Source organism: Drosophila yakuba, chromosome 2L, assembly GCF_016746365.2.
Source record: "Drosophila yakuba strain Tai18E2 chromosome 2L, Prin_Dyak_Tai18E2_2.1, whole genome shotgun sequence".
Taxonomy (NCBI): domain Eukaryota; kingdom Metazoa; phylum Arthropoda; class Insecta; order Diptera; family Drosophilidae; genus Drosophila; species Drosophila yakuba.
This window is the reverse complement of record NC_052527.2, coordinates 23,967,906-24,039,994: the sequence shown is the minus strand read 5'-3', so window position 1 is coordinate 24,039,994 and position 72,089 is coordinate 23,967,906. Positions and strand designations below refer to the sequence as shown.

The following is a 72,089-nucleotide window of genomic DNA, read 5'->3' as shown; positions in this document are numbered from 1 at the left end:
TCCAACTTTGGCTGCAGCATCAAACACAAGCCGTACCTTGCCGGGCTTGTTTGGGTTTTCGACACCAAAATGTGGCAAATACCATAGGCGATCGCTCCTTACCGCGACCTCCTCCGGCTGCAGCCTCCTCGCGTATCCTTTAGATACGTAATCCTTTATAATCCGATCGTATTCCTGCGCCAACGGCTTGTTGCGCTTCATCTTCTTCTCGACGTTGACCAGCCTCCTGTACGCCATCTCATAGCTCTGTGGCAGCACAACGTGGTCGTCCTTCCAGAGTAATCCCGTCTGGAGTATCCTTTGGGCCCGAACATCGTCGCTGGCTGCGACCGGCGGCGCGTGCTTCACTCCAAAGTTCTCCATGTCGAAGTAGTCCTCCACCATCTTTTCCATCGCGTCATCCACTGACACGGCAAGTAGGCAGGACCTCGGTGACGGCGTGGTCGGTTGCCCACTTACAGGCCCAAACACAACCCAGCCCAGCTCGGTTGCGGCCGCATACGGTCCCTCTCGAGCGAACCGCCTCGTCCTAAATGGCAATCCCAGATGTCCGTGATCCAGGCCGATGAGCAGCTTCGGCGCCACGTTGCTGTAAGGCTTCATCGGCAGGCGCGCATCCCTGTGCACGCCCTGGACATCTCGTCGGCTCAATGTCTGCATCGGCAAACTCAAATTCGAAACGGCATAAACGTTTTTCAATACATGGCGAGTGGGCTTTCCAACTCCACTTATCTTCAGACTCACCACGTTGGTAGGCTCTCTGGTTGCCTTACCTCCAAACCATTGGATATTTAGCTGCCGACGCTCTCCTTGCACTCCAAGATCGTTTCGTAGCTCGTCATCGATCATCGTGACGGAGGAACCCTCATCTAGGAGCGCATACGTATCCACCTCTCGCCCCGCTCCGTACAGCGTAACCGGCAGTATACGGAACAGTAGACGGCCTCCTTCGGCGTCAACGCAGCTCAAATTCCTCTGCATGGGCGTTCCCGCTTCACGCGGAGCTCCTCTCTCCAGGCTGTTGCTGGGAGCGGCTGGCTGCCGGTTCCTCTCCTGGTCCCTGGCCGGGCTGCGTCTGGAAACTGCTGGCTGCTGGTTCCTCTCCTGGTCCCTGGCTGGGCTGCGTCTGGAAACTGCTGGCTGCTGGTTCCCTTCGTGGCGTCTGAAGCCACCTCGCTGCAGCGGCCTTCGCTCCTCGTCCGCACCATGTAGCAGACGGTGATGCTCCCTTCGGCATCCATTAATCTGGCACTCACCTTGCGTATAGCAGGATCTAGCCGTGTGCCCGCTTCACAGGCATTTGAAGCAGAGCCGATGCCTCTTCACATTGCTCCACCTTTCCTGTGGCGAGGCTCCAATAAATTCTCTGCAGTTTAATATTCCATGCTGTCCTCCACAGATGGGACAACCTCCATGCCGATCATTCTGTTGATCGCATTCATTATGGTTGACGCTTGCATGTAGAAGTCGACGCCTCGGCTCCTTTCCCTCGACGTCCAAAACCGTGCACACCACGTTTGCGTACTCCTGTAGCCACGCGCCGAAGTGGACTACAGTGGGAAAGGGCGCAATCGTTGCAGCATGCCTGGCCCAGTCCACTCGCTTGCTCGTTGGCAGCTTGGCCACAAGCTCCTCCATGAGGGTTGGGTTCCCCAGGTGCTGCTCCGCCTTCGCTGACTGCAAGAAGGCCGCGAGGTTACTCACTCGGGTTGCGAATGGAATGATCTTCGCCAAATTGTGCTCCGAAATTGGCTGCACCTCTCGCACGTTGTTGAGCTGGCTGCGTATAAGCTGCTCCGGTCGTCCGAACCTAAAGCCCAGCTGCTCCATCACGGCGCTGACATTTCCTGGATGAATCAATAGCGCCTTCACTGCCTCGCGCGCTTCATTCTTCAGCGGTCCAGGTCCGTGCAGTTGTACGCTCGGGTCGTCTCCACGAACGCACAGCTGAAGATCGGCCACTCCTCTGGCTGCCCTCCAAATATAGGCAAGTCCGGAAGCTTCCTTGGCCCATATGCTCCCTGGATTCCACTCGGCGTCGTCGCGGCGTAGGATCCGACAAGTGCTGTTGTCGCATTGTGGATGCTCACGCTCGGTAGCACGAGCCCATGCGCTGGCTGCGCAATGCCTGTTGCACACAGCGGCTCCACAAAATAGTTGCTAGTAGTTAGCAATGGCGGTCCACTCGAAGATGGCGGCAGCGTGCATGCCGCACCGCTCGCACCGTCACCGTTGTATGGCACCGACCCGACCCCGTTATGTAAGGCCTCTCCGTTAGATGTGGGTATTGGCTGGTCGCTCCAAAATGGCGGCCGCCCCGACGCTCCACTGTTGGCGCCAACTGCGATTGGCGCGCAATTGGCGGTGCTCACACTTTCCAGGGATCTAGCCTTCTCCAGCTCCCTCTCCAACGCTGCGATCCTCTCCATGAGTTCCAACGCGAGGGGCTGGTTCACTTCCAGTACTGAACTCGCAGCTGTGACAGCAGTATTTCTAGGTTGGGAAGCTACTGTAGTCACCGTAGTGGCCGGGCAAGGAATCGACGCCGCCGTGATGTTCACCCGCGTCCGAGTTTCTGCTCCACTACTGGCTGGCTGCTGACTCACTGTTGTTATAGGGGTGGCTTCTCCTCTGTTCAGCCGGGCACTCTTCCTGGGGGAATGCTGCATCTTTCCCAGCTCCAAAATGGCGGCGCCTCTGCGCGTCCAATATGGCGGCGCCTCTGCGCGTCCAAAATGGCGGCGCCTCTACGCGTCCAAAATGGCGTCTCTGACGCCTCGTGCCGCTGGCTGCGGCCACGGATGCTTGGCGCTCTTTTGCGCCTTCTGACCGCTGGCTGCGGTCTCCACAAATGACGCTTCTTGCGTCTCCTTGTCGCTGGCTGCGACCCGTTCGCATCGGCGTTCGACGCTGGCTGCGTCCCTCTATGTCGTTGGCTGCGACTCCTCTGACGGTACGTAGCGCTGGCTGCGCTCACACAAATCCTCCTCGCTGGCCGTCTAAACCGTCACTCCAGCTCCGGCAACTCTCTAGCTGGCCGTCTAAACCGTCTTTCCAGCGCAAGTTGCCCCTGCAGTCGCCCTAGGACTGCGAATAAAAGGCTGTCGTCGTTCGTCACTTGGAGTTGCCTTAAACGGCTACTCTACACATTGGTTCCCGAAAGAAAGGGCAGACTAATCCGTGGTAGTAGAACACGTTTTATTCTGGAAGACTTCAATGTTTCACAATTGCAACTAACTTAACTTATTAGCTCACCGCAGTGTGTCCTCCAACTCTTAAACGACAATGAAAGCTTAATTTTCCGGCAATTTACAATGGCGAAAAACAATGTGCCCAGACACATATGGGCTTACAAATCCTTCCTCATTCGGACTTCTTAAAAATACTAACTAGCCTATCGATAACAATATTCGATCCGCGACAAGTTCATTACATACGTCATTCTTATCAAAAGCGGAGTTTTAGCGAGCCAAGTACATAGTACATATACACATATAAAGTACATGCCGAACAACAAGCCCAGCTACATAATTCAATTGTGTTGCTAGTTGCAGTCCCACGGTAGCGGATAGCCCGACCTTGAATTACTCGCGCTGTCCACTGCCGCAACTCAAACACAGACGCACTCATAACTACAAAACTACGAAATAAGTGAATATATGTCATTTATAACCGCAGTCCCAGCTGGTAAAATTCTGGGGTTGAGGGTTGCAGTTAGGAAGTTTCGCTGAGGCTGAATCTAAAATTGCTCGTCAAGGCATAAATGCTCCAATTCTATTTCTTAGCAGTTGGAAGCAACATAATATTTGAGGTTTTAGGTGGAAGGCTTGATAACTGATGATTGTTGATAATGGTTGCGATGATAAATGAGAGCATGATACCAATGCTTATAAAGTATATGGCAATAGCTGAGAGCTTTTTTTCTTTTTTTCTTTTGTTTCATTTGTTTATTGCATTTTTTACATACTGATCTATAGTTAAACTTTCACAAACATTGCTCGCTGGATTGGTAGGTCCTTTTACGGAGACAGGATAGACTGAGCAGCGTTTCTCCGGTTGAGGGGAAAACGTACTGTGGTATTTTTTCTTGATTTCCGAGACTTCATTTATGACTGGTGGAATATGTAAGTAACTTTGGATGTTTTCATTCCGAAGGCATCACCGTGCCCCAGTGATGGTTCTCACAATCTTTGATTGCGCTCGCTGTATGATGCCAATATTGCTGTTATGGCGTTGTCCCATACTGTGCCCCATAGGTCTAGATAGGTTTCAATACAGAATTATAGAGTAAGACTTTATGGTCTATGTTAAGCAAGTGTAAGTTGTTGGATTTGAGTTTCAGTTTATTATACTTTTTACTCGTAGAGTAAGTAGTAATCTAGTATAATTCGTTTAAAAGTATGTAACAGGCAAAAGAAAGCGTTTCCGACCATATAAAGTATATATATTCTTGATCAGGATCAATAGTCGATCTGGCCATGTCCGTCTGTCCGTCCGTCTGTCTGTCTGTCCGTCTGTCTGTCTGTCCGTATGAACGCTGAGATCTCAGAAACTACAAAAACTAGAAAGTTGAGATTAAGCATACAGACTTCACAGTAATAAACGCAGCGCAGGTTTGTCGATTCATGTTGCCTCGCCCACTCTAACGCCCACAAACCGCCCAAAACTGTATTGGTCTTCTAAATTTCTACCGATTTGCCAAACAACTTTTTGGCACGCACACCCTAACGCCCACAAACCGCCAAAAACTGTCATTGTCGAAGACTCTCCTTCGCACTTCCAACAGCTGAGTAACGGGTATAAGATAGTCGGGGAACTCGACTATAACGTTCTCTCTTGTTTTTATCTGTATTTAATGTGCCTGCGCCATATAAGTCTTCTGTCAAGGTGTACTCCCAGGTACGAAACCTCATTCGCTTTCGAGAGTATTATGTTGCGACCGGCGGAGGTGAATAAGTGCAAGCGAGTGATCAGATGACAGATCTGGCAGACATTCAGCTCTAACCAGGATGCGAGAAATATTATTGCGAAGTCGATAAAGTCAGGCAGCTTATGGAGGTCTGATTGCCTGTATGTAGGACTCCCAAGAGAAACACTGTACGAGACCTTTGGTGGAATTTAAATCAAATTGATTTCAAAAGTAAAATGGTTGGGATACATTTTATTATTTGGTTAACAAAGGGAAGGCGGGAATCTGGCATAAAACCAGTATTCGCGTAACCACGTTCTGAAAGAGGTATCTATGAAGAGAGTGCGATTCCCAGTGGAAGCTTTGGTAGCAACGCAAGCCTAGGCGACGTGCAACGAAAGCAAGCAGGTGTGCAGGCTTGTTGGCTACGATCGCGAACTGTGCAAAACCACCGAGCAAAGGGCATCGCTCAGTAGTTCGTTTATTGTATTCATACGTTAGGCTTGCGCCGAACTGGCTGATCGTATCACAGCGAAGCTCTAGCGACCGGAGTAGAGAGTTCATCTGGAACTTTGGCAGCTACCGTAAGTGTTCGCAAACAGGGTTCTTAACTTATAATGGTTTTAATTTAGCGAAAGGGTCATTTAGAAACTTAAACAACACGTCCACAAGTGGAAATCGACCACGATGGTTCCCGAAAATGGCAAGAAAATATTTGAATATAACGAAGAACGCGAAAAATCATATCAATACCTGAAGAATGCACTTATGCATCCAAATCTTCTGCAGTATCGTGGTTTCAGCACATCTACCAGTTGCATATGCATTATGTTCATTTACAAAAGGAGAATCTAACAAGTCAACCAAGAGCATAAACTAACAGTAATACACTGGGCTATAAAGTATTTTAGAGCATACGTGTATGGTAGACACTTTTTGGTAAAAACAGACATCGACAACAATTATAGCCCACTTATCATAGTTTTTGTATGCTAGCTTTTTAATTCTTTTTTTTTATTAATTTTTATTGCACTAGCCAACAATCTATTACTCAATAAAATTATGTTATTATTGTAACTGCAACAAAATGGGTAGGTAAACATTTCCAGAAGGGATGCGGACGCGAGAAGTGGAGTAGGTCAAAAACGATGACATAACGTGTGACGGCCCGCGACAATCCATCAGGCATGCGGATGCATGAAGGGATGGGAACGTTGCCGAAACATTGCCCGATCGTTTTACGATCAAGCTACAGCTTGTGGGGCAGTAAGGACTGCTGACTGACGAACGGTACGAACTTTTTCAGGCACTACTAATATTTTTTCTCGTTATGTTGGCGAGGTGAGGGGCTTACCAAGATCCGACGTCCCAAAATCGACAAGCTTACGCCGGCATCTTGGTGCCTGAACATCGGATGCCCCTCCCTCGGAATGAGTCCTTTTCCAGGACACAGGCACGAATACACAGACGTAACACACCGAACATTAATCTATTTAATTTCTATGAAGGATCCAAGCTCGAAGTTAACAAAAATGAGGCCGGACCTAGAGATATACCCATTCCATTCGGAGTACCTCAAGGGGAAAAATAATTTTTTAGTAGACGCTTTATCCCGTAGCACAATAAAAGAACTAAAGGGGGGAGATATAGAACTTTTGAAAAAACATTTTTTTTTTCATTTAATCGAAAGATTAAATGTTTAAAAATATTTTCCCAAAATTTCGTTTAGCTGCGATAGTTATTATTCGAGATATTCGACCCAAGAGAAGTAAAGTTCGGTTCCGCCACCACGGTCAGTCGTTTTCTCGTTTTCTCAAAACTAAGTTTTAGAATACGGGCGTCACGATTACGATTATTTAATCCATTCACGTAAACTGAACGGAATTTGATTAAAATTCGATTTTTAAGTGCGTGGTAGAGCGATATTTAAATAAAAAGCTATTTTATAGTTTTTATATTATTATATAAAAAAACACGGGTAAAATCAAACTTTTCAGGAACTCATTGTTATATATGTAGGTGTAATTATTCGAAATCATCAAAATCCCTCTACTACGCACTCCATCAAAGCTTTCTCATTATAAGAATTTTTTTTAAAGATGAGAAGTGTGACCAGGAAGTTGATTCCGCAAAACTTGACACCGTGACTGGATCGGTCATATTTCCGCCATTTAGTTATTTTTTTACAAAAATTTTTTTTTGCTTAGCTAAGATATTCCACTAAATATATATATATATATATATACACAAATCAAATTTGACTCGGTTTGTTTTTAATTTCCCGGAATGGTTCGCGTAGGTATCTCCCCCCTTAAGGAAATCAACAGACAGGTAATGAAAGTAAAAGCTTCAACGCTTTAACAGATGGATCAATCAGTAACAAGGGAGTACGGGCAAGAACAAAATACTATCAGGCCCATCCTGCTTTCAGCAAATAATTTTGCATAGCTACGCGTGCGGAGCTTGCCAGCAAGCACGCGTGCGGAGCAGTACTAACAAGAACACGAGGGCACACATCTACCAGTCAACCAAAAGCAAGAATGGCTGCCATACACTGGGCTATTAAGTATTTTAGACCATAAGTGTATGGTAAGCACTTTTTGGTAAAAACAGACCACTGATTCAACTACCAATTCAATTCGGAGTACCTCAAGGGGAAAAATAATTTTTTGGTAGACTTTTTACACGTATCACAAAAAAAGAACTTAAGGAAATCAACAGACAGGTAATGAAAGTAAGAGTAACAAGTCAACTAAGAGAACAATAAGACAGTGGTTGTAGGAGACCGTTGGTGAAATTTAAATCAAACGGAATTCGAAAGTAAAATGGTTGGGATAAATTTTAGTATTGTGTTACTCTGTTAAGGTAGGCGTGAATCTGGCAGCTCTGGCATAAAAACAGTATTCGCAACGCAGGGAAGAGAATGGCATTTTGGGCTGAATGGCGTTCTTCTTCTTTTAAGCTGTTTCTCGGATATAAAATGCGAAACACGTGGTATGCGACCTATTTTTGCGCCAAAACGCAAAACGCAAACCTTTCATGTCATTTCACTAGGTTAGGTTAGGTTTTACCGGCCGTCGGTTATCCGACGCACTTAGACCATTAGAGGTCCATTGTGGTACCGTGTATGCTTTCCCCTTTTGCCCGTCGAGGTTCGTGTGAAGTTAGCAGTTTCCCCAGCCAGAGGCACTGGTGAATTTTTGTATCCGATGTGGATCGGTGTCGGACAGGTCGGACGTGTCTATCAGGAATCTGCTTCCTAGTTGAGCAAGTCTTTTCGCCTGCAGTGCTGGGCAGAGGCTTAGTAGATGCTCTACCGTTTCTTCCTCTTCTTCGTCCCTACAGCTACGGCAGAAATAGTTATACGGGGCTTTAGTCTTCTGTCATGGGTGCCTATCAACCAATGCCCTGTGATGACTCTCCTAGCAGTGCAGAGGTTTGTTCTAGTCAATCTTAGAAGTTTTGAAGTTCTTTGAAAGCTTATTGTTGGCCATATTTGTCGTGTTAGGCGAAAGTGTGTGGAATTTTCCCATATTGTCTGTTTGTTTCGGTTTAGGTTTTCCCTTAGAAGTAATTTACATGTGGCATGAGTATGCCTTTGCTCATGCCATCCATCTCTTGTATTAGTGGCGCGGTAGTGCCTTCTCGAGCTAGTTCATCTGCGATGGAGTGGCCTTCTATGTCCCTCTGTCCGGGTATCCATATAAGGCTGATTACGAATTGTTGTGTCATCTCCTGTAAAGATGATCGGCAATTCGATACTGTTTTCGAGTGATTAGAGATTAAGCCAATCGATTTGATAGCTGCTTGGCTGTCACTGAAAATGTTTACATGTGAGTCTTCCGGCTTTAGTGATTTTAAGTGTTTTAGAGCCTCCCTTATTGCTGCCACTTCAGCCTGGAAGACGCTGCAATGATCGGGGAGTCTGAACGAGGTGCGTAGGCCTAGCTGTTCGAAGTATACTCCTCCTCCTACTCTGTTATGTAGTTTTGACCCGTCCGTATAGAAGCATATAGCATTCTGGGGGCCAGGTATTTGCGAGTTCCAATCATCCCTCTCTGGGATGATTGTGTTGAAGGGTGTTTGTATGTACTCCGTAGGAGTGCAGTAGTGTGTCCTGGAGGGGACTATTTGAATGTTTTTTAGGATATATGAGTGACCCGCTTCTTGTGGGTTCCACAGCTTGGTATCTCTAAGCCTGATTGCCATGCCAGCTAGTTCTGGGCTTGGGAAGTTGAGTATGGCATTTAGGGCTTCGTTTGGGGTGGTGCGTAAAGCACTGCTGATCAAGAGTGCAGCGGCTCTCTGCATCTTTGCTAGCATTTTTATGCTGGATTTTTTTTTCAGGGCTGGCCACCATACAACCACCTTATACAGTAGTATTGGTCTGACGATATATCCCGTTTACTATATTGGGTGTCATGCCCCATTTGAGCCCGATTGCTTTCTTGCACGTGAAGAGTGCTATTGAAGTTTTTTTATATCTGTCTGTGAGGTTCAAGTCCCAAATTAGTTTCCTGTCAAGTATTACGCCCAGGTACCTTGCGCTGCTACTGAAGGAAAGTCTTTGATTGTAGAGTGGGACTAAGCACTAAGGTGGGACTAAGTCTGGCATATTATACTAACTAGTGAAGAGAACCAGCTCGGTCTCTGAGGGGTTAATTCCTAGTCCATTATTTTTGGTCCAGCGGACAAAACACTGAGTTTTTCGCTCATGAGATCGCATAGCGTTTGGGGGTATTTGCCAGTGAAGATGATAGCAACGTCATCCGCATAGGCTATTATCCGGCAGCCCCCCCTTCCATGTCGCGTAGAATCGAGTTGACTGCTATGTTCCATAGAAGTGGGGAGAGGACGCCTCCTTGAAGACGTGCCTAGTGAAGATTGACGCACCTAGTGAAGACATAAGCTTCCTGCAGGAGAGCAGTTGGTTTATGAGTCCCACCAAGTGGCGGTCCATCCCAGGGTCTGTCAGGGCTCCTGTAATCGCCGTTGGGATGATATTATTAAAAGCTCCTTCTATATCCAGGAATGCTACCAGCGCGTATTCCTTTTGGGACATTGATTTTTCTATCTTGGAGACGAGAGAGTGTAGTGCTGTCTCTGTCGATTTCCCTTTCTTGTAGGCATGTTGCGTGTCTGTGATGGGAATAGGGTTGACAGTTGATCTCAGATGCAGGCCGATGAATCTTTCAAGGGTCTTTAGTAGAAAGGATGACAGACTGATTGGTCTGAAATCTTTGGGGGTCGTGTGTGATGGTTTCCCAGCTTTGGGGACGAAGACTATACGCGACTCTAGGCATGATTGTGGTAGGTGTCCAAGATGTAGGGACCGTTTAAAAATGTCAAGAAGCCAGTTTATGGCTATATTTCCCGCATGCTGGATTTGTGCGGGTATGATTTTGTTTGTACCTGCAGATTTGTATGGTTTAAAGCTGTGTATGGCCCAATGGAGGACCTTTGGGTCTCGATACTTGCCAGTGTGGCGTTTGTTTGTTGGGGGGTGAGAGCGTTTTGGCTGTTTCCTGGGAAGTGAGTGTCTAGAAGTATCTCTAGAGATTCCTCACTCGTGCTGGTCCAGGAGCCATCTTCTTTTTTAAGGTAGCCTAGGGTTGTGGCCGATTTGGATAGTATTTTTCTAAGTGTGGCTGCTTCAGTTGTGTTTACAATTTCTGAACAAAAGGAATGCCACGATAATCGCTTTGCTTTCCTGATGGCTTTTTTGTATTTTGCAAGGGCTCTCTTGTAGGCGGTCCACACTGCCTCCTCATTTCCTGCCTTGGCCCTGTTATAAAGGGTTTTGCAGTCTTTTCGGAGGGGACACAGTTCTGCTGACCACCAGGGAGGTTTTCTTTTTCTTTTGGGTTTGCTGTTGGGGCAGACCTTTTTTAGTGCATAGTTGCAGGTTTCTGTGAAGATTGAAATTAGTTCGTTTAGACTAGAGATTGTTTGGGGGTATGAAGGGGGATCCGTTGGCATTTTTTCCTTAAAATATTTTTGTGTTTTTGCCAGTCTGTTTTCCTTGGGTTTGTGAAAACTGCTGGTTTTGAGGGATTGATTTATGGACCAGTGGTCCGAAAAATAGTGCTTATCTAGCACCCTCCAGTGAGTTACTGTCTCTAATAGTGGTTTAGAGACGAGAGTTAGCTCTATTACCTCTTTTCGGTTCTTAATGATAAAGGTGGTCTCATTACCTTTATTGCATATGAAGAGATTTGAACTAAAGATAAATTTGAAAAGAGACTCACCGCGGTCGTTTGTGTTTGTACTTTCCCATTGTGTGTGGGCATTTGCGTCACAGCCTATTAGGAGACCTATGTTCTGCTTTTTGCTGTCTTGTACCAGTCTTCTTACCAGCTCATCCGACTTTCTTGCCTTTCTTAGTTCTTGCCTTTCATAGGCCATGTACGATAAAAGCACTCGGAACGGAGATGACTGACTCTCCACGTTATCTGCATCGCTGTAATTATAGAGCAAAAAAATGCTAAGGTGCTTTTTGGCTAAAATGCAGGCCCTTACTTTACCTTCGCTGGGAGCTGTTAGAAGCTTATATTCCTTAGTTCCTAATCCTGAAACCTTTCCTCCCACTATCGAAGGTTCGTGGATCAGGACTATGCGACTCCATCCTCAGCCAGATGGAGTTAAATAGCAGCGGAAGCTGCCTTACTGTGGTGGAGGTTTATTTGCAGAAGCCCTCCTCGTCCGATGGGTCTAGAACCGGATGCATGTTTGCAAGGCTGCGGAGGATTGAGGCATCAGTCGAGTAGCCGTCCTCGGTTTCCGATCCCTCGATCTCGGAGGCAATCTCCGCGATCACTTTTCCACCGCCTTCCTGATCCTCCTGGGCGGAGACCGATTTGTAGACCTTTATGATCACTGAGCTCCCCATGAGCGGACTCAAAAAGATTTCAAGACATTTTGTGGCTAGGGCTGCCTCCACCCACTTCCACTTGTTTCGTGGAATCCTGCCACTCGGGTAGTATGTGTCGACCACGGCCAGGAGAATGCGGTTTTTCGCTATCTCCGCAAAATATCGCCCTGGTTGTACGCGTTGCCGCTTTGCCGAGGGGTCGAAGGGAACGTCCTGGGAGCGCTCCCTCTTAGGTGGAGGTCGCTTTTTGACCTCTGTTGGCTTGGATGCGGGGTTAACCCGAATCCGGTCCTGTTGTGGAGGCCAGGCAGGTGGGCTCACTCGCCAACTTCGCTGCCTTGAGGGTTGTTTAGCCAGACTCAGTCGTCACTGCCGATTGGGTAGGTTTTTTGGGAGATCCTGACTACTACTCGGGTCGGCTGACACCTTAGTCCGGCCCGGGACGCCCGACTACCATTTGCCAGCAACCTCTGGCAGGGACATAACCTTGCCAGGGGATCTGTTTCCAGCCGCCCTCGCGTGGAGAGTACTATCGCACTATCGGGCGTATGGAAAATTACGGCGCGTTCTTCTAGCAAGCTTGAAGCTACACATTAAACACCCGACTTACGGCTAGGTTATTAACCTCTCGTTGTCTGCAATTGCAGATACGGATACGCGGATACTTAAGAAAAATACGCGTTGTTTCGTTCAATTGAGAGCCGGTGTTCGTCTCGCTCGCGCTGACGCTGAGCGCAAGTGTCCTTCTGGCTCATGGTTATATTAAGCCGTCAACCCAAAAGCTGTCCACAACTTCCTCGCTTTAGAATGCTTTCCAAGAAAACAAAAAAAAAAAAAATAGAACCAAAGCACACGCAAAAGGTGCAGCTAGTTCGAACCGGCATCGATCGTTACGTTCAGAACTGAACCCTCAGAACAAGCCGAAAACTGCCTGTAATAGCGCACCAGAGACGCAGTACCTTAATAGATTTGCTGTCTTAGACAACACCTCAGCCAATCAAATCGACGAACTGGAAAGGGCGCCAAAGAAACTTAAACGTTCGCGAAAAAACTTATACTGAACAAGACAACAAAGTAGTTGCGCTCATTGGCAAGAAAACCTTTCATGTTATTCCACTAACTCAAGGAAACATAATAGAAACAAAAATTCAAACACAAACTGAAACTAGTCATCGAGAAATAACTACATACTGGATTAAGCTAAGAAAAAGTACTTCACTGCGTGCTCTTAAGTTGATAAGTGTAGTAGTTTTTCTTAACTCTTGACAACCAAGTTGTCATTAAAGGAACTGAGCACTGCAGCTTTGAAAACCAAAAATTGTAATGCAAAATCAGTGATTAATATCATTAACAAAAATAAGCAACCACAACCACTTTTTAAATTAGGGGTGGAGCCCGATAAAAAAAAAACGAAGTTCACCCAACTTACAGGATGCATAAAGTCTAACTAACGGTGTAGTGCACTAGCTGCCAAGAATACGTACACACTAAAGCTTACTGCACTTTCAGGTCAATCTGCGTTATTTGCAGCGAACCACATAATTCTGCGAAATGCCCAAACAAGAAAGATGACTGAGATGACTTGACTGAGCTCAAGTCGTGCAGCAATGGCGGTGCAGATCACACAGCGAACTGCCGTGGCCCCTTCTCATCAGACCCACGTTTCAATCCACAGATAGAACATCCATTTCGCTTAAGTCATGTCACAGACTACCTGAATGGCTCTTTAGTATCAGCTATAGCTGCAGCATCTACAGCCTTTGTCCCATTACACCTGACAGTAATTTAAAAATACAATAGAAGAAAAAAAGGCATAGAGAATTTGGTACTTGAAAAACAAAGCCTGTGCAGAGAATGGCAGAAACACAGATTATCGATTTCCAAACAAAAACTTAAAACCGCAACGAATTTTTTTTTGATTACCAAAGCAGTCAAGGTCTAAGACGCTGCTCTGCGAGACGCTGCTGGTAAATTGATTAGAAGCGATGAACTAAGAGCCTTCACTTTCGCACCTCAAAAAAGTTTTTTAGCGGAATCCGGCAGGGACCGAGGGGGTTTCTGCTTTCAGCAAATACACAGAACTATAGAGCAGGTAAATCGTATCACGACAGAAATACGCAGGGACTTTGAAAATAAAAAGTATTTCTGAGCACTATTAAATAAACAAGCTGCTGGAGACGTAGCACTAAAAAACGTGAAGTGGCGCTTGTCACGGTTTTGGATAGTTCGAAAGTAGAATTATCGGGGTTAAGAACTTGCTTTAAGTAGGGCCATCTACCCATTAACCTATATCTACCAATGCAGTCTTGGTTATATCGAAATTGCAAGCCTACACTGGAATAAACAAAAAACGCAGCCTGGGCATACTAGTGAACGCCCTGTCGGCCGTTCTCTTTCCGTTTTAACAGTGGAGTTTATCAGACGTACAAGTCTGATGATCCGCCTTATGACCATCCAAGAGTATTCTGCACTAAATCGGTGAGTAAGCTTTTCTAAAGTGAAATTCGTTTTAGCTAATTACCTTCGTCAATAGTGCACAAGCCCAGCTTAGTGATCCAACTCACTTTTCTTAAGTTTGGTTCAGTTATTTCGGTGCCAGATTAAAGGTGTTCGAGCTTGCTCACTTCAGAATCTAATTGAAAATTAAAAATTTCATAAAGGTTCTGGCACCTTGTGCTACGTACAATCAACGGCCGGCTCCAAAGCCGTACCGCCCGAGCAGCGCGCCAATATTGCAACAGAGTACCCGATGTTACATCGATCAGCAAAACATCTCTTTCGGCCAAAGACATCGGATGAAATAATCTACCCCTAGTCAAAATTTATTGAAAAACCAAAACCTGCAGTGAGAAAAACAAAACCCATTCCCATTAAGTTAAGGATCAGTATATTATTTGGTTATACCACTAGGTGGCTACACTGTGAAAAAAGATGAGGGGTTACCCCACACTCCACAAAACATGTGCTAAAACCCTAATAAAAACTAATCGCCAGAACAAAAAGAATGAAACCAATTTAAAAGTTACGCAAACTACTGGTTTGCCATATCCTATATAAAAATATATTTTAAATTTAAAATAAATTAAGCGAATAGGAAAATTAAATCAAGTGAAAGTCAGTGGTGAAGAGAATTGGCCATGCCAGTTAGAGAAAAAAAATAGTAATATAAAAATAATCAAAATTAAAACCACAATGGGTTAATTAAAAGGCAACAATACTCTAGCCACTCATCGAATGCAATACCTCAATAATATACAGTGGCGAGCAAAAGTGAGTGCATGTTCATAACTTTCGACTTTCATCGTCTATAAAAACAAAACTAAAGCAGGTAATCCAATAATTTTTTTTATTTTTGTTTACCTATCCTATTCGTAACAAATAGGACAAAAAAAAACGTAACAATATGTATTCAGCGAAGACTTAGAAAATAAAAACCAAAAAAAGTCGCAAAAACTCACTTTTGCACGTTATAAGAAAATAAAGAAAAAATTAATTTTTAATATTTTGTCCATAGCCCCTTATTATGAATTACTTGATTTACTCGAGATGGCATACTCTCTACCAAGTTTTCAATGACTTCCTTGGGAATTCGGTTCCATTCATCTTGTACACGCTCCCAAAGATTGGTCATGTTTGTTGGGGCTGAGTCGTACTGTCCGAGCCTTCGTTTCACGATTGACCAAAGATTTTCAATCGGATTGAGGTCAGGACTTTGTGCTGGCCACTCCATCAACTTGAAATTTTTATTATTATTTATTTACAAAATCATATTATAAGTTCAAATTAATATAGCTCACAAAACCAAAAAATATTCATATTTATCTTATTTCGTTCTCTAGTCATAACTTTTAGTCTTTTAACTGTCTTTGTTTCTTAGTATATACATGGTTAATTTTGCTTTACTTTAGTTTAGTTTTTACTTTAAGTAATTTTTAAATATCGATCATCTTATTCTTCTTAAGAAATTCCAACTTTTACTCTAGAAATTTTACCTTTACCGTACTAATTATATTTTTAAACCTAAATTTAATTATTTATTTATTACCTTATGGTTGTCGCTGAGAAGCTCGTTGGGCCCAATGAACTGCTACATGGCTGTAAATTACGGGTTAATAAAGTGTGGATATGTGTGTATGTATCTAGGTGTATATATAATATGTAGAAAATTAAAAGATAATATTTAAGCAGAACTACTAAGTAAGGGTATTTTGTCACCATTGCTAGAGTAGAGTTAGAATAATATTTATATATCTAAATGTATTCAATTCAATTCAATTCAATTCAATTCAATTCAATTCAATTCAATTCAATAATTTCTAATTTCTAATTTCAATATTTCTCTTCCATTATTGTTCGACTATTTTTCTTCAGTTCTTGTTTAATGATTCTTCTTCAATTACTTTCAGTCTTCATTATCAATTCAATTTCCTTCATTCATTATTTTGCTTCAATTTCAGTTTCTTTTCAATTCGTACTCCAAATATTCTTGTCTGCTTAAACTAATTTCCATATGTGCATTTCTAAGGCATGTCTAGAATTAAGTTAAATCTAATATTTAGCAAAAATATTCTGAATTTAGGTTTATTGTTTTCTTATACGACCGTAGGAAGCAGCAACATCACTGGTTCGTTTCGTTTCACGTTTTCTCTCTCTTTCTTGGCTCCTTGGTCGGAGTGCATAGGGCACCTTATATCAGCGATATATTCGTACTCACGGCAATTTTTTTCTCTGCTTTTCTGTCATCTACTGTACTTCATCTGATTCCTTCACGTGTTCTGGCTTCCTTTTCCTTGTCTCTTTCGTCTCTAATTCACAGATCCAGCCTTCGCGCCAGATACGATCGCATAGAAAATAAATCTTGGCAGCTTGCGGTCTCTGTCGGCATAAATATGTGTCGCCAATATGTACATATGTACACTGCGTGGCTTGGCTGCTTGTTTGCCGGCCAACAGTACCTCAATTCTGTAAAGAACTCGTGGTCAGTTTCTGCACAAAACAACCGTGTCGTGTGCTTATTTACCTGCCTTTGCAAATACAATGTACACTTCTTACAAAGTAAAGGAATCGAAGAGTGGCGATTTATTCACTACGGGTTTCTACACTTTCTTTTATTTAAAGACCGCACGTGTTTTAACTTCACTTCAGTGGACTGCTCTTTTTAGAGCATCTGTCGTCTCAGAGTAGAAAAATCGGAATGATCGCGTGTTCGCTGTACTCTTTGCAGAGGCGAAGAGCCAAGCGAGCTTTAACGTGACCTTTCCAGGCTATGAGAGCGACGGCTAAAGTGCGAAAGGGACAACTAGGACTTTTGGATTCTGTCTCACAGAATTTTTGCGAGCTTCCAATTAACCCACGAATATGGAAAAGTGGTCTTGGCGAGTCTTTACCTAGCGGAATCCCAATACAATTTCAAACTCTGTTGTAACCCTATATAGACTAAAATTATACAATTCTTTGTTAGAAGTGATAAATAAAAAAGAACTATTTGCCTTTCCAGGTTCCAATAATGGAAATTAATGGAAAAATAAATGCAAAAACCATTTTAGCGACGCCCACACTAAAGCCAACAAACTTTCCAAAGCTATTACACTTTCTCGTTCGCACTCCCACTAACGGGGATTCCGGGTATCAGATAGTCCAGGAACTGAACTATAACATTATATTTCTCCAATTTTTATACCCGTTACTCGTAGAGTAAAAGGGTATACTAGATTCGTTGAAAAGTATGTAACAGACAGAAAGAAGCGTTTCCGACTTCTCACTTCCACTAGCTGAGCTGAACTCGACAATAGCGTTTTCTCTTGTTATACCCGTTACTCGTAGAGTAAAAGGGTATACTAGATTCGTTGAAAAGTATGTAACAGGCAGAAGGAAGCGTTTCCGACCATATAAAGTATATATATTCTTGATCAGGATCAGTAGCCGAGTCGATCTGGCCATGTCCGTCTGTCCGTCCGTCTGTCCGTCTGTCCGTCCGTCTGTCCGTCCGTATGAACGTCGAGATCTCAGGAACTACAAAAGCTAGAAAGTTGAGATTAAGTATACAGACTCCAGGGACATAGACGCAGCGCAAGTTTGTCGATTCAGGTTGCCACGCCCACTCTAACGCCCACAAACCGCCCAAAACTGCCACGCCCACATTTTTGAAAAATGTTTTAATATTTTTCCATTTTTGCATTGGTCTTGTAAATTTCTATCGATTTGCAAAAAAACTTTTTGCCACGCCCACTCTAACGCCCACAAACCGCCAAAAGCTGCCACGCCCACACTTTTGAAAAATGTTTTGATATTTTTTCATTTTTGTATTAGTCTTGTAAATTTCTATCTCTTTGCCAAAAACTTTTGGCCACGCCCACTCTAACGCCCACAAACCGCCAAAAACTGTCCTTCGCACTTACACTAGCTGAGTAACGGGTATCAGATAGTCGGGGAACTCGACTATAGCGTTCTCTCTTGTTTTTATATTACAACATTCGCTAGCCAATAGGCGGACAGACGCACGGACAGACTGACATGGCCAGACCGAATGTATTGACATTTCCATTTCTCTGAGGGTCAGTTTTATTGTGCGGTCTGTTGGGCTGAATAAAACCTTTTGAAAACAAGAGAGAACGCTATAGACGAGTTTATTGACTATATGATTCCTGTTACTCAGCTGGTGAAAATGAGAAGGAGAAATTTCAGCACTGACAGTTTTTGGTGGTTTGCGGGCTTTAGAGTGGGCGTAGCAAACATTTTTTCTACAAATCGATAGAAATATACAAGACTAATACAAAAATAAAAACATTCAAAACATTTTTGTAGGCGTTAGAGTGGGCGTGGCGTCTATGTTTCTGAAGTCTGTAAGCTTAATCTCATCTTTCTAGCTTTTGTAGTTCCTGAGATCACAGCGTTCTTACGGACGGTCAGATGGACATGGCCAAATCGATTCGGCTATCCTGATAAGAAAAATAATTACTTTCTATGGTCGGAAACGCTTCCTTCTGCCTGTTACATACTTTTCAACGAATCTAGTATAGCCTTTTACTCTACGAGTAAGAGGAATACAAATATTGTATCTACAAAACTCACTTTTATTTTTTTATTTATTATTATTGAGTAATTACCGCATAATTAAAAGTATGCGAAATTTGGAATAGCTATAGCAGCTGAGGGCCTTAAGCTAGTTATATACATTTTTTTTAGGGGTTTGTTTATATTATATGTACAAGTGACGTTCTTATTTTAGGTTTTATTACTATGTAATAGTTTGTTTAAATCTAATTTATTTATGTGTAGCATTGATATTAATGGGAATGAGTGTTTATATTTAAATTTTATGATATATTCTTTTATTTTTTAAGAATTGTATTGTTTGGTGAATGTTTTCAAATGACGTAATTTTTCTAATTGTTTGTTTCAGGAGTTTCGATCTGTCAGGGTGCTGTCGTGGCTGATATTTTTATAGTGGATTGAGGTGTTGTTGAATATTGAATTTTTAAAGGTGTGAGTGTTTGGTTTGATATGTTCCAAGATGTCTGATGTGTGAAGTTTTTTTGGGTAATCAGATAGAAATTATGTGCGTTTTTTGCTGTTTCGTCCGCGAACACGTTTTGTTTTCTGGAATTCCGCAGTGTCCCGGGACCCATAGCATAAGGATTTTATTTCTCTTGTCTTTGCTTAGAATATTTTTGATGGAGTTGGTGTAGTAGTTTTGGCTTTTTATATTTTCAATTTCTTTTAGAGCTGAGATTGCAAATTTTCTTCGTTGTTTGCTGGCGTGGTTGCATGCTGTCAGAATGGCTGATATTTCGGCTGTATATATGGAGGAGTATTGTAGGAGTATATGGTGGTAAGTAATAACTTTTTCCGTTGTTACGCTATATGAGACTCCGCTAGCTGACATATGGTCGAGAATAGCTCATTAGGGACAGTTATCTTGAAAAATGAGATGTTCTAGCGTAAAAAAGGTTAAATCTTTTATATGTTGTCGTCCTTTGTTTTGTCTGGTATACAAGATAATACATCAGATGATGCAGGGAATGCGATTTAGTGGCGTTAGAGTGGCAATCTTTTGAAACAGTTTTGACTTCTCGAAAATATTATGCATAATATCAAAGTTATAGTTCTATATTGAGATATAGTTCGACTCGCGTCGGGGTAAGACGTATTTTCATCGAGCTATGTATAAAATCAATTTATTCAAGTGAAGTGAATAAATAAAACAAAATAAATTACAAATATCAGCGAAAAGACGCTATTAGCAATGTTAAATTGCAAATCTATAATATTTGTTGTGCGTGGAAACATTAAATTAAAACAAAAGCTAATTTAAATAGACAACAAACAAATCGACAGTTCCAAAATGAGCCAACGCGATTTGCGCGCTCAGCGGCAAAAAGAGCAAGACGAGCGCCGGCTCTCTCTCCAACGAAACAATGCATACTTCACCGTCGTGGCTGACGCCCGCGAGTGCCAAACAATCCATCGGGCCAATGACCTAGCACCTGCAGAAAGCAAACGAACGCGGTCTTGCTCACCAATGCTTATGACTGCACGATGTGAACCCGAACGCATTGAGAGCGTCTCTCTCGCGCTCTCCTCATTGCAAACGGTGTCAAGCTCTGTAGCTACCAGCACAGTAACTTCGATATCTACTGCAACTGCACCTATAGCAACAACAACAACAACACTATGCTCAGTACCGAGAGCTGTGTACATTTCTGCTGAATCAACAAAAACTAAAGCAAGTGCACTCTCTCCGACTCTAGAAAACAAAAGCGGACAAGAACCAAAACAAAACAAAAAACTGTTTCAAACAGGCCTGGATCGCTACATTCAAATAAAGCGAAAGCTAAGCCCACAACACAAACAGGCTAGCAATCAGCCGAAAATAAATCGCACCAACGTTGACAACTCAACTTCAAATAGGTTTGCACTACTGGATGACTGTGAAGTGCATCCAATCAAAGAACAGGAGCAGAAGAAGATTACGCCGCCACCAATATTTATACGAGAGAAAACCTCAAGTGCACTGGTTAACAAACTAGCTACGATCATCGGAGAAAACAAGTTCCACGTTATACCTCTTACCAAGGGAAACATACATGAAACGAAAGTGCAGACTCCGGATGAGTCTAGCCATCGATCAGTGACCAAGTACCTGGATGAAGCTGGAAAGAGTTACTATACCTGCCAAAGAATTGCAGGTTGTCATTAAAGGAATTGAATCATCAGTGACCCCAACCGAAGGAGAAAAACTTTAAGGCAAAAACGGTGATCAACATTCTTAACAGGAAGAAAGAGCCGCAGCCACTCTTCAAAGTCGAACTGGAGACATCGAGTCAAAAAATCAGCAAAAATAAAGTACATCCTATTTATAAACTACTGCACCGGAGAATAACCGTCGAAGAGCCACACAAGCACTGTGCAGTGCACTAACTGCCAAGAATATGGCCACACCAAAGCGAACTGCACCCTAAAATCTATCTGCGTTGTTTGCAGCGATGCTCACAGTACCGCAAACTGTCCTAAGAACAAGGACGACAGCTCAATTAAGTTATGCAGCAACTGTGGCGAAAACCACACAGCCAACTGTCGAGGATGCATTGTTTACAAGGAACTTAAGAGTCGCCTAAACAAACGAGTGACTTCAGTTCGTGATCGTACCACACCAACAATTCACAAAGCAATGGAACCGAGTACAACTAACATCCCTTTGTCTACCAGCTACCGAACAGCGCCAAATATTTCCTTTGCAAGTGCACTAAAATCAGGGATCCAAACACCAGCAGCGGACACCCCCATTCATCAAACAAACACTCACGATAACATGCAACAGCAGCCAATTGGCGTTGAAGCGATTATGCTTTCGATGCAGCAAAGCATGAAAGACTTCATGGCCTTCATGCAAACAACTATGCAAGAACTTATGAGGAACCAAAGCATCCTTATTCAAATGCTCGTTTCTTCTATAACAGTATAATTATAGCAACCTGGAACGCTAATGGCGTTTCGCGACACAAGCTAGAACTTGCTCAGTTCTTAGCCGACAGAAACATGGATGTTATGCTGCTCTCAGAGACTCACCTTACTGAAAAGTACAATTTTCAAATACCAGGATACAAATTTTACTTTACGAATCACCTGGATGGCAAGGCCCATGGAGGCACTGGCATACTAATACGATCGCGAATCAAACACCACTTTGTTAGTAATTGGCAAGAAGACTGCCTACAATCTACCTCTATAAGCCTCCAATGCTTTCGCTATAGCGAAATAACGAAAGTCATTAGGGAGCAACTGAAGACTGGAAAATCGCCTGGCTTCGATTTAATAACACCGAAAATGATCATCGAGCTTCCAATTTGTGTAGTTCTACAAATCTGCCTATTGTTAGTCTCTTAAGTAAAATGGAAGATTCAATAAATAAGAAGATTTAAAAAAAAAATAAATGCAGGGAAAAGCCGAGAAACGAAAATTTGTTTCTTTAGTGGAACAACCAAGTGGGGTTTTGGCACTGCAGGTTATATTTCTGAAGTGCCGGTAGTCCGGACTCAATATTGCTTTAGTAAACTAACCGGGACAGGTGGAATCACTGGTTGAGAAACCAGTGCGGACAAATCGGAATCTCTAGCAATCCCAAAGTGGATTCTATCCACAAAGGATCATTAGCCAGTGGCTGTGGGGCGTTCCCCTTAGGCTTAGGGCTGTTAAACTGAAAATCAAGCGCGGAAAGAATATCTTCAGCTCGACGAAAACTATCTCTAGCTACGCTAACTCTGCTGATCAGTCCTTTAAAGCCACCTTTAGTTTAGTGCATAAACGATTTCATTTCGTGTGCAATCTCTAGCCAAGCATCCCAACAGTATTTTAGATTTGGGCCCTTAGCTAGGTAATCACTTGTTCGGCCGTTAAAACCAGCGTACTCAGTGTGCACCATTCTATCACATAGCAAGCGGTCATTTTTGACTGCTCAGGCTTTATTACCTGACGGCATTTGTTTTGGAAGCAGACCACATTGGTTTTTATATTTAATTGGGTTTTGACCTCTGTACCAAAAGACAAAATCAAAAATGTACCGAACGAGCGCAGTCTGCCCTTTGAGATTTTGTGTGGGAGAGCGAGAGAGCGGGTACACCGTGCAGTTAAGTACAAAAACAACACCAAACAGCAATACGGACAACGCACGAAAGAGAGAGTAAACTAAACGCAAAGACAGAAAGAGAAAGTCCACCGCTGGATTTGGCAAAACAAAAATTAATTCGGAGCGCAGAAAAAACACGACCCTTCGCTTTAAAGGTAGAAGAAATTTGTTAATTGTTTTATTGTGTTGTGTGTTGAAAACAGGAGTTTTGGTATTCTTTTGGAGTTATTAATTTGATTGTACATTTTTTCAATTGGTGAGGACTTGGACTTGATTATGATTTTGCTGTTTTTTTGCGTTGCATACGTGCTTCTATTTTCTATTGACAGTATGTTCGTGCATAAGGTTGTTTATTGGGGTGGTGCGAAAGGCATTAAAGGCGATTCTATTTGCTGAGTGGTAAATCGTTCACAGTTTGCTCAGGGTTGATTTCGGTGCATTTCCATAGATGTGTACACCGTAGTCTATTTTGGACATAATAATTGATTTAACCACATATATTATTGTGTTTGTGTTGCAGCAGAATTTATTGTTGGATAGGCACATAATGACGTCTAGTATTTTAGCTAGTTCTACAGTAAGGTTTTGGATGTGTTTGTTCCTTCTGTAGTTTTTGGCTATTGGTTTACCGAGTATTTTGAGGGACGTAACATTTTTTGGTTTGCAGCGTGAAGTTGCAGGTTATTTTCCTACAAATGTGCAGGTGCGTGCATTTGTTGGTTAAGAGAGATGCACCAGAGTTGTTGCACCATTGATTTATGTCGTTGAGTAGTGCGTCTAAATTGAGGTTGTTCTGTTTTTTCCCTAGATTGTAAATTATTGTGAAGTCGTTGGCGTAAGCAGTGAAATCCTTTTTTATTGTGCGTATCTAGTATTTTGTTTAATTGGTTATATGCTTTTGCGAATAATATTACGGATAAGAAGAATCCTTGCGGTATTCCGTTGTGTAGTGGTTGAAAGTGGTATAAAAGTTGAGATCTCAGTTGAAAAGTTGAAGCAGTCTTTTATGTAGGTTTGAGGAATGGTTTTATAGCATAGGATAGCTTATACGGTCTCGGCCTGGAGTTTTTATATTTAGTTGGTTAAGTGCAGCAATAAGTTCTCTAAGATATATATCCTGTTCGTTGCTAAGCGCCGTAGGGGATAGGACGTGAGTGTGAGGGATTGGATTGTATTTTCTTTGTATGAATGTTGTGTGGAAGTTGCTGTCAAGCGATGCTTTAGACTAATGGGTGCAGAGGTTGTTGGCTATTTTATTATTGTCCAAAATACTTTGTGTTATGTCATTGGGGTCGGTAAGGCAGTGGATGTGTTGCCTAGTTTTCAGGCCGCAGAAATGGTTTATTTAAGTGCATATTTTTCCGATAGGTGAACTTGTTTTCCTTATTTTTATTTCTCGTTTGAGTTTGGCGTTGGCTTTTTTGTAGGATAATACGTTTGTCATGTTAGTGTTTCTTTTAAGGTTTTTCCAGGCTATTTGTTTTTTATTTTTTAATTGTGCCAAGTGGTTTTTGGAGTGCTGTGATTGGGGGATGACTTCTTGGCAGCTTGAATTATTATGCTTGTGATAATAGCGCCTCTTTATTAATATTGGAGCTTGGAGGCTTTTCAGTAGACAGCTTACTCGGAATTTTAACATAGGGGCCAGTTTGCTTTCTTAAGGTTAAATCTAGGTCTTTCGGTCGGGTTGTTTATATAAACTTCTTCGAAAAGGTCTATGTGAATTGTAAAGGGGGTTTCTGAGCCGTTGTTACGAGTGAATTTTTGGTTGATAATTTTAAATAATGTGTTTCCTATTTTTGTTGTTGGTTTTCGAACCCCAGCTCCTGTGCCAGCTGTTAAAATCTCCAGTTATTAGTAGGTGTGGTTGTAGGTTGTTGTATATATTTCTGAGGTTTTGTATTGTAAAAGATTTTTTGAGTGTATGGGATGTATGATGATGCTATGGTGAACTTAAATTTGGAATGAATTGTTACTTTTATTGTATCGAAGTACGGTACATTTGTACTCAGTACTAAGTTATACATTTTGATGTTGTAATGACGTGTGGATGAGGATAGCGACTTCTCCAAATCTTTTTGTGACGGTGTTTTCGTGATAGATCGTGTAGTTGATTGGAAGTGTGTAAGTGTGTTTCTTGTATGGATATAATCTTAGGATTCTGGTTTTTAATAATAATTTGCAATTGGTTGTAGTTGTTAATGTAACCGTCCATGTTCCACTGTATTACTTGAAGCATTTTTTAAGATTATTTTTTAATTAATTTAGAAACTAAGGAAACTTTACCTGCTTTAATGTGTAATTGCACAATATATATATTTTTTTGTATTAGATAATGTCACTGTCGCTGTTAAGTAGTGGGTTTTAGTTCTTATTATTTTTTTGGGTTTTTGTTCTGCTTTTTCTTTAGATCTAAGGGTCTTGGCAAGAGTGTTGTGTTTGGTGGTGTAGATTCTTAGTTTTAGGTCTTCGTGTATGGAGGAGCTCAGTGTTGATGTAGTTGCAGTGTTTGGAGTTGTGTCCATGAGTGTGTCGAGGTCATCATATGTTGTTGTGTTTCTAAACGGGAGCTAGCGGCTGAGGAGATGGTGGAAGTATTTTTTTTCGTTCTGGACGGTTCTGCGTGGTTTGGTGATTAACGTGACTTTTTTTGTTGTTTTTTCGGCTGTTATGGTTGAGTATAGAGTAGGTTGGTGGGTGTATCGTGAGTAGTAGATCCTTAGGTCATTTTTGTTGTCGACTTTTTCGGGGGTTTTTATAGATGTTATTTCCTTTTGTTTTATAAATGCCAATGGGCTGTGCTTGTTGTCTGGGATATCGTATTTGCAGTTTACGCAAAATTTAATTTTGGTGCATATTTCGTTTCTTCCTGTGTATTGTTCGGCGGAGCAGTTGTTGCATAATTTGTTTGATGAGCAAGCGGTTGTGGGATGTCCAAAACTAAGACAGTTTAGGTGGAAGAGGAATATATGGACGTACATTCACTCTCTTGTATCCAAGCATCAATGTATCTGGTAGCGTTAGAGATGCAAAGGTGATCATGATGAGGCCAGTTTCTTTAGGTTCGTAGTTTTCAATTTTTGAAATTTTCCGAATTACGTTTTTAACGTTTCATTGTCTGTTCTGATTATGATGATGAATTTGGGTCCAGTGTCGGATGATTTAAATAATCTATTGATATCGGGAGGCATTTTTGTGGTTGTTTATTGGGCACTAGCCCTATTAGCTTTGTCTCTTTTTTTTGTGTCTCTTTCTATGTTATTTCTATAAATTTTGTATAGAGTTAGTGTTGCTGTCGGTTTTTAACTGATAAGGCGGTAATTAGTCACAAGTCTTTACTTCTCGCGCACGAAAACATGACTGTAACTTTTATTTATTTATATTTCTTATTAGTAATGAATTCAAAAAGAAATAGTCCTTTTCAACGTCATCAGCGCTGTGTGACCGAGTACAGAGTGATATATAAATATTTCGTTCACTGGCGCCAACCTTATCTACTAAAAGTGATCGAACATGGAAACCTTACGGTAAAGTCAATTGAAAAACTAAAAAAAGAAATAAAAGAATTACATTTTCTGGATGAAACTGTTAGAGATACTGTTGTTTACTTACTCATTTCGGATACCTTATATATAAAAATGTGGTTCGTGAAGAGTTCTATACAAAGTTGCAGGACAACTTTGACTGCATATTTTTTATCCTTAAGCAACACCAGATTGCTGTCCGCGTTGTACCATTCAGGTAGGTATGGTATATATTTATGTAAGGATCATACAAATTAGGTTTAATTGTTTGGGTAATGTTTACAAGGTTTTAAATTATGATTGTAAAATGAAAAAACTACGACTTTCGCACTATGGACCTCGTTAAAAATTCTGCAGCGACTGACTTCAACATAATATTTGAAAGACACCATGGGAGAGAGAGACTGTTGGCAATGCTATTCGGCTGATGAAATACTTGGCGGTTTTGGTGGAATAAAAAACAGTGTGTACACTCCCAATACAACTAAGCTCCAAACCCACATTTATCAAGTTCGATGGCAAAGAAGTACACAACAAACGAATACCTTTCGTTAAGCAGTTATAATTGGCTGAAGCTTAACGTAATATACTTATACCCGTTACTCGTAAAGTAAAAGGGTACATTTGTAACTGGCAAAAGGAGACGTTTCTGTATAAAGTATATATATTCTTGATCAGGATCAATAGCCGAGTCGATCTGGCCATGTCCGTCTGTCTGTCCGTATGAACGTCGAGATCTCTGGAACTACAACAGCTAGAATGTTGAGAACAAACATACAGACTCCAAAAACATAGACGCAGCACAAGCCTGTTGACCAATGTTGCCACACCCACTCTAACGCCCACAAGGCGTCCACTTTTGAAAAACTTTTTGATATTTTCTTACATTTTTGTTAGTCTCGTAAGTCTTTTGCCACGCCCACTCTAACGCCCACATACTGACAAATACTGTCGGTGTTGAAGACTCTCCTTCGCACTTCCACTAGCTGAGTAACGGGTATCAGGTAGTCGGGGAACTCGATGATGGAAAGGCTTTCAATGCTCGCATCCCCTCGCGAAGATTTCCCTCTTCCATAATAGCGTTCCGCTCCCTTACTGGGTTGAATTTGTTCATGTAGAAGATACTCCAAGAAGATATTCCAAGCTGATGTTGAAGTTCCGACAGTGAAATCTAACATTTCTGGAATAATTTTATATTACTTCTTATACTCAAAACCACCAACGATTACCATGTCTACCAACAACCGTATTTTTTACAAGCCTTATGATCTAAATACACTTTGAAAAAAATTATGATTTAAAGCAGAAATTTTATGCACAGGTGTCCACAATTGAATCATACAAAACGTTGGACCTGAACATAACTAATAGTCCCTAAGTATTTTACAACTTTTTTTGGTGCTTGGTAATATCTTAAACAAATCCATTGAATTCTCACAATATCTATGCCATCTATGCACAAATATGCAAAAATCAATACAAATATATTGCAAAAAATAGACAATGTTGATTTATGCTTCGATCTAATTTAGCTATAAAGAATCTTCTTTCTTATTTTCGTAGCTGACGCAGATGATTGGGGAAAAGTTTATCCAAATATGTCTGGAGATGGTGCCCTTGGTATGCTTATAAATCGTAAAGCAGATATATGCATTGGAGCTATGTACTCGTGGTCCGAAGATTACACATACCTAGACCTCTCCATGTATCTTGTACGTTCGGGAATAACATGTCTTGTACCAGCGCCTTTGCGACTGACCAGTTGGTATCTTCCCTTAAAGCCTTTCAAAGAATCTTTATGGGCTACAATTTTATTATGTCTATGTGTGGAAGCCGTAGGATTGGTTTTAGCATATAAAAGTGAGCAAGCGCTGTATGAACAACCTAGTTACCGTGTGGGCTGGTGGACTTGCATAAGGTTCGGAGTATTTACCACCTTTAAGCTTTTCATATCGCAATCAGAAAACAGCAAGGCATATTCACTGACAGTTCGTGTACTACTCTTTGCCTGCTTTCTTAATGATTTAATCATAACCAGTATATATGATGGTGGGCTTGCCAGTATATTGACAATTCCCAGCCTGGGCGAGGCAGCCGACACCGTCCATCGTTTACGATTGCACCGATTACAGTGGGCGGCTAACTCTGAGGCATGGGTCTCTGCCATACGCGCTTCTGATGAGGTAAGTGTTTTTAATGACGAATATTATCATCATAGTAGTATACGTTTCTTTCTATAAAAGCCTTTAGTGAAGGAAATATTGAACAATTTTCACATCTATAGCGACGACGAGTTGCTACTCTTAGCCCAAGGCGAGGATATTCGCATTGGATTTTCGGTGGAGCGTCTGCCATTCGGTAACAACAAGAAATAATCATAATAACCAATGTTTTATTTTTGTTGATCTGTAGGTCACTTTGCAATTGGGAACTATTTGGGGCCTGAAGCGGTTGGTCAGTTAGTTATAATGAAGGACGATCTTTATTTTCAATATACGGTGGCTTTTGTTCCCAGACTTTGGCCCCTCCTTGAGAAATTCAATACTCTTATATATAGCTGGCATTCTTCTGGTTTCGATAAATACTGGGAATTCCGCGTAGTGGCCGATAACCTAAATCTGAAGATACAGCAACAAGTCCAAGAAACAATGACAGGAAGTAAAGATATTGGTCCGATTACGCTTGGCATGTCAAACTTTGCGGGATTTATAATTGTCTGGATATTGGGATCTGCTATAGCTACGTGCATTTTTTTGGTAGAGCTGTTTACAAATATTTTATAACAGGGTAACTTGATATAAATTTTTTTAATAAATATTTTCTTGGTTCTAATCGACCGATTTTGTGAAATAAAGTATATATTAGTAATTGTAATAGGTTCATTGGATAGAGTTTAGAGCTTCTAATAGTATAACCACGCTTCTTTGTATCGTTGTCTGAAACATAAAGGTGATAGATTCCGAAAAGTTCTTGGTGATCAAGCACTTCACGCATCCTGTTACTTTTTTTAGTTTGTCACTTTTGTTGCCAACTCCTTGCCGAATGTCAATTAGTGAAAGTATGCCGTCAATTTTGTCAAAAACAAGAAGATTGGAGCTTCATCTTAAAAGATATCTGGAAAAGTGCGGTCGAAATATAATGAAATTTTACTTTGGAATCTGCATAATATTCTTATTGCTAAAAACTGCAAATTTGCAATAGTTGCTGAAAATCGAGCTTTTAAAAGCACCCCATAATGTTACTCCATGTAATGTTCAATCCTTATCTAATGATTGTAGTTCTGCTGATGACTCGAAATCAGACGAGATAAATTCATTTTCATTTGAATCCCTACAGAAGAAAATTAAATAAAAAAAAATTTCGTTGAATATTTTCAAGGAAACACCATAATAATGGGTAAAACTAACCTTGATATTAAAAATAAATTAAATTTTAATAAACAGTTTTATTTTTAAGTTTTCTATACATTTTTATGGTTATCAATATTTAATAAAAAAAAACAAAAATTACTTTCCAAATTTCACATCATTAAAAATATACGTATACGCAGGTAAGGCGTAGTCCAATTAACTTAAAATGTTGTTTAAATATTTTGTGTGGTATTTTTATCATATATACCAACTTTCAATATACCAAATTTGTCAATATCTCCAATATTAGACTTTATGCCACTTTTTTTTTTAATTTAGCTCAATGTGCAATGTAAGGTAAAGGTATTATTGTCCCGTAGCCTAGTAATTACGGCCCCTTGGCTCATCTCGTAAAATTAATTTGGCATAAGTACTAGGCTCCTTGGCTCATCTCGTAAAATTAATTTGGCATAAGTACTAAGCAGACCATTTCAGCTTACAGCAACAGTAAGTCATTCAGATCAATCCACAAATAACTATCAGTTATATAAAATACTCTCATAAAATTACTTTGAAGAAAATATTTAGCCTAAAAACCTATCTTTCTATCGAATAAAAACAAGTGGTCTCCTATTAAATAAATGGTTAAATATACATTTTTCTTATTACTTAGACATACTTAAGACCTTTTCCTACTCCGTGTGAAGGGTACGTCGTCCCTCAAGGTACATTGAAGGTTGAACATATTGCATCAATTCATACAAGACAGAATGCTTAAGTCGAGTTACCCGACTATCAGATATCCGTTACTCAGCTACGTTTATACGGACATGCCACCTCATTTCTGGCATATTGATAGAAATAGGGAAAATAAAGATTTAATGAAAAAAAATTAAAATATGATTTAATAGTATGGTCTTGAAAGTTTTGGGCGTTTGGTGGGTGTTAAAGTGGGCTTAGCAACAGGTTTCCCAATATTTTTTTTTGTTTCCATGTTATTTTGGATACCTCTTTTGTTTTGATAAAATTGTTATTATTCATATTATTATTATTATAGCTATTTGTATTTCCTACAAAATAATTGTCGGGTCTGTTTCCCATTATGCTTCTTTTATTTCTTTAAGACCAATTTCCCTAATAGAAGGGTATACCACTATCGTTGAAAAGTATGTAACAGACAGAAGAAAGCGACAATACAAAGTATAAAGTTGAATAATTTCGAGTCGAAGGCCCCACCAGACAGAAACTTTTTACATTATATATTAAGTTTAGAATTTAGTACTAGATTTAATCTTAATAAAATAAAAAAAAATTAATGTTTAAAGTATAAAGTATTCCTGAACAGGATCGATGGCGTAGTCGATCTGGCCATGTGCGTCTGTTCACATTTCTTGTTCGCACTTCCACTATCTGAGTAACAGATACCTGCCGGGGAACTTGTTTTAAATTTGTTTCGTTACCTCGTAGACTTTCTTACAAACTAGGAGTATCTGTTATCTACCCTGAGTCAAAGTTGTCCCATAGGTCCTGAAATGGAGGGGGCGGATATGGTAAGAAGAAGACATAGAGTGGCTGATGCACGGAACTTCACTTTATTTCGTTACAGCTTGGATTAATATTAACTGATTGGGCCGCGGGACCGTGGAGTGGTGAACTTGGACCGGCTGGGAGGAGGGAGAGCGAGAAGACGAAGAGGCAGAGCGAAAGCTCGCGAGCAAGAGCTGGCCGCTCACACTGCCAGTCGGAACTTCGCGCCCTCCTGGCGTGAACATTCTCCCCCCATTGCGTAGGCAATGTAATCATTAGCTGGATGGGCAGAAGGATCGGTGTCCCAAGACGGTCCCATCGGTCCCATGTTCTGAGAGACGGGCAACCCAACCTTGATTTTAAGGAACCCCGGTCCGCGTGACAAATATTGTCAAATTTGGCCCTTGTTGCATCGCTCAGCTCTCAAAGGGGTTTCCGGAACCTTAGGCCGTGGTCGATCTTCAGTTGGAGGCGAACCTCCGTGTCCAGCACGACAATTGCTGTCGCCGGAATGTGGACAGGAACGTGGCCGCCCACGTTATCAACGACGGAAAGGCGACGGAAACCTCCGGTCGCGGCGATCGTTGGAGACTGGGGCTGGCGGCGGAGACCGGGAGGTGGACATCAAACGAGGTGCAGCGATGCCACTGTCGGAGCAGAGCGGAGTTCATCATACATGTGGAGCAGGGTGTGGTGGCTCAGCCTTGGAAAGAAACCCTCCTCCAATAAGAAAATGGCCTGATGTGAGGGTCAGAAAATCTGAGGGATCTTTGTACATCGGGGAAAGGGGTCTGGAATTGAGGCAATCCTCGATCTTAGCGAGATTACTTGCGGGCGGACGTAGATTTATAGAAAAGTGTTTTAAAACGTTTCACTCCCGCTTCTCAAAGCCCCTCCATATGTCCCTGGCTATATGCATCAGTAACAGGCTCTTTGTCTGTTTCTCCATAGTCCCCATATGCTGAGCGGGCTTTGCCAAGACTACTCGAGACATCATCATCCACTCCTCCACTGTTGGATATGATGGTGCCAAGGTATGGGAAGCTGTTGACGAACTCGATTGGGTTCCCATGTATGATGATGTTTCCTCGGTTGGAGTGGTTGAATCGCATAGCTTGTGTTTTTGCTACATTTATCTGGAGTCCGACGCTGCAGGCTATCCTGACGAGGTCATTACTTTTCCTCTGTGTATCGCCGAGTCTATGCGAGATAAGACAGATGTCGTCTGCATAGTCCAAGTCCTCAAGGTGTCTGGTGAGGCTCCACGTAATTCCGCGCTTGGACGAGCATACTTCGCTCATTAAGGGCATCCTTGCCGAATTCCGGTGTTCATCTGGAAAGGTTCACTTGTTTTTCCATCGATTTGATGATAGCGATGAGGTTCACAGGTACTCCTTTCCTTGCAAGTGATCGCCATATTGCTGCCCTTTCAACTGAGTCGAACGCCTTCTTGAAATCGATGAACAGGAGATAAAGCGGGGCTCTGCATTCCACAGCTTGCTCGGTAATTATGCGTAGTGAGTTTGCCTGATCTACGCAATTCCTGTGTGGTCTGAAGCCTGCCTGTTCGTCTAGGATTGTTGGCTCGATTTTTCCTGGAGGCGTTCGTTCAGCAGTGTAGCTAGTGTTGTGCAGTGTTATTCCTCTCCAGTTGTTGCAGTCGCTAAGGTCGCCTTTCTTGGGGAGCTTCACGATGATTCCGTTTAACCAGGAGTCAGGTACAGTCTCGCCTCCCCATATGCGTGCGGAATTTGGATGCAGCGTATCAGCCATCAGCTGAGAGTCAACTTGAAGCAGTTCGGCTGGTATGTTGACCTCGCAGGCTGCCCTGTTCCGCTTTACCTTCTTTATTGCATTCACAATCTCTCTTACATGCGGGGGTGTAGAGGGTATCCTGGTATTCCCACTTGGTTGCGCAATGCTTCTATAATCCGTAGCCACGTTTGGTGATGTGGTGTGGCTAATTCCCATGAAGTATTGGCGCCATCTCCGGATTTGTGCATCATCATTGGATAGTAGGTTGCCTTCTAGGTCTCTGACTGGCAGTTCCGTCGTTGGTGGGTTCCGGCAATCCGTGCAATCTGCTGGTATAACGAGAGCATGTTGTTCTCCCCGGCTGCTCGTTCTGCGTCTGTCGCAATTCTATCCAGTAGCGCTCGTTTGTCCTTTCTGGCCGCTCTTTTCACAGCTCTGCACAGTTCGCGATATTTATAACGATTCTGTGTGAGCTGGTCCGCCAGAGGCTTCAGATTGTTCCTCCTTCTAATCATGTCCCAGGTCCCTTCAGATATCCAGTCTGCTCTTCCACGTTGTTGCAGCCCAATTATTTGCTCAGCTGGGGTCCTTAGCTGTCTGCAGGTGCGCTCCCAAGGGCGCTCAGTTGTTGTCGCAATGTGGACGTTATTCTCGTATTCAGAGTGGAGTCACTAAGGAGGTGAAGGTTCAGGGGGGGGCACTCGTCGACAGTAGTGAGTGTCTCCATTTCCTGCTAATGCAAAGGTGGTCGATCTGGTTGCGCGTGTTACCACTAGGAGATATCCAGGAGTATTTGTGGACATCTTTGTTTGGGAATTTTGTGCCGCCGATGACCAGTTGGAATAGCTGGCAGAGTTCCATTAATCTCTCTCCGTTGTCATTGCGAGGTCCAGTTCCATGTTGGCCCATGACAGATCTTAGTCCGGTGTTGTTGGGGCCTACTTTCGCATTAAAGTCACCCATTAGGATGTTAATGTCACCTTGCCGCGTCTTGCTGAGGGTTGCTGTGAGGGCAGTGTAGAAGTCGTCCTTGGTGTCGACTTTGGCGTCTTCCGTCGGGGCATAGCATTGTATGATGTTTATATGTCTAGCTCTACATCTTAATCTGGCTGTCATGAGTCTATCGGAAATGGGTTCCCAGGAGTGCAGTGTCTTTTTTATGCGCTTGGACACGTAAGTTGTTCCTGATTGAATTTTACCTGCACCCAATCGCTAAAGTCGGGGTTACCGGCGATAACTTTTAGTGCAGTTCCGATTAAATTTATGCTCCTAGTATTTTTATGGTGAAGTTTTAAGGTTGTGATCAACTTGCGAATATGTGTTAGGTCCGTCATTATAACCGTTGTCCTGTGGTCGTCCGTAAATGTCCTCGTCATCGTTTCTGTCTGGTTAGCGTAGTCTTCATAAGTCTTCATGTTCATCGAGTGCTGTAGGTATCCGTAAGAATCCCAGATGACAATTTCGCCATCTTCTATTAGGATGTAGTCCGCGTTAGTGTAGACATTGAGCCTTATTGTCGCGTTCGTTCTAGAGGTCGTAAGTACGAGGACTAAAAAAGGACTCGTAGCCTAAGAAGAATATGGAAAAAATAATCTCGCTGGAGTGTTTAGCGTAGATTGTCCTTATGGACAACCCTCCCCTTAATAAGAACCGTGGTCCCCAGGTCTGCTTCGATGGTTTGTACAGATCTAAGCGGAGAAAACTTTATCGCCTACTTCATAATTTGTATCTGTCCTCTCTTTATTGGATGTTTTCAAGCTTTTATGCTGCGCTTGTTGAATTTTCTCGCTGATTTTTCTTTCAAATTCTACTGGTGTGGAGTGTATTATTTCTATTTGTTTTTTGTCCGTTACCGAATGTATGGTTCTAATAGAATTAGCTCTATAGTGTCGTCTATCCCTTTTTCTATTTTCAGGCACCGGGCTATTTCCGCGAGTGTGCCGTAAAACCGTTCTACATGTCCGTTGGAAGTACTATGTAAAGGAAGTGCGTTTGCGATAGAAATGTTAGAATTGTTGGGGAGGACTGAATTGATTGTTTTTGAATTTAGTGACCTTTCGTTGTCGCAATAGATGGTTTTTGTGTTTGGAAAAAAGTTGGGTATATTTAATATTGGTGACTTTACGTCCACGGTTGCCCTTGATGCGATTGCCTGTACAATGGCGAATTTTGAAAATTTGTCGACACACATAAGGAAGAGAATATATCGATGTGGAGTATTTCTCCAGCGTAAGAGGAAATTGGCATCTGTCCGATTTTATGTTTATTGGGGTGTCGACTATACTTGGCCAAAGAACAAATCTTACAGTTAGATGCCGTTACCGTTGTTAGGCGAAGCATTTTTGGGAAGAAGTAGTCTCGCAAGATCTGCTTCACATTTTCTTGGGCTGCGCGATGGGCCCTATTGCGTTCGGCTGTGGCGATTCCCCTTTGTTCCGTTTTGCCTGTAATATTTTGCACCACATGTTTTGAATATCTAAATGTGGTATTTGGGAATGCTTTAATTAGTGAGCGTTGAATAAATGCTAGGATTGGAAGTGTGCAATGTATTGCGTAGACGACTCCCGCATTAACCACATCTTTAATGGTGTTTATAAGGTTTTCCCGGTCGGAAAATCTTATTACGTGCCTTATTTTGTTTTTAAAGAGAATAAGGTTACTCACTGAAGAATTTGTATCTTCTTCTATAATGATCTAATTTCTGAAACAATTAATTGGCAAGATAATGCGTATGAGTCTTCTAATGCGTTTACGTTCTGACGAGATAACGCTTCCGCTACTAGGTTTTCTTTTCCTGGCGTGTAAATAAGTTTCGCCTCATAGTCTTCGAAATTCCCATTTCAGCGTTTTAGCTTCGCATTAGTATTTTTTTCCGAGATGGCGAAAGTGAGTGGTTGGTGGTCGGTGTAGATGCGTAATTCTTTTACACAGTATATGTAATTACGAAGGTTGTTAAACGCCCAAACTATGGCGAGAAGCTCTCGCTCTCTCGCTGGTTGCAAAATTTTTTTCGTTATCACGCAGCGTGCGCGATATCATTGTAATTGGGCGTTTGTCTTGGGATAATACGGCTCTAAGTCCGTACCCAGATGCATCCGTCGTTAAGTCGAACGGTTTTTTAAAGTCTGGGTTTGAAAAAAAAAAACATCTTCTGATGCCAGTATCTCTCTTAGCCTCTTAAATGTTGTTTTTTGTTCTTCAGTCATATTTATATTAATTTATTTTTACTGATACTTGCTTGTTTTCCCGTTTTCGCCTTAAAGGATTCCCGTTAGGGGGCGTGCGATTGACGCGAAGTTTTTGATAAAACACCTGTAGTAACTTGATAAACCCAGAAAAGATCTGAGATCAAAAAGAGTTTTTGGCACGGGGATCTCCTTTATAGCTTTCACCTTTTCAGGTGAGGTTCGGAGACCCCCTTGCGACACGATGAATCCCAAGTATTCGACACTTTTTTTTTAAAAACTTCGACTTTTCTAGAGATACCTCAAGCCTGCTTCAAGCAGTTTTTCAAGGACCCTCTTTATGTCCTTGACATGGTCCTCTTTTGTTTTTGAGCAAATAATAACATCGTCGACATACACGTAGCATATCTTCGAGATTCATTCTCTTAAAACGTCATCTATAGCTCTCTGAAAAATACTTGGGGCGTTCTTAAGCCCGAATGGTAATCTGCAAAACTCATATTTGCCATTGTTTATAGAGAAAGCTGCTTTTTCTCGGCTTTCTCTGCTAACACGATTTGGTGAAAGCCCGCTTTAAGGTCGATCGTTGAGCAATATTTTGACTCGCCCATATTTGACAATGATAGGTACATCCACGGTTATTTGGTTCAACTTTCTAAAGTCGATAACCAAGCTTTTCTTTTTTACCCCGTTATGGTCAAATCCCTATTTATCTACAACCCAAGTCGGGTTGTTGTACCACCTGGTTATAATCTTCCTCTCCTGACCCTTTTCTGGCATATAGTTAATTCTTTGCTGAGTCCGTGTGGATTGTCCCCTTTGCCAAGTTGCAGGCTGCCTCGACCGACATGAGTTATCAACCTCCATAGGTTCGGGTGGGGGCGACTGGCTCTGGGTGTTTCCCAAATACGGACGAGACTTCTGTCTAAGCGAGACGGTTTGATGATTTCCTCCCCTTTGGGTTTTTTTCTAATTGCCCCTAGGTTCTGATCCTGTTCAATATAGTTATATGAATTTTGCTGTGATGGATTTCTCCACCCTGCCTGCCGCTGATTATGCGATTTATAATTTTTTTCCTCATTAAGCCGGCAAAGTTTGCCGCTTCTTGAGCTAGTGCCAATACCGAATGCAAGTCCAGTGGTTGTGCCGGAAAAACGGCTATTTTCAGTGATTTTTTTAGGCCAGATACAAAGGCATGTAAGACGTCATTTCTGTGTTGTTCATTGAGGACGGCTGCTGTGGCCGCGTCATGTGTCATAACTGTTTTATTTGTTAGAAGCGTTAGCTTCCGTTCTACCTCATCGTAATATTTGAGTAAGGGTAATTCCCCCTGTCTTGATAAACTTACTTCTTGTTTAATTGCATGTGTCGGAGTGTTGTCCGCGTATTTAAAGTCTAAACGTGCTATTATCGCATAGAAATTAAACACATTGTTAAATGGGGCTAGCACGGCGGCCGCTGGGCCTCTAACTTTATTTTTCAGAATTCCGACAGCTTGGTAGCGTCGGCTGCTGCCTTCGTAAGGTTCAAATACTTTGTATGCCGCAGTTGCGACCTGTCTCCAAAAGACGTAATTTGTTTCCCGTCAAATTCCGGGACGGATTTTATCAAGTCGAGAGGTTCGTTCACTCGCTAATTTCAATTTCGCGATATATCTGGACTTTTGGAGTTTTGCCTTTAAGCAAATTTAACTCCCCCGCAATAGCGGATAATTTTTCTTCGAATATCTCTCCCTGCCTTTGGAGCGCACCGCCTATGGCGGCCTCCATATTTGCAATCTGTTCTGCTTGCATTCCTAACACTTGCTGCTTGAATTCCTATCGTCGAGAATGCTGTCCGGAATGTGTGCTGCCTTATTGGCTTGTTTTTGTACTTTTGTTTCTAAAAGTTTCTTATACTCTTCTAACACTTCCTCGTCTGACGAGGCGTTGTCATTCCCTCTATACATGAAAAAATTATCGTTGGGTATATTTTTTTTCAGTGGGTCTCAGTGAATAAAAATATTCACATCTATTTTTTATTTAAATTTGATTTTAAATATCGGCAGAATTTATTTTATAGGTATTTTCTATTGACGAATCACTTTAGACAAAAAGGCTACTCACATGTTAATATTTTATCGTCTAGATTTGCGTTTTGCAGTTCCCCTTCGTAGTCTTGCATGTTTTTATTTTGTCGTCACGGTTTGTTTGCCGACGGCTTTTGGTTTCTGGTACTGCTGCTGTTGCTGCTTGCCGTTGCTGCCGCTGGTAGGCTCTGTTGCTGCTGCTGTGGTTGCCGCTGGTATTGTTGTTGTTGTAGCTGCTACCGCTTCCGCTTTTTTCTGGTGTGAGAAGTCCTGTAGTTCGCCTTTATTGTCCGCTCTCCCGTTAGCGCGAGGGTTTAAATTGATTTATCGAGACTGTTAAACCCCGGAGTACAAAAATAGACTAAAGAGCTACCCGTTTCCCATTTTGAGGCCTCTGCCTCTCTGCAGCGCAGTCTCCAAAGCGCCAGGTCAGCATTCCGATATCCGGTGTCAGTCAATCGCTCCGCGAGTGCTCCGACCGGGCTCTGTGCAATTGCCCTTAAAATGCGCGATCAGCAGTTATTTCACTGCGCGTGCAAGCCACCGGATATGGTGGCCTGCAATTCGGCAGTTTCTCTCCGTGAGAACCGCCTGTTCTAAATTATATGTGCTCAAGTGTACATTTTTTAATCAATTAAATCAGGATAATTAAATCCCAACAACAATTCCTCGGGCCCATAGGATGGATTCGGGTAAGTGAATTTATTATTTTCTTTTTATTTACACTTGCTTATGTGAACATCCCTACATAAAGGAAATTAAAGAATTGACAGGAGAAAATTAAAAGTGAAATACAAGAAAATGAATGTTACATTAAACAAATGTTTAGTAAAATTAAATTAGTGAAATAGAATTAAGAGATAAAATTAAACAAAATTACCGAAGTTTAAGAAAGAAATAAGAAAATAAAAATCATGAATTAGGAAAGAAAACAAATTAAATAAATTATTAAATAAATTCAATTAAAGTTAGCCACCGAAACCGAAAATATAAATAAAATAAAGAATCAAAAAATGGAACCAATAACCTATAGTTACCGTAATTACTTAACAATAAAAAGAATAAAATGAAATTAGGTTGGCAAAAATTAAATTCTAATTTTTTTTTCATCAACTATCAAACATGGCCTTATATACTATATTTAAATGAATAAAATTGTTATAATGTTTGGATAAATAAATATAATTTTCCATATGTGAAAAGGCGAAAAGTATGATGAAAGAGTAAAACCTAAATTAGGGATTTACCATATAGTGCCAAAGGTAAATAATGGAGGGTGGGTACAGAGGCGGGTTATTAAACCATCAGTGTAACCTCATTTCCATTAGATATACTGGCTTACACCCATGAGTTCTCAGAGTATCGTTCTTTCAATTAATTTTTTTTTTGCATTAATTATAAATCTTACCCATCTACAAAGTAGGCACGGGACTATAAATTTAATTCAATAGGCTTTCTGATCGAGTGAGGGCTTTATTATTTGGCCAACGAACCCCCCAATGCCGACTGTAAGCTAGCTGCATCCAGGGTCCCAACGGCCAACAATTTAGCGAAGATCTCACCACTCAATCTACTATGAAAGTTCCCAATTACAGAATTTGGCGCCCAACGTGGGGCCACGCAAAAACTACTAGGTACATTTAACTAGAAGGTGAAATCCATCAAGCCTTTATTTATACCGAGTTTGTTAAATCGCAAGTTAACGTCGGATTTTTTTTTTTAATTCCTTCTATTCCTTCTATTCCTCTCGGGAATTTAGGGCTTCTACGAGAGCTATCCATCTAAACGTTCCATTTTCCAATTCGTGTCCGTTTTGAGATGGATATGGTCGTTATCGAATTTGGGGAGCCGTTTTATGTTTAAATTTCTCGTATTAGTTTCAGTAATCGTTGTAAGTTTTTCGATCGATCTGGTGATTGGCCAGATGCGGCTTATCCCAGTGGTGGGGCTGCCACCTGTCGCCATCGGGGATTGGCGTCTACGGTGTTGTGTTGTTATTCGTAAAACAGCGAACAGTCTGATAACGCGCTCGCCCTGCTGGGTGTTGTTGCTGTTCGCAGAAAAACACAGGGTGCGCTTGGTACCATGTGGGTAGCAAACTGATTTACTTTTATAAGCTCAAGAATAGGAAAAAACAATTTTTGGCATTGACCGGAAAAATTCGTCCACTCTTTAGTTCCGAGATGTTTAAATTAGTTGTTTGAAATTATATCCGTTTTATTTGCATTGAGTTCTGTCTGGAACTAAATTCCTAAGGACCGTGTCTCAGAGAATATCCGACGGACCTGCAATTGCACAGTGACCGGAAATAATTATTCATTTTAAAGTAAATTCTGGAAAATAATTTACTAGACCTTCCACAATGGGATTACAAAATAGAGCAGGAAGCATATTTCTTATACAATAAAAATGGCCTACTCTTTGACTAAATTTCCTATTAAGGAAGTAAACTTACCAACTTATAAGTTCAGCTCTGCTAAACATCACCCTATTATAAAGGTTTTGCTGAAAAGCTATAGCGTGAAAAGTTTATAAATTAAAGAGTCATCGCGAGTGTATGACCCAAGCGGACTGCAGTTATTTTAGTATAAGAAAATTAAAACTACCTGTTCATAAATAAACCCGCCAGTGTTACTGTTTAGTTTGATTTATTGGTTAATTTCAGACACTTAATATTAATTAGTTCGACATTGATGCGTACGTTTTCTTGCAGATCAAAAATGTGACTAACTTAAGCTTTGGCTGTACTCACGCCATACGATTAAACTAGCATAAGACGTAAACAAGTTACAGTTAGAAGGGAGTTAGAAGTTTGGAAAAGTACTGGGCAAGCTCGTCGATTCCTGCGTGCACTGCGGTGATGCGGCCAAGAATCCATTTAGAGGGCGGTAGATTGGGCTCCTTGAGTACTACCAGTGTGTCGATCTTCAGATTCTCGGTTTCCAGATGCCACTTTGTCCGCTCATGAAGAGATGTCAGGTATTCCAATGCCACCCTTTCCAAAAACCTTGAACCATGGCTTGCAGCTGATTCCACCTCTCCAATCGATTGACTTGCATATCCAGACGACAGGGTTCAGGCAATGCAGTATACGGAGATCCAGCCAAAAATGAGCAGGCGTCAGTGGATCCAAAGAATTATCCCCAGTTGGGCACAGCGGGTGTGAATTCAGGATAGCTTCAGTTTGGGTCAGGACAGTAGAGAGCTCCTCAAACTTTAAAGCCTTTGATCCAAGTATCCGTTTCATATGGAGTTTAATTGAGCAAACTCCAGCTTCCCACATCCCTCCAAAATGGGGAGCAGACGGGGGTATAAAGTGCCAAGAAATCCCTTCATTGGCAAAGAATCCTGCTAGTTCCTCATCTTTGGCTTGTTGAATGGCTAGACGTCTCATGTCATCCAAAGTTTGCTTGCCTCCATGAAATGTAGTTCCGTTGTCCGAATACAGGTCAGTAGGCTTCGCTCGGCGGGCAATGAATCGTTGAAAGGCTTCGATGAAAGCCTGTGTAGTTAGCTCACTAACAACCTCGATGTGAAGTGCCTTTGTAGTGAGGCACACGAAAATAGAAAACCATGCCTTTCCGATGCGTGGAGTTCTTCCTTTTGATTCCTTGATTGCGATCGGTCCAGCGTAGTCCAGCCCTGTGTGTTGAAAGCAGCGGCTAGCTTGAACTCGAGGAATTGGTAGCTCTCCCATGATCTGGTTGCTTGTGCCCTTTCGTTGAAGAAAACAGGATTTGCATTGGAAGACTGCCTTTCTGACGAGATTGCGGGCTCCCAGAATCCAGTACTGCTGACGAAGATTGGTGAACGTTGCATCAACTCCAGTGTGCAGATAGGAGATATGAAAATGTCGAACCAGCAGTCCAGCTAGTGGTGTATCTTTAGGTATCAGAATCGGGTGCTTGGCGTTGTAGTTGAGTGTAGATTGCTCGATTCTCCCACCGACTCGCATTACTCCATAATCATCCAGAAACGGAGAAAACCGGATAAAATGCGATTTAGCGTTAAGCTGGCGTCGATTCTCTAGCTGCGCATATTTTCTGGCAAAGGATTTTTGTTGCACATGTCGAATAAGTCGGCGCTGTGCGTCCAGCAACTCTTCAGACGTAAGGAATGGTGCCGAATTCCTATGATGAGATCGAAGAGTGTGAATAAAGCGATGACAGTAGCTAGATACCCTTATAAGACGCGTCCAGGTTGAGAATTTGTGGATGAGTAACTCGTGTATACTTTCATCAGGAAAGTTATGTAGAGTCGTGGACTTTATGGCTCGTTCTTCGGTGTTGACATCGAAACTTGAAGATACGCTGAACTTGCTTGTAGAAGGTGGCCACTCAGAGGTGGGTGTGGCCAGCCAGGACGGACCTTTCCACCACAGTCGATGCTCCAGAAGCTTTGACGGATGAAGTCCTCGGGAAGCACAATCAGCAGGATTGTCTTCCGTGCGAACATGGTTCCAGCAGCTACGGGAAAGTCGCTCAATATCTCAGAAGTTCGGTTGCAGACGTAGGTGTTCCACCGTCGAGGGAGAGCTGAAAGCCAGTGTAGCACAATTTCTGAATCTGTCCAGCAGCTCGTGCTGAAAAGAGGAATTTTTAGTGATGTTTTGACAATAGAAAGCAATCGAGATAGAAGTAACGCAGCGTTTAGCTCCAAACGTGGAATTGATACGGGCTTGATCGGGGCCACCCGTGTTTTGGCGGCAACCAGAGTTACTTGAAAGCTGCATCCAACTGCAACTCGAGGGTAAACTACCGCACCGTAGGCGTGCGAGGATGCGTCGGCGAATCCGTGTAGTTGAACATCTCGAAATGGTGACGCAATATACCGTGGTACTTGGCATTGCGTTCTTGGAAGATTAGCTTGAGTAGAACTGTGACCGGCGCTACCAGTCCAAGCGGATCATAAATTCTTGATAGCTGAGACAAGAGTTCTCTTTTCGTCGGAGAAATGGTCGCATCGCATCCCTTTAGGTTGAGATACAGAACGTCCTTCCCAGGGTTCCATTGGATACAAAGAACTTTGACAGGTGAATCCGCAGCTGATTTGTTGAGGAGCTGGATAGGTTCAAAACATCTATATTTCTCTGGTAATGATTTCAGAAGACGCTAACTAATAGAACTCCATTTGCGTAGCTTGAATTTTCCCTTATCCAAGAGGGCTATAAGCTCGTCCTTGAGAATCATAAGCTCCTCGAATATGTTGGCGCCTGTAGGGATATCGTCCACATAGGCATCGTGCAAAAGAGCGTGAGCTGCTGCAGGGTATTCATGGCCATGATCGTCGGCAAGTTGCTTTAGAACTCGAACAGCCAGAAATGGTGACGGTGCCAATCCGTAGGTAACCGTCAGCAGGCGAAAATGAAGCAGAGGTTCATTCTCAGTCTTGCGCCAAACAATGCGCTGAAAATTGGTGTGTGGCTTAAAAATTTTAATGCCTCGAAACATCTTTTCGACATCTGCGCATAAAACATATACGCCGGAAGCGTAGACAAACGCCAAGAAGATCGCGTCGAATCGGTGGACCAATATGTAGTCTATCATTGAGCGATACTCCAGAGCTGTCCTTTCCTGATCCATCAAAAACTACATTTGGTAGTCAGACTGTCCAGTTTGATGACAGCGTGGTGCGGCAAATAGAAGCAGGTGTCTGGGGACTCCTCAACCTGAGCCGAGGTCAGTTTTTCCATATGTCCACGTTGCAAGTAGTCGTCCAGGAAAGCTTCGTACTGCTGCTTCAATTCTGGATACCGACGAAATCTGCGTTCCAGCGAGAAGAAGCGATTGATGGCCTGTGGCAAGGTCGAATCAATAGGCGGTGCCTTCTCCTTGAAGGGATACTCGACGACGTACACCCCGTCCGTCGAGCGCTTGTGTGTGGCAGCAAAATGACGCTCTGTGGGATCGCTGGCGTCCAGGAGGGCCTGGTTAGGCTGAATGCTGTCCATCTCCATGAATGAACGAACCATCGTGTCTAGGTCCGCGTGATGAGTAACCGCAGAAGTAGGGTGATCATCGAATGCAGAGTAAGAGCCTGCAAGAATCCAACCAAATACTGTATTGAGAGCGATAGGAAAGTCGTTACCAAAGTGTTTCCGATCTCCTGTGTATAGAGACCAAATTTGATCCGATCCAACAATGACATCGATTGCTCCGGGTGTGCAGAACGTTGGGTCTGCCAAAGGAAGCTCGCAGATTTGCCTCCACGTAGAGGATGAGGTGTCAATAACTTGGGCAGGAAGTGATGACGTCAGCGAGTTGAGAATGAACGAGACCAATTCGACAGTTTGGCCCGAATGACGAGAGCGCAGCTTGATATGTGCGCGTCCTCGGGTAACGCCCGCCCTGTTGGCGGCGAGACCGAGAATAGAAATCCGTGCGTGCGTTCGACGCACGCCTATTCGCTGAACAAATGATTCCGATGCCAAGGTTATTGTAGATCTAGTGTCCAGGAGCAGCCTGCAGGTTGTAGTGTTTCCCCAGGCGTCGATGACGTCAGCAAGGATGGTTGGCAACAGAGTCTGAGCACCAGCCGCCGGAATATTCTCCAGAGTATGATGCGTAAAGTTGTTTTCCGCGGGAGTCTCGCTTCCCAAGCGATGACCTTCTCGAGCTAGCGGTTGATTGTGGCCAATTGTAGATCCCGCATGTGAGACTGCTGGTCGATCGCGGCTGTCAACGCTGTGTCAATGTTGTTGCCATTTTGAATTGGCTGCGACGAGCCATGAACCAAAGTATGATGCTTGCGGCGGCAGATCCGACAAGTATGCCTCGATGTACAGTTGCCCACCATATGAGCCGGGCTGAGGCAATTGAAACAGAGCTTTCTTGATTTGAGGAAGTCTCGGCGAGATGCAATGTCGAGTGCGATGAATTAAGGACACTTAAACAGTTGGTGATTCTGCTGGCACGATGTGCACTTCGGCTCTTCCCGTCTTGGATGCGTGTCTGCGTGGTGCGTTGTAGCTGCGCGTCGAGTTTGGGTTGATCGAGTTAAGTTAAAAGCCTCCAACGTATCGCAGCGTGATGTGAGAAATTTCAGGAATCGGTTGATGGTCACACCTTTTTCATCGGATTCTGCGCACTGAGCCCAGGCTTGGCGGGTATCGCTATCTAATTTTGAAAGTAAAATGAAAATTAGCCAGGGATCCCTCTCTTCGCAATTAAGAGCTCGTAGACCACGAATAACTTCGTCTGCACCATCGGCAATTTTCCGCACTGTGCCGATATTTGAATTTATAGCACTCGGAAGGCTCATGAAACTGTTTAAGAACGATCGAATAATTAGCGATTGTTTGTTATATCGCTGTTCCAGCCGATCCCATGCTTCCCGATAGTTGTCATTAGTAACTGGAATATGTTTAACTAATGCAAGCGCGTCTCCGGCAAGGTACGATTTTAAATAATGAAATCGTTGGCAATCCGTCAGGCTCGAATTGGAAGCAATCGATCCAATAAACATGTCCGAAAAATGTCTCCAGTCCTCATAATTTCCAGAAAAAGTCGGAAGTTTAATTCGCTCGAACTGAAAATCGACATGACTTCTCTGGGACGTGTCTGCGGCTTGAACTGTGGCATCAATACTGTTTGAGGTGACATCCCGTCTCAACTCCTCCAAAGTATTGCTGAGAATAGCGTGTGTAGCATAATGTTTGTCCTCATATGCGTCAAAATCCTCGTCAGGGTTCTCCCAATCGGCTTCCGATTTAAATGCATACAGCTCTTCCGAGAGCCGTACGAACCGCAAATAATTTTCCTGTAGTTGCGCCAGGCGGACAACTATTGTTTGCACTGAATGAATGTCATCAACAAATTTTAAGGCATTATTATGCGCACGAGTAATTTGGCTTTTGCAGAAGCCCCGTTGTTGAATCACACTCCGCATGGTGGTCGAAAGAAGGGAACGATTCTATACGATGTAGGAATCTATAGATCACCGTTTGCCAAAATGCCAATAATCAAAATCAAATGCCCGAAAGAAACGCAGTTCTGGTATTCCGGCTCTCGAAAGACCAATTTTTTGTATGTTTATAAATAAACCCGCCAGTGTTACTGTTTAGTTTGATTTATTGGCTAATTTCAGACACTTAATACTCGTATTAATTAGTTCGACACCGATGCGTACGTTTTCTTGCAGATCAAAAATGTGACTAACTTAAGCTTTGGCTGTACTCACGCCATACGATTAAACTAGCATAAGACGTAAACAAGTTACAGTTAGAAGGGAGTTAGAAGTTTGGAAAAGTACTGGGCAAGCTCGCGGACAATTACAGCGGTGCGATGCTTACATTGATTCCGCTGATAAGCTCCGCTGAAGCTGCAGACAAATGGGAGTAATGTAAACAAAGATAAAGGGTGACTTGTTCGCGCATACAGGGTGTCTCGTTTCCAAACACTACCCTTTCATCAAAGCCCCAAGTAGCACAAGGAAAACAAATAACTTATGAATTATTAAACGTAAATACAAAAAAAAAATTTTTATAATAAACTAACAAAAACAAAAAAAAATTAATAATACAATTTTTCGGAACATTTAAAGAACAAATATGCCTTATGCACGCAGTAGAGAGGACTTGCAGGTACATGCATCTGCATGAGAGCCTGAAGATACTTGCAATCTTTGTTTAGAACATCTGCTGGCAACAAAAGTTTTAATACTGCACGTGGACATAGATTTCACAATCAGTGTATCGTGGCACATCTAGAAAAATATCAAGAGTGTCCTGATTGCAAAGCACCTGGTGTAATACAGCACTTGCATTGCACAGCACAATTAGAGCCTGGGGCAAGCACTTGTAAAGGTTTTATTCCAAAAGTATATAACACACGAAGTAAAAGAAACCCCGATACTGGGGTAACCCTTAATAATCAAGTAGATGAGGAGAGGGGGGCAACTGACTTAAATGAGTCACAAACCAAATTTAGCCAACAATTAATTCACGATCCAACCAAGGTCGACAGCCTAGGGGTGGTGGAGGTCGAAATAGAAATATTCACTATCCGCCTGCATATCATTTTAGAGAAATCGATTATGACAGAATTTTTAGTAGGATCGAACATCTCATACAAGCCAAATTTTACAACTTAAGCCTATCACATTCTCCTAGTATTGCTCGGAAACTTCCATCTCCGCGTGTGTCTCACATTATTGCAGCTTCGGCAAGGCCGAGTGACACGCGTTCGAACACAATGTTGAGCCCAGAGAAAGTAACCCAGATCAGTCAGGGTTGGGCATTAAAATATGACTCGTTTTATAAGGACATTATGACAATCGTTTTTCGACTAACTATTCCTTTAGACGAGTACCGACTTGTTTAAGAAAGAAATTTAATTCCAGAGCTAAGACAAGTATTACTATACAAATCCATTCATTCGGTAGCTCATCTGCGACAACTGGTCCAGAAACGTGAAATGCTGCTAGAAGGTGCAGATCTTAAGCAATCCAGCAAGGTCAATATTCCACCGAGGGTCATTAAAAGAGCCGTTGCTGCTGTGGAGACTGAAGAGTCCTTACAGTCGGCGTCAGAGACGGGGTCTGTATCTGTAGAGGCTTTGCAACTTTCCAAACGACCTATGGTCTGCTGGAACTGTGATCAGCCAGGACACATGTGCCTCGCAAAACGAAGAATCTTTTGCTATGGTTGCGGAGCAAAAGATTTCTATAAACCGTAATGCCCAACATGCCTAAAGAGAGCGGAAAACTCCAAGAAGGGCTCATTCGTAGACGGCAGGCGAATGGCCCAAAACTAGAATCTGCAAATGAGCCAATATAAGTTTTTTGGGAGCAGACTTTACTGCCCAAGAGTGGTCATCCTGTCCAAGTTTTAAAAATTTCTCATCACGCGTAAAAACAGCTGATGGAAGCAGCCACCAAATAACTGGTTTTATTAGCACGGATAGCTTATAGTGGGCTAACAAAACGTCTCGATTTTTATATTATTCCATCAATAAACAAGCGTGTCATCTTAGGGATAGATTTTTGGAGAATTTTTCAGTTAGCACCAGCACCAGCATTGTCACTTCTAATCCAATGGTTGATAGTACTGAACTAATCGTAAAAAAATTTCCACTTTCTTCATCTCAAGAAAAGCGATTAGAGAGCGTAATTAATTTATTTCCTAACTATAAAGAACAGGGATTGGGAAAAACATCCATTTTAAGCCTCAGGGCATCGGTGACGCTTAGTCAATAAAACAGCGTTTTTATCCCGTTTCTCCCGCTGTAGAGAAACTTATCCACGTAGAGGTGGATAGAATGTTGTCAGAATGCGTCATTGAGCCTTCGAAGAGTTCTTAGAGCTCTCCAATGATGCTCGTTATTAAGCCAGGCAAGGTACGCCTTTGTTTAGATGCACGACGCATAAACGAGTGCATTAAGACGCGTACCCGCTGCCAAATATAGATGGCATTTTTTCTCGGCTTCCCAAAGTCAATATCATAATTAAATTGGATCTGAAGGATGCATTCTGGCAAATACCCCTCACAGATAAGGCTAAAGCCATTACAGCTTTTACAATGCCAGGGCGGCCACTTTATCAATTTACATGATGCCGTTTGGTCTCTGTAATGCTCCACAGACCATGTGCCGGTTAGTTGATGAATTGATCCGAGCAGACTTGAAACATGTGTGTTTTGGTTATCTTGATGATGTGTGTGTAGTGTCAGAAGACTTTGACACACACATGTCCATTCTTATCAGATTAGCAGAACAATTTCGTAGGGCTAATTTGACTTTGAATGTGGCTAAAAGTCGTTTTTGCGTTACATAAGTTGAATATCTGGGACACATTATATTAAATGGTGGTATCGCGACTGATCCTAACAAAGTCGGGGCTATAAAAACATGGTCATCCCCTAAGGCGATCAAACAAGGGAGAAGCTTTTTAGGCCTGGTCGGATGGTTTCGAAGATTCATCAGTAACTTCTCTGAACTAGTCTTCCCGATTACCGAAGACAGACGCAGCGGAGACTGCTTTCCAAAATTTGAAGAATGTAATAACATCGGCACCGGTCCTCGACTCTACATGTTTTAATGCGGAAAATTATGTACGAATGCGAAATGAATCAGAAACTTCGGAAGGAAATTATATTATATAGTGACATATCCATAAGTCCCTAAGACTTAAGCACATGCCTACACACTAATACACATACAACATGTACACCCAAACACACCCACACACCCAACACAACTCTGGATGTACCCAACAGTTACCAGATACCTGATAAGTCACCCACTGGTAGACTAAACATCCGTTGTCTAATTTAAACAATCTATGCTTAAGCCCTCGCATCATCGTTGCGTTCCCACGTTCAAAGCTCGGACTCGCAATCCCGAAAAACAGAAGTATTAGATTTCAATAAACAAAATTATAAGAATCTAAGAGCACTTGTATCCAAGAGCGAATGCACTTGAATCCAAGAGAAATGCGAAGACTATTAAAGTCAGCAACTCCAAAGCTTTCTCTCTTCATTTGATCAGAACCCTAAAGTCCATATTAGAAAAGCTCGAAACCGAGGCTTGAACGTCAATCAAATCAGAGTAATTATCAGAGTTCAGTTTGAGACCTAATTATAATCGGTCGGTGTTCTTCTCAACTAAAAATATTGTCATCATTCAGTAAAATAAAATTATATTTTTTTTACATATGAGTATTGCGATTATTTAATTGGCGCAGTCGGTAGGATCTGTTAAATAAAGAGTCCTTTTAGTACGGTACTGATCCATTGAAGGATACGCTATACAACTAGCTATCCAGGATCCGCGAATTAAAACAGTGATTCTAAAATTATTTTGAGATCCGCAAAAGAATCTACGTGAAAGTAGTATTCAAGAAAAAATCCCGTGTGGTCAGTAACATCTGCAAAACAATTTAAAATCCCGTGTGGTCAGTAACATCTGCAAGACAATTTAAAATCCCGTGCGGTCGGAAACAAAATTAATTACAATTTTTAATTCCGTAACTTAAAACAAAGAATTTAAATAAACAACGTGTATCCAAATACTTATACAAATACACCATGGCAGTTCCGCAACTTTCGGAAACCCACCTAAATCAATTATTAAATCAAATTGAAGAACTGAACTACTACGATGGCACACCTGGCAAGCTGTCTGTGTTTGTTAACCAGGTCGAGCAGCTACTCAACTTATACCCTACAAGCACACGTTATCTACGGAGCAGTGAAACGGTTACTAGTGGATGCAGCATTGGAGGTCGTGACCCAAGAAAGAGTAAACACATGGCTGGATACAAAGACGGTCCTGGCGATGGCATTCAAGGATCACAGGCCCTACATACAACTTATAAGACAACTGGAGGATACATCATACCCCGGAAGCATCTGTAAGTTCATCGAGAAGCTCGAATCACAATATTGGATTATGTTTGACAAGTTAGAATTAGAAAGCGACCCTGTAGATAAATCAAATTACACTGAAATGTTAAAAAGAACTGTTAAATCTGTAATAGATCGAAAACTGCCGGATAGAATTTATATGTCATTGGCACGCAAAGATATTGATACTATTTATAAATTAAAACAAGCTTCAATGGAGCTAGGCCTCTATGACGCCAGTCCAGAAAATCAGCGTTTTAATAGATCAGAAGGGAACAGACGCAGGAACAGGGGAAATCATAGTCAAAGCAATAATCAAAGATATTACAATAATAGAAATTACAATCACAGCAATTATTATCCTGGAACGAATCAGAATAACAATACGCAACATCAAAATTCTAATCAACCTACAATAAATCAAAATCAGTACTCCAATCGTCCCATACTGGTTAGTCAAAGGGGAAATTATTACACGTTTAGAAGGGAGTTAACACAAGGCCAACAAAACAATCCTCTTAACAATTCCCTTAATTTCCAACCTTCAACTTCAAATAATACTAACGGTCAGATGCCGGTAAAAAGACAACGCGAAAGTCAAAGTGGCCAAAGCAGAATGGATGTAAATTTTCATCAAACTGCCTCGGACACTCAAGTGACACAGGAGGACGTACCAGTCCCCATGTAAGAATAGGTTATCATAGCAAAATTTACAAGGGAATGATCGACACAGGTTCATCCATCAATATCATAAGGGAAAATTTTGAAAATTTAGAAGAAAAAGAAAAAGATCTAACAGTGTATACTATTAAAGGCGCAATAAAATTAAAGAAAAGCATAATCATGCTTCACTTCAGTATGTCCGTCTGTTCAGAAATTCTATATCCACAAATTTTCCGACAATTATGATTTCCTGTTAGGTCGAAAGTATCTAGAAGATACGAAAGCTAAGATAGATTATGATAACGAGACGGTAACTTTAGGTTCAAGAACCTTTAAGTTTGTGTATGGAGAAAAGAAGGGCGAGACCGCATCTAAATGCCTCGACCCACAACAAAAGGATGATTCCACTCCAGTGGAGGAAATCAATCCAAAGATGCAAAAGGTTAATACCGCACCTAAGTGCCTTAAACCAAAGCATCAACAACAGAAGAAGGAGACCGCATTACCAAAATGCCTCACTTCAAAAGTTGTTAGTGACACAGTGGACAGTGATGTAACACATCTCGATCCCATGTCCGTTGACAACGATATAGTCAACTTCGCGATCAACAATGAGTTACGCGAATGTAACGAGTACAGACTCGAACATCTAAATGTAGAGGAAATTGAATGTTTAAAGAAAGTTCTATACGAATATAGAGACATTCAGTACAAGGAAGGCGAAAATTTGACCTTCACCAGTACTATTAAACATGTCATCCAGACTCAGCATGAGGATCCAGTATACCGTAAACCCTATAAGTACCCCCAAAGTGTTGACCAAGAAGTCAACAAACAAATCAAAGAAATGATAGAGCAAGGGATCGTTCACAAATCAAAATCCCCTTATTGTTCTCCTATTTGGGTGGTCCCCAAGAAGGCAGACGCCTCTGGGAAACAAAAATTTAGGTTGGTAGTTGATTACAGGAATCTAAACGAGATAACTGTTAATGACAAATTCCCCATTCCTCGAATGGATGAGATATTGGATAAATTAGGTAGATGCCAATATTTTACCACCATTGATCTAGCTAAAGGTTTTCACCAAATCCAGATGGACGAAAATTCTATTGCAAAAACAGCTTTTTCAACTAAGCATGGGCATTACGAATATACACGTATGCCTTTTGACCTAAAGAATGCTCCAGCTACATTTCAGAGATGTATGAATAATCTTTTGGAAGATTTGATTTACAAAGATTGTTTAGTCTATTTGGACGATATTATTGTTTACTCCACTTCATTGGAGGAACATATTTTATCTCTAAAGAAAGTCTTTGAGAAACTGAGAGACGCCAACCTGAAGTTGCAGCTAGACAAATGTGAATTCATAAAAAAAGAAACTGAATTCCTGGGACATATTGTTACAACAAATGGCATTAAACCAAACCCAAACAAAACCATTGCAATCACAAATTTTCCGTTACCTAAGACACCTAAACAGATAAAATCATTTTTGGGATTATGTGGGTTCTATCGCAAGTTCATTCCTAACTTTGCCAAGATAGTTAAACCCATGACCCTCAAACTTAAGAAAGGTGCTGTAATAGATATTAAGTGTAAAGACTACATCGAATCATTTGAAAAACTAAAGGTTTTGATAACTTCAGATCCGATATTAATCTACCCCGATTTTTCGAAGCCTTTTTCTCTAACAACTGACGCGAGTAATGTAGCTATTGGTGCAGTGCTCTCACAGAATCATAAGCCCGTTTGTTATGCAAGCAGAACGCTGAACGAACACGAAATCAACTATGCTACCATTGAAAAAGAATTGTTAGCTATAGTTTGGGCGACAAAATATTTCAGGTGATACTTATTCGGCAGGCCATTTGAAATAATGAGTGATCACAAGCCATTGGTATGGCTGAATAATATCAAAGAGCCGAACATGAAATTACAAAGGTGGAAAATCAAACTTAATGAATTCGATTATAAAATAAAATATCTTCCAGGCAAAGAAAACTATGTCGCGGATGCTCTTTCCCGCACAAAGATAGAAGAAGTCATGGTTGGCGAAGTCGCAAACAGCGCAGACTCAACTATACATAGTGCTAATGAAGATAATCCATAACGGAGAGACCAATCAATTTCTTTTCTAGACAAATAGAGATAGAAAAAGGCGACAATGACACAACAAGTGTAATCCACTACTTTCAAAAACTAAAGATTAAAATAATCTATAAAGAAATGACACTTGAACTCGCCAAAACCCTCATTAAGGAATATGTGTGCACCAAGAAAAGCGCAATTTACTTCCCTAATGATGAGGATTTTCTGATCTTCCAGAGGGCATTTACCGAAATCATAAGCCCTAACAATTTCACAAAACTATTGAGATGTACCACGAAGCTAATTGATATACTAACTTATGCGGAATTTAAGGATTTAATCTTAAAGAGACATAAGGAAGTTTTACACCCAGGTATAGAAAAAACCATTAATTGGTTTAAAGAAAAATACTATTACCCAGATAGTCAAAAGCTAATTCAAAACATTATTAATGAATGTGAAATCTGTAATCTAGCAAAAACAGAACATCGAGACACTAAATTGACATTTGAAACAACGCCAGAAATATTTAACACAAGGGAAAAATACGTGATAGATTTTTATCTCACGGGTAACCAGATCTTCTTATCTTGTATTGATATTTATTCAAAATTTGCCTCCCTAGTTGAAGTAAAAAGTAGAGATTGGTTAGAAGCGAAAAGAGCCATTACTAAAATATTCAATGATATGGGAAAGCCACAAGAAATTAAAGCAGACAAAGATTCAGCTTTTATGTGCATAGCTTTGCAAAATTGGTTAAGATCCGAAGGCGTACAAATTTCTGTAACAACCAGCAAAAATGGTGTATCCGATATAGAAAGATTTCACAAAACCGTAAACGAAAAGCTAAGAATCAGTGGTAGTGAACAAAATATCGAAGATAGGTTTACAAGGTTCGAAACAATCTTATACGTCTATAATCATAAAACTAAACATTATAGTACAAAACGATCTCCGGCAGACATTTTTCTATATGCAGGCAGCCCAGACTTTAACGTACAACAAAACAAAATTGATAAGATCGAATATCTTAATAAGAATAGGCATGATTTTGAAGTTGATATAAAATATAGACAGGCTCCACTCGTGAAGAGTAAAATCACCAATCCATTTAAAAAGACAGGAAGAATTGAACAAGTAGACAGTAAACATTTTGAGGAAACAAACCGCGGCAGGAAAATCGTTCATTATAAATCAAAATTCAAGAAACAAAAAAAGATTAATAAGAGTAAATACGATAATTCCAGACCAGCCAGAGAAGCGCAAAGTACGCAATATATTTCTAATAATGCTTAGTTGCATGTTATCACTTATCACTATGGTCAAATGCAGCAACATCGAAGTAAACCCAATAAGTGCGAAAAATGGATACCTTATATTCCAAACCGGAACGATGGAAATTCCAACCAGCTACGAATACCACTATTTGAGTATAAACATAACAAAGACAATGCTTATGTTCGAAAATCTAGTAACTGAAGCAAATGACTATCCCAATGTACCTCAGATACAATATTTAGTCGATAAACTAAAACGGGAAATAAATGGATTAAGAACTATTAACAGAAGCAAAAGAGGTCTCTTGAACGTAGTAGGGAAGGCATATAAATACTTATTTGGTACATTAGATGAAGACGACAGGGAGGAGTTAGAGGAAAAAATTAAAAACATGTCAGAAGACTCCGTTAAAACCCATGATCTAAACATGGTTATCGACATAATCAACAGCGGTATAGACATAATTAATAAGCTCAAGGTGGAAAAAGAAAAGAACCAACAAATTGCGATACTCATATTCAACCTACAGCAGTTTACAGAATACATAGAAGACATCGAGCTAGGTATGCAATTAACCAGATTAGGGATCTTTAACCCAAAATTACTAAAACATGATTATTTGAAACACATAAATTCGGAGAAAATGCTAAAGATAAAAACATCAACTTGGCTCAAGACAGACACGAACGAAATTTTGATTATATCCCACGTTCCTAGCGAGGTCACTAAAGTTCCGATATTTCAAATAGTTCCGTACCCAGATGAACAAAACTATATTCTAACCGAGCAAATATTCGATAAGTTTTATGTATTCAATAATCAAGTATTTAATAAAGATACAGATAAATTAATATTCGACAAATGTATTGTTGGACTTATTAAACAAGAGCAAACTCAATGCACTTTTAACATGGAATATTCCTGAAACAGTTGTCAACCAAGATTGTATCAACAACAAAATATTAATATCAGGAAACAACATCATTAAAATTAAAAATTGTACCATGCAAATAGATGAATTCTTAATTTCTAATAATGTAGCAGATTTTACACAAACGATTTATATCACCAACAATGCTACACGCTTAGAACCAATAAATCACTTAGAAACAAAAGAAATGATAAAATTGCATGTAAAACACTACAACTTTTTCCAAATTATATGCATTACAACTTTTGTCATCATGATAATTAGTTTGACTCTGTATTTAGCATATAAGTTTAAAAATATACCTAAGAAAATTATTGTCAAATATTATAAACAAAAAGAAGAACATCCGCACCTTGAAACTAATGTCAAGGAAAATATTCAACCAGAAAACAATGTTATGATATATCCAAATTTAACGACCTGAGGACAGGCCAAATTCAATGATTGGGGGAGTGACATATCCATAAGTCCCTAAGACTTAAGCACATGCCTACACACTAATACACATACAACATGTACACCCAAACACACCCACACACCCAACACAACTCTGGATGTACCCAACAGATACCAGATACCTGATAAGTCACCCACTGGTAGACTAAACATCCGTTGTCTAATTTAAACAATCTATGCTTAAGCCCTCGCATCATCGTTGCGTTACCACGTTCAAAGCTCGGACTCGCAATCCCGAAAAACAGAAGTATTAGATTTCAATAAACAAAATTATAAGAATCTAAGAGCACTTGTATCCATGAGCGAATGCACTTGAATCCAAGAGAAATGCGAAGACTATTAAAGTCAGCAACTCCAAAGCTTTCTCTCTTCATTTGATCAGAACCCTAAAGTCTAAAGTCCATATTAGAAAAGCTCGAAACCGAGGCTTGAACGTCAATCAAATCAGAGTAATTATCAGAGTTCAGTTTGAGACCTAATTATAATCGGTCGGTGTTCTTCTCAACTAAAAATATTGTAATCATTCAGTAAAATAAAATTATATTTTTTTTACATATGAGTATTGCGATTATTTAATTATATATATATTCGAACTAAACATGAAGATGGCACAGATTTAGGTATGCAGCAGGCATGGAAGTTATGGATACCCAAAGCATTAACAGAAAGTGTCATTCGTCGGGCTCACGAGCCAGTAGTGACCGCCCATGGAATGGCTAAGACTTTGGAGCTTATACGGCGTAACTTTTATTAGCCAGGCATGGAGTCACAGGTGCGCTCGTATGTTCGCGCTTGTGATGTGTGTAAATTCACTAAGGCCCCAAATCAATCCTTAAAGCCTCCTATGGGTAAGCCAGCCATATCTGACAGGACATTTGAACGTTTATATGTAGATATTTTAGGTCCCCATCTGAGGAGCAAACGAGGGTATATTGGTTTTCTCGTAGTGGTTGATCACCTTTCATTGGCTGTGCCCATTTAAAAAATTTAATACGGCCCCAATAAAAGAATTTCTGCAAGATCATATACTTGTGACATATGGAGTACCACGCTGCATTATAAGTGACAATGGAGTTCAATTTAAATCGTCTGAATTTAATGCTTGGTTGTCTTTATTGGGAGTAAAGCATATATATTCGGCTCTATAATCTCCCCAATCAAATGCCTCAGAAAGGGCTAATAGATCCTTAATTGCAGGCATTAGAACCTTTCTTTCGGATCACACATAATGGGATCAGCACATTCACGCAACAAGTTGTGCATTGCGAAACGCTCACCATCAGACCATTGGTTGTTCTCCGTATTTTTCCTTATACGGATTCGATATGGCTACTCATGGTAAGCATTACGAACTTTTAAAGAATTTTCAGCTGTTAGGCGAATCTGAAAATATATTGGCCAGAGCAGATCAGTTAAATTTGATTCGAAAAGAATATAAGGCAATACAATCTCAGAACAAGAAAAATCTCATTCAAGGTCGGTCAGGAAGTATTTCGTCGTAATTTCTCTCACAGTAATTTTTCTTAACAAATGAATGCCAAGTTAAATCCACAATGGTTAAAGTCACGCGTAAAAGCGAAACTTGTGAGTTTTTATTATGTTTTAGAAGACCTACAGGGACGAGAGCTTGGTACTTATCATGCCAAAGATATCAAACAATGATAACCTGTTACATTTTTTTTAGCAATTTCCCAGCCTGAACGACTTACAAATAGCTTGTAGTGTAATGTACAGCCCTTCCAATTGTATTACGAAAAAAAAAAACGGTTTTGTTAATGACGTTTAACTCCAAAATAAACGATGTATTTGAATTTTCGAGAAAAGATAACACATTTTGAAAACGGCTATCTCGGTAATTCGGAGTCAATATCAGCTGATCTAATGCAACTCCAATCACGGCAAAGCTACCATTAGAGCTTTAAGGGCATGGTAGCTTTGCACTGCACTTACTCCCTCATGAAGTTCTTTTCTCTTTTGGCCGTCGCAATGATCAGTAGTGGAGTCTGCGAAAAAAATTATCTTCTATTATCTTCAAGAAAAACGTGAGTTTGTAAAAAAGAAAAAAAAAAGATGGGTATAATTTTTTTAAAAAATAGGAGGCAAATCTAGCGTCCACATTGCCACGGACAGCGGACGGCTGTTACAGTGCACGTGTCTGCGGATAGGGCTCCACTGCAGAAAAAGAACTGCACACTCGGCAGATCTGTTTTCCTGTGGAAAACTAAAAAAACCTTGGCGAGCTGCAAATGCAGCTCCGGCTCCCGACTGTTAGTATTATTTGATGTTGAAGGTTGGAAATTAAGGGAATTGTTAAGAGGATTGTTTAATTGGCCTTGTGTTAACTCCCTTCTAAACGTGTAATAATTTGTCCTTTGACTAACCAGTATGGGACGAGTGGAATAGTGACTTTGATTTGTTGTAGGTTGATTTGAATTTTGAGGTTGCGTATTATTATTCTGATTCGTTCCAGGATAATAATTTCTGTAATTGTAATTTCTATTATTGTAATATCTTTGATTATTGCTTTGACTATGATTTGCCCTGTTCCTGCGTCTGTTTTCTTCTGATCTATTAGAACGCTGATTTTCTGGACTGGCGTCATAGAGGCCTAGCTCCATTGAAGCTTGTTTTAATTTATAAATAGTATCAATATTTTTGCGTGCCAATGAAATATAAATTCTATCCGGCAATTTTTGATCTATTACAGATTTAACAGTTCTTATGAACATTTCAACGTTATTTGATTTATCGACAGGGTCGCTTTCTATTTCTAACTTGTCAAACATAATCCAATACTGTGATTCAAATTGATCAAAAATTTTAATTAATTTTGTTTCCGACCGCACGGGATTTATTTTAAATTGTTTTGCAAATGTAACTGACCACACGGGATTTTTCTTGAATACTACTTTCACGTAGATTGTTTTGCGGATCTCAAAATAAAAAACCGTAAATTTAAAGTTATCATTAAAAAAGAATTTGAAAGTAAATAAAATTCTTATGGGGTATGTTGATTCTGATTGGGCCGGAGATGAGAGTGACAGAAGAAGTACTACAGGGTATATATCTAAAATGTTTGACAATTCTTCAATTTGCTGGAGTTTTTTTTTTTTTTTAAGTACCTGCTATTCCCCTCGGGGCTTCTACGAGAGCCTTCCATTAAACTCTGTTTTGTGCTGCCTGTTAATCATTTTCCCATGTGATGTTTATTTGGACAAGTTTTTGTTGAGCGGTTCTTTTCCATGTTGCTCTTGGCCTTCCTACCCTCCTGCTTCCTTGGGGGTTCCAGTCCATTGCCATACTTACTATGCTACTAGGGTTTCTCCTGAGAGCGTGCCCTATCCACATCCATTTCTTCTTCCTTATTTCTTCTGCATAGTCCAAGTCCTCAAGTTGTCTGGTGCGGTTCCACGTAATTCCGCGCTTGGACGAGCATACTTCGCTCATTAATTCGTCGACCACGATGTTGAAGAGTAGAGGTGATAGCGGGCATCCATGCCGAATTTCGGCGTTTGTCTGGAATGGTTCAATTGTTTTTCCGTTGTGATGATAACGATAAGGTTAGCAGGTACTCCTTTCCATGCAAGTGATCGCCATATTGCTGCCCTTTCAACTGAGTCGAACGCCTTCTTGAAGTCGATTAAAGGGGGCTCTCCCCCTTTCTCACCCTTTCTACGCAACCCCTGTGTGGTCGGATTGTTGGCTAAATTTTTTCCTGGAGGCGATTTTTCAGCATTGTAGCTAGGATTTTATAGCTAGTGTTGAGCAGTGTTATCCCTCTCCAGTTGTTGCAGTCGTTGAGGTCGCCTTTCTTGGGGAGCTTTGCGATGATTCCGATTTTCCAGGAGTCAGGCACAGTCTCGCCTTCCCATATGCGTGCGAAATGTGGATGCGTATCAGCCATCAGCTGAGTGTCAACTTGAAGCAGTTCGGATGGTATGTTATCCTCGCCGGCTGCCCTGTTCCGCTTTAGCTTCTTTATTGCGTTCACAATCTCTCTTACATGCGGGGGTGTAGAGGGTATCCTGGTATTCCCACTTGGGTGCTTCTATAGTACGTAGCCACGTTTGGTGATGTGGTGTGGCTAATTCCCATGAAGTGTTGGTGCCACCTCCGGATCTGCGCATCATCACTGGATAAGAGGTTGCCTTCTAGGGGTCTGACTGGCTGGTTTCGTCTGTGGTGGGTTTCAGCAATCCGTGCTATCTGCTGGTATAACGAGCGCATGTTGTTCTCTCCGTCTGCTCGTTCTGCGTCTGTCGTTAGTCTATCAGGTAGCGCTCGATTGTCCTTTCTGCCCGCTCTTTTCACAGCTCTGCACAGTTTGCGATATTCATCACGTGTTCTGTGTGATCTGGTCCGCCAGAGGCTGCAGATTGTTCTTCCTTCTAATTTGGTCCCAGGTCCCTTCAGATATCCAGTCTGCTCTTCCGCGTTGTTGCAGCCCAATTATTTGCTCAGCTGCGGTCCTTAGCTGTCTGCAGGTGTGTTCCCATGCGCTGGAGTACTATGAAACAAAAATAGGTTGCTGCTTCATCTACCGAAGCTGAATATATAGCCTTATTCAAAGGAGTAAAGGGAGCATTATGGCTAAAATCATAAACAAATGAAATGAAATTAGAATTAAGTAGTCCAATAGGTATTTTCGAGGATAACCAAGGTGTCTAACCATAGCTAATAATCCTACTTGCCGCAAGAGAACTAAGCACATTGATATCAAATACCATTTTATCAGAGAACAAATTGAAACCAAACTTATTTTTGTTAAGTATTTTTCCACAGATTACCAATTGGCTGATATTCTGACAAAGCCACTACCAAGTGCCAGATTCACTGCACTGCGAGACCAACTGGGGTTAACTGAATGATGAAAATAAGCTGAATGAGCAAATTAAATTTTTTAATGGAGTTTGAATATTTTTTTTATTTATAACCATAATCAAATTAAAACAATTACTAGTCTAATCATTACTTTGCTTATCTAACTGAATCTTGAATGATGAAAATGATTTGAATGAGCAAAATTAATTTGTTTAATGACGTTTAAATCTTTTATATATATGTCGGCGCTTTATATTATATGTCGCTGCTTTATATTATATTTGTCATGCTAAAGCATTATACCATGTTAATTTTATTTTAAATAAATTATTAAATGTAAAGCAATTCGCAGAATCTCTATATTCTCTAGAATTCGTCTTGTGTCCGTTCGATGCCTGGGCTAACGGTTGTTTCTGTTTTGCGTAGCCTAGGAGCGACATGGCTGGAATTTCAGTGAACTTCGATGCGACAAAAATGCAAGAACGCAGTCGTCTAGTTTTAGGGTGCCAGGGTCCATTAAGCTGATCGGCCACAAGCCTATAAATACTGAGTGTGGTGTCGAAATGGCACAGTCTTCATTTGAGCGTTCAGCATGTCTTTGCCTTGAAAGTGGCATTGACCGTATCGATGTGGTGAACGAAAATAATAATCATGCTCCGACATCAGAAGTGTTATAGCCTCCACACCAAGCAATCACCGAAGACCTTTTGTGTTCACTTTTGGAACTACAGCATCGCAATCTAATTGAGATCTTAACATCAGTAAGAGGTGCCCAGTCAACACAGAATCCACCTAAAACTCTTGCCCTTCCCAAATTTAATCCTGACTCCGCTGGATCTTGTGCATCGACCTGGTGCGCTACTGTCGATCTCATCGTAGCTGAAAATCCTCTGGACGGCAGTGCTTTGCTAATAGCACTAAGCAGATCTTTGGAGGGCATTGCTTCTAATTGGCTTTCGCAAATATGCTTTTCTGGAATGACATGGAGTGAGTTCAAAGAACTATTTCTGCAGCAATTTAAAGGCAACGAGACACCAGCATCAACATTGTTCAATGTCTTGAACGGTTGACCTAGTGACGGCGAATGCCTCTCTGGGTATGGAAACCGACTTATAACAACACTTATGGCCAAATGGAAGTCCATGACAAAAGAAGAAATTTCGGTATCAACTGTCTTGGCGCATGCGAGAATTGTTGACACTAGAATTCAACGCACGGCGTTGACAACTACTACCAAGACACGCAATGAGCTACAAAATGAGTTGCGGGTGTTTTCATTTTCCAGAAGAAGGGACCAATCTGTACCGGAAAATTCTGCAAGCAAGGAAGCGAGTTAACATGCCCCTCTGCCCGGCCATAGGGAAACAACACCGACTCGGCAACAAATCCAGAGCCGAGGAGTTTTAACGAAGATCGCCAACACGAACTCGGCCGAAGAGACATTTTGCCTAAGCATACAACTTTTTGTAATAAAGAGAATCATTCTCGTTTCATACCCCGATCTACACAGTTGTTTTTTTGAAAGCTTTTCCTCCCCCGGTCACAGGAATATAACTGACGCGGCCAGACTACGGACAAGGGATTAACAATGCCCACTACGCTTATCGTTCCAATTCTAAAGAGGTGATGAACATGTGACGGCAGTGGTTGTGGGGATTTTAGTAGTGAGTGGTGAAATAATAAATTAAGTAAAAAGTTATTGAAACATAATGACGTCCAAGTGCAAATAAAACAAAAGAAACAAACAAAACCAAGTTCAAATTGCTTCACAGGCGACCATATATGTGTACATCAATCTCTGATAAGGAAAAATTTGACATATCAAACTGCTGTGCGTGGTGACCGTTTGTATGTGGTTGGTATTCTTTTTTTGGTTATTTCACCAGAATAGTCATTTCATCACTATAGTAATATTGCATCAGCCCATCTTTGCATTGCGAATGGTTGTTGTAGTTCTGTAGTTCTGAGAACAACTGTTTTGCGCGGCGATAGGCTGGCGCCGCTGTCGCTGACTGCGAGTTGTTATACAAAAAAAGAAGTGGTAAAGAGCTAGATCAGTCGAATATTAGACTTCATTGTGACCAGAACTCGCTGCGCACGAAGTGGTAAAGAACTAAATAATTAATTTAAGAAATATATTATACATTTATAAAAAGGAAAAAAAAAACAAAAACAAGAAAAATAATAGAAAACAACAAAACAATCCACAAACAGCTTAACGTCTTTTGTTGTCACATGTTCACTAACCTCTAAATTACACTCTATTGAATACTTATTTAATTTATGCATTACAGTTAAAGTCGAAAACATAAAAAAAACAAAACTACAAAGGTGGAAGTAAGCACAGCAGCACTACACGAATGACATACAATCAACACTAAACACCAGTAAAGAAAAAACTGCGTAACAGACACACACATACAGGTTCTCTTTTATTTTCGAAAGAATACACACATATTATAATACACATTTAAACATAGATACATATACATAGTATCACAAATTATAATACAATATATTACTACATTAATATACAAACAAAAACAAACACCCAAAATCTCCCTATACAAAAAAAAGAGAACAAAAAACACATATATATTATTAATATACCTATTTACACCTCACATATTATTACTATTTTATATACACATGCACAATACTTGCAAACAAAAATACAATGCAAGAAAAAAAGCCAACACCGGTTAAGGAGCGGATCAGGTCTATCTGGGATAAGGGAAGCGACAGGAACAAAAGAGAAAGACCAGTCGGTTCCATCCCAAAACAATAATCCCACCAACGCTATGGATTCCGGTAACGCATCAGGGCCACTAAGTCCCACCGTTAGCAATTCTTCAATAAACACAAACCTTAATCTACAACAACTACTAACCCTTGTACATCAACTACCAACCTACGAAGGCCCACCTGACAATCTTGATAGATTTATAGACAAAGTAGATCAGCTCCTTTTGTTAGCCTCATCAGTGGACCAAGAAACATGCGGACAGTACTTACTTGGAACTATCCGTGACAAAATTAAAGCAGGGCAGACAAAGCGCTGAATGTCTGCGATGTACTCCTTAGTTGGGATGACATCAAAGCAAACCTCAAGCGACTATACTCTAGCAAGAAAACAGAAGAAATGCTTGTTAGAGAGCTACACAATTTTCCGGACGGACTCACTATGGGGAAATTATATTACTCAACCGCAAAAATAAGAAGCGAACTAATGTCACTCGCCAGAGAAGTAGACCCTAGTGGACAGTCTCTCGCGGTCAAACGTGACCAATACAACAGATTCTGCCTAAATGCATTTAAAGGACCCACTTAGGTCAGCCATTAGGTATCAAAGTCCAGAGACAATCGAGAAAGCATACGAGTACGGACAGATTGAATTAAACTTCTCTAGAAGCCTGAACAAACATCAAGAAAACCGACGACGTGATCACAGAAAAAAGACTGGCTAAATTAAACGAGGACAGAGAGACACCAATACAAGTCGAGCCTAATGATAAAATATTTAGAAAAGAAAACCGTAGAAACAAGATAGCACCGAGATTTTCACTACACAAAGTAGATAGAGACAATGGCATCACTTTCCTAACAACTAAAGGTCAAAAGTTAAACAAACAAAAATTTAGGAAAACAGTTAAGAAAACAGTGGAAGAAACATAAGATAGACAAGCACTATTCAATAAATATATTATTAACAAGAAACAATCTAAAAAAAAAAATCTGAAAAGGCACAAACATTTTTCTTTAACGAACTTAGGGAAGTCAGAAATAACACATATTCATTATAAAATAGGATAAACTACAATATAGACACTGTCTGATAATGTAAACAAAGTAGTAGTTATTAGCCAGTAAACTAAACATTATCCCTAAACTGTTATTTCATAAGGAACAAATAATAATATAAGATAGATAATAAGTAAAGAAAGTGTAACTTTAGCATAAGATATAACGCTTATAAAAACAACACTCATGTTTAACATTAAGTTACCCATTTAAAAAAAAAAATTTCAAAATGTCGTCGGAGTTCGTGGCATACACCAACAACACGTCACCTAATCACCTTTCTCCGATCCGGCCATTCCCCTTATGGCCTTCTCTTCGGACTGGGGGGGGGAGGAGTTAACATGCCCCTCTCCCCGGCCATAGGGAAACAACACCGACCCGGCAACAAATCCAGAGCCGATGAGTTTTAACGAAGATCGCCAACACGAACTCGGCCGAAGACACATTTTGCCTAAGCATACAACTTTTTGTAATAAAGAGAATCATTCTCGTTTCATACCCCGATCTACACAGTTGTTTTTTTGAAAGCTTTTCCTCCCCCGGTCACAGGAATATAACTGACGCGGCCAGACTACGGACAAGGGATTAACAATGCCCACTACGCTTATCGTTCCAATTCTAAAGAGGTGATGAACATGTGACGGCAGTGGTTGTGGGGATTTTAGTAGTGAGTGGTGAAATAATAAATTAAGTAAAAAGTTATTGAAACATAATGACGTCCAAGTGCAAATAAAACAAAAGAAACAAACAAAACCAAGTTCAAATTGCTTCACAGGCGACCATATATGTGTACATCAATCTCTGATAAGGAAAAATTTGACATATCAAACTGCTGTGCGTGGTGACCGTTTGTATGTGGTTGGTATTCTTTTTTTGGTTATTTCACCAGAATAGTCATTTCATCACTATAGTAATATTGCATCAGCCCATCTTTGCATTGCGAATGGTTGTTGTAGTTCTGTAGTTCTGAGAACAACTGTTTTGCGCGGCGATAGGCTGGCGCCGCTGTCGCTGACTGCGAGTTGTTATACAAAAAAAGAAGTGGTAAAGAGCTAGATCAGTCGAATATTAGACTTCATTGTGACCAGAACTCGCTGCGCACGAAGTGGTAAAGAACTAAATAATTAATTTAAGAAATATATTATACATTTATAAAAAGGAAAAAAAAACAAAAACAAGAAAAATAATAGAAAACAACAAAACAATCCACAAACAGCTTAACGTCTTTTGTTGTCACATGTTCACTAACCTCTAAATTACACTCTATTGAATACTTATTTAATTTATGCATTACAGTTAAAGTCGAAAACATAAAAAAAACAAAACTACAAAGGTGGAAGTAAGCACAGCAGCACTACACGAATGACATACAATCAACACTAAACACCAGTAAAGAAAAAACTGCGTAACAGACACACACATACAGGTTCTCTTTTATTTTCGAAAGAATACACACATATTATAATACACATTTAAACATAGATACATATACATAGTATCACAAATTATAATACAATATATTACTACATTAATATACAAACAAAAACAAACACCCAAAATCTCCCTATACAAAAAAAAAGAGAACAAAAAACACATATATATTATTAATATACCTATTTACACCTCACATATTATTACTATTTTATATACACATGCACAATACTTGCAAACAAAAATACAATGCAAGAAAAAAAGCCAACACCGGTTAAGGAGCGGATCAGGTCTATCTGGGATAAGGGAAGCGACAGGAACAAAAGAGAAAGACCAGTCGGTTCCATCCCAAAACAATAATCCCACCAACGCTATGGATTCCGGTAACGCATCAGGGCCACTAAGTCCCACCGTTAGCAATTCTTCAATAAACACAAACCTTAATCTACAACAACTACTAACCCTTGTACATCAACTACCAACCTACGAAGGCCCACCTGACAATCTTGATAGATTTATAGACAAAGTAGATCAGCTCCTTTTGTTAGCCTCATCAGTGGACCAAGAAACATGCGGACAGTACTTACTTGGAACTATCCGTGACAAAATTAAAGCAGGGCAGACAAAGCGCTGAATGTCTGCGATGTACTCCTTAGTTGGGATGACATCAAAGCAAACCTCAAGCGACTATACTCTAGCAAGAAAACAGAAGAAATGCTTGTTAGAGAGCTACACAATTTTCCGGACGGACTCACTATGGGGAAATTATATTACTCAACCGCAAAAATAAGAAGCGAACTAATGTCACTCGCCAGAGAAGTAGACCCTAGTGGACAGTCTCTCGCGGTCAAACGTGACCAATACAACAGATTCTGCCTAAATGCATTTAAAGGACCCACTTAGGTCAGCCATTAGGTATCAAAGTCCAGAGACAATCGAGAAAGCATACGAGTACGGACAGATTGAATTAAACTTCTCTAGAAGCCTGAACAAACATCAAGAAAACCGACGACGTGATCACAGAAAAAAGACTGGCTAAATTAAACGAGGACAGAGAGACACCAATACAAGTCGAGCCTAATGATAAAATATTTAGAAAAGAAAACCGTAGAAACAAGATAGCACCGAGATTTTCACTACACAAAGTAGATAGAGACAATGGCATCACTTTCCTAACAACTAAAGGTCAAAAGTTAAACAAACAAAAATTTAGGAAAACAGTTAAGAAAACAGTGGAAGAAACATAAGATAGACAAGCACTATTCAATAAATATATTATTAACAAGAAACAATCTAAAAAAAAAAATCTGAAAAGGCACAAACATTTTTCTTTAACGAACTTAGGGAAGTCAGAAATAACACATATTCATTATAAAATAGGATAAACTACAATATAGACACTGTCTGATAATGTAAACAAAGTAGTAGTTATTAGCCAGTAAACTAAACATTATCCCTAAACTGTTATTTCATAAGGAACAAATAATAATATAAGATAGATAATAAGTAAAGAAAGTGTAACTTTAGCATAAGATATAACGCTTATAAAAACAACACTCATGTTTAACATTAAGTTACCCATTTAAAAAAAAAAATTTCAAAATGTCGTCGGAGTTCGTGGCATACACCAACAACACGTCACCTAATCACCTTTCTCCGATCCGGCCATTCCCCTTATGGCCTTCTCTTCGGACTGGGGGGGGGAGGAGTTAACATGCCCCTCTCCCCGGCCATAGGGAAACAACACCGACCCGGCAACAAATCCAGAGCCGATGAGTTTTAACGAAGATCGCCAACACGAACTCGGCCGAAGACACATTTTGCCTAAGCATACAACTTTTTGTAGTAAAGAGAATCATTCTCGTTTCATACCCCGATCTACACAATTTTTTCTTTTTGAAAGCTTTTCTCCCCCGGCAGACGCCAGGCTAAAATACGCCGAATGTCGTTCATTGAAAAACAACTTTAAACCCCAAAATACATCTCATCCAAATGCTGGACGTCCGTCTGCTGGACAGAATGGAGTAATTTTGTGTTACAAGAGTTGAAAATCTAGGCATAGTATTTTACCAAATTGCCCTGCACGACAACTATCAACAACTCACAACAGGATGGAAGAGAAGCGTGTTAGCTTTTGTTAAGTAGCAGAGCTAATTGGTACCCTAATCTCATCCGGTGAGTCGTATCCATTTTATTTCGATTCTGGAGCTGAGTGCTCCCTTTTAAAGGAATCTGCACCTTCCCAACTGGCGGGCACACGCCTCAACAACATTGTATTGTTAAGAGGCATTGGAAATAATGCCGTAACAAGCACACTACAAATTCTATCAAATGTCATTATTAGCGGATACCCGAACGAAGTCCTTTTTCATGTAGTCCTGATTAGTTACATTAATTATAATATAATAATTGGGCGTACAATTTTAAATCAGAATTTTGGAGCTACTGTTACGTTGGTTTATTCATGCCTGTGTCCTGGGTAAGGACTCAGGTGCATCCGATGTTCAGGCACCATCATGCCGGCGTAAGCTCGTCGATTTTGGGTCGTGGTATCTTGGAAGGCCCTTCACCTCTCCAACATAACGCTTGATCGTAAAACGATTGGGCAATGTTTCGGCCACGTTCCCTCCCCTTCATGCGTCCGCATGCCTGATAGATCCCCATTTGTCAAGGTTGTCCATCAAACGTTATGTCATCGTTTTTGACCTACTCCACTTTTCGCGTCAGCACCCCTTCTGGAAATGTTTACCTACTGATTTTGTTGTAGTTACAATAATGGCATTGTAGATTGTTGGATAGTACCATGTAATACTAAAAAGAATTAAAAAGCTAGCAAACAAAAATTATGATAAGTTGGCTATAATTGTTTTTAGCGAGGAGTATCGAATTCATTACCAAGCAAAGGTGCTGGCGCTTGAAACGTTAGACTACGATCTAACTCGGGGTGCAGTTGGTGACTGGTCTCTGCTGCTACACATTGTTCCGGTATCTGCTGCGAAGTGGCCGTTCGTCTGGGTTCCCTTAACCGATGCATTTGGCTGTTTAAATATTCTTGCGACACTTGTTCTGGTGTCGGGGTATCTTGATATCTTAGAAAGCTATCCGTGTGGTTTTTGGGTAGTCCAGGTGGTGTGGCCATTCTTGGTTGTTCAGTAAAGGTTTGGGTGGCTTGTAACTCAGCCACTTTCTTCTTGAAAGCGTTTATTTGCGCGATCATTTTGAATTCCGCATCTCTATATTGTGTCACTAAATCCATTAGTTCCCTTTCCGCCTCTCGCCAGTCTCCGAACGGTCTTCTGAACTTGCCTGGTATCGTGGAAGCATGCTGCAGCGCCCCCTAAAAGGTCCTAGTGGTAAATCCAATCCTCCGGCTGCTTCATCCATTGTGCTTTCAATCTGTTCGGAAACGGGTCCTACCTCTTCCGGCTGGTTTTCGAAGTTTTGAAGACTCTCTTGATTAAATGCCTCATATAGTCGGGGGGTGTCTCCCGCACTTGCACTTCGCGGTGCACGACCCTCTTCTTGTGTTCGCGATCGGGTTACTCCCCCGGTGGCGGGTTGAAACAACACTTTCTTGTTTGCCCCCTTCATTAACGTATTTGGATTGCTCTATTTAAGACCTGTTTTTTTTTGTTCTGCTTGGTATGCAGCTAAATATATGACACGATCTACCGCGAACGTTGCTGACTACAACTGTTAAAAAAGATAGGTAAGCTGGGGTGCTGTTACGCCATCAATAAGTCGCTCCTCAGTCAAAAACAAATAACTACCCGGTCGTTGCCCTGACATGGTTACACCCGGCCAACTTGCCTCCGTCTTCCACTGCTTAGTGAACTTTTACTAGGTTTTGTACGTGAAATGGCCCGAATTTTCCTGGGGAGCATTAACTTTGGTTCTGTACGTGAACTGGCACTCTTTTTTCCTGGTGAGCTTTTACGATGGTTCCATATTTCCATATGTAAACTGGCCCACCTTTTCCTGCGGAGATTTTATTTTTTTTTTTTTTTTTTTTTTTTTTTTAAATTTAAAATCTGTCCATGTGGACAATAATTAAATGTTTGGGTGGGGGGGGGCATTAACTTAAGGGATTACAAAGTTGTAGATAGGTCGGGGGTTCATTGTAGTGGGTTATAAGTGGGGGAGATCAAGCGGGTGTTTCCTCTGGAGGCGCCTGGTGGTTTCACTATTGTCCAGGAGGTTGATAGCCAGATGGTTTGGGTGGTTGTCTAGACGCTTGGCGTATCTCGCACTGAATCGGGAGATTTCCTCTGCTACCCACGGTATTCCTAGCTCCTTATGGATTGTCGAGTTCTCGTGGTATGGGTGAGCGTCAGAGATTAGCCTTAGGCACTTGTTTTGAAAGCGCTGTATGCGGATTCGGTTAGAGACGCTTGCAGTGCCCCACAATTGAATCCCATAAGTCCAAATTGGCTTCAGGATGGCCTTGTACAGGAGGAGTTTTAGGTTCTCCCTAAGTTTGGACCTTTTCCCGATGAGCCAATGGAGTTGCTTGAGGCGCAGGTCGGCCTGGTGTCGTTTGGCGATTAGGTGGGGGCGCCAAGTGAGCCTCCGGTCTAGCGTCAATCCGAGGTATTTCGGGGTGCTTGAAGATGGAATAGTTTCCCCGTTGAGCGTGACTGGGGGGCAGTCTCCTCTGCGCAGGGAGAAAGTAGTTTGGGTGGATTTGTTTGCGTTCACGGCAATGTTCCATCGCTTCAACCATGGGTCGAGGGCATCCAGCTGGCTTTGAATGATGGCTGATGCTTCTTGGGGGTCTGAGGCGGAGGCTAGGAAGGCGGTGTCATCGGCGTATGTGGCCACTGTTAGGCTTCGGGAGGGTGTGATAGGAAGGTCTGCTGTGTAGAGTGTGTACAGTATTGGTCCAAGAACGCTGCCTTGGGGTACTCCGGCTCTTATCGACCTAGGCGTGCTGGTCGCTGTTCCGCAGCGAACTTGGAACTCTCTACCCTCGGTGAAGGATTTGAGGAAGGCGAAGTGGGATCCGGGAAGGTGCGACTTGATCTTGTAGTGGAGACCAGGGTGCCAGACTTTGTCGAAGGCCTGTTTGACATCCAGCATGACGGCGCAGCAGTATTGCTTCCTTTCGAAGGCCTCCAATATTTGCTCTACAAGCCGGTGGCATTGCTCTGGTGTTCCGTGGGAGCGCCTGAAGCCAAACTGGTGATCGGGGATCAGACCAGCCTCGTCCAGTGCTGGCAACACTCTGCGCAGAAATACTCTTTCGAGTATTTTGGAGAGGATTGCCAGCAAACTAATCGGACGATAGGAGGCGAGATTGGCTTCAGGTTTACCGGGCTTGAGGATGGTGATCACATCGGCGCGTTTCCATAGTTTCGGGAAGTACCCTAGTCGGAAGCAGCTGTTAAATATGTTGGCGAGCAGCTGTGAGCAAAATGTGGGTAACATTTTTAGTGCAGTAGCGTCGATGCGATCGGGGCCTGGGGACTTGCCGTTTTTCAGTGAGGCAATTTCCTGCGCGATCTCCTCTGGTGCAACGGGCTGGATTGCTGGTCCTGGAGCACATGGGCTTTCAACAGCTCTGATGGTGTCAGCTTGCTCTGCAGCTGTGCATCGGTCAAACGGTGTGAAGGCAGTATGGAGGTGGTCAGCAAAAGCTTCGGCTCTTTCTGCCTCAGACCGACACCAGGTGCCGTCCGCTTTACGCACTGGAACCGTTTTCTTGGCAGGTCTTTTGATATGCCGCGTGACGTTCCACAGGTTGTGCTGCGGGTCTCCAGGTTCCAGGTCTTCAAGGAAACGTTGAAACGAGTCTTGGCGTAGGGTCGTCAGTTTTTCCTTCAGTTCCTTGGAGGCACGATTGAGCGCTGTCTTATCCCTGGGGTTACGCGAGAGGAACCATACCCTTCTGAGGCGTCTTTTCTCGGCCACGAGGGCGGCTATTTCTGGGGACCACAGATGCAGGTCCCTTGCTGGAGTTCTCG

General features: G+C 41.3%; 4 protein-coding genes across 5 annotated transcripts in view; 1 reads left to right on the top strand and 3 right to left on the bottom strand.

Annotated features, from left to right (window-relative positions):
- Positions 1 to 982, bottom strand: part of LOC120320535 — a 4,167-nt gene extending 3,185 nt beyond the window's left edge. For both annotated transcript variants that reach the window (XM_039370383.2, XM_043206773.1), the window contains exon 1: positions 1 to 982. This exon is cut by the window's left edge and continues 3,107 nt beyond it. In XM_039370383.2, coding sequence (XP_039226317.1) covers positions 1 to 981 — 981 coding nt within the window. In that variant the 5' untranslated portion in view covers position 982.
- A 25,436-nt stretch (positions 983 to 26,418) lies between these two features.
- Positions 26,419 to 29,882, top strand: LOC6540014. Its single transcript, XM_039370248.1, has 4 exons — positions 26,419 to 26,432; positions 27,970 to 28,612; positions 28,673 to 28,787; positions 28,842 to 29,882. Exons 1-4 carry the CDS (start codon positions 26,419 to 26,421, stop codon positions 29,210 to 29,212), a joined length of 1,143 nt encoding a protein of 380 aa, XP_039226182.1. The 3' UTR covers positions 29,213 to 29,882.
- Positions 29,883 to 41,276: 11,394 nt separating this feature from the next.
- Positions 41,277 to 42,269, bottom strand: LOC122319467. The gene has a single exon (XM_043206792.1). The coding sequence runs from the start codon at positions 42,267 to 42,269 to the stop codon at positions 41,277 to 41,279; it is 993 nt and encodes a 330-aa protein (XP_043062727.1).
- A 311-nt stretch (positions 42,270 to 42,580) lies between these two features.
- Positions 42,581 to 43,219, bottom strand: LOC120320683 (the record flags this gene model as incomplete). The annotated part of the gene is made up of 1 exon (XM_039371058.2): positions 42,581 to 43,219. A coding segment is annotated over one exon (639 nt), but the record flags the coding sequence as incomplete, so codon positions are not given.
- Between the last annotated feature and the right edge of the window lie 28,870 nt (positions 43,220 to 72,089).

Bases quoted from the DNA above. Each gene is read 5' to 3' on its own strand.
- LOC6540014 (XM_039370248.1), top strand. The intron at 28,613-28,672 runs GTAAGTGTTTTT...TTTCTATAAAAG, and splicing joins CCATACGCGCTTCTGATGAG to CCTTTAGTGAAGGAAATATT. The intron at 28,788-28,841 runs GTAACAACAAGA...GTTGATCTGTAG, and splicing joins GGTGGAGCGTCTGCCATTCG to GTCACTTTGCAATTGGGAAC.
- LOC122319467 (XM_043206792.1), bottom strand. From the start codon at position 42,269: ATGCGAGTCGGTGGGAGAATCGAGCAATCTACACTCAACTACAACGCC.